At 45.0% G+C, this 58,430-nt stretch overlaps 1 protein-coding gene across 1 annotated transcript; it reads right to left on the reverse strand.

Moving 5' to 3' along the window:
• Window positions 1–1,054: 1,054 nt before the first annotated feature.
• DBNL (drebrin like) lies at window positions 1,055–28,915 on the reverse strand. The gene is made up of 12 exons (XM_077469690.1): window positions 28,862–28,915; window positions 28,530–28,642; window positions 28,370–28,444; window positions 16,910–17,053; window positions 16,306–16,383; window positions 10,642–10,793; window positions 10,484–10,517; window positions 7,657–7,750; window positions 7,278–7,550; window positions 7,107–7,189; window positions 4,449–4,530; window positions 1,055–1,340 (listed from the first exon to the last, which is right to left on the reverse strand). Exons 2-12 carry the CDS (start codon window positions 28,593–28,595, stop codon window positions 1,201–1,203), a joined length of 1,221 nt encoding a protein of 406 aa, XP_077325816.1. The 5' UTR covers window positions 28,596–28,642; window positions 28,862–28,915; the 3' UTR covers window positions 1,055–1,200.
• Window positions 28,916–58,430: the final 29,515 nt, after the last annotated feature.

Consider the following 58,430-nt stretch of genomic DNA (forward strand, 5'->3'; position numbering starts at 1 on the left):
GGGATTCAGGGTTTGGCCTATCCAGACGGGTAAATACCTGAAGCAGCCAAGGAGAAACGAAGAAGCAGGACAAACATGGTTCTGGAAAGCAAGTATAGTGACTCTTCCATTACAAGTATGCATTATCCTACAAAATGATTTTGGTCTGATAGGGGCACTTTAAAACCATCCACAAGATTAATGTAGTAGCGTAAAAAATAAAGTGTACCTGCTGTCTGGCCATTACAGTGGAAGTAGAATGGATAGCCAAGGAAAGTGCTAGTTTTAAAGAATGGATTGTGAAATGGAATGTTGTATCAATAATGGGAAGAAGTGTAAAACCAACAATCATCAGACTTTACATTTGTTCTACATATAGATGAAAAGTCAATGTATGTGTGTATGGAAAGGGAATGACTGGAATGGGGAGAATACACACAGAGGGTGTAAAGCAGCGGGTGCTAGTAACCAGGATTGCACTTGGGAAGGAAAAGGATTGTGGAAGAATTTCGTGCTCGTCTTAATGGGAAGTTCCATCTTTCTGACAAAACTGATGCTGGAAGATCTATAGCATTCATTACCCACAGAATTTTTGTTCCATTACACCTGAAATACCCACTGTATCTAATAGGGAACATTACAATCTTGCTGGATGTCATAGGGTCTTTCTATGGTTATAAGAATATTTGCATAGGGACAATACTTCATTGTGTTCATAATGCCCACATGGCAACAAGGGCAGCTGGATCACTTGTCATTGGGAATAACGAAGACTCTTAAGATCTAAAAGGTAATGAATGCCATTTACAAAGTTACATTGTTGTGTAGCCATACTTTAAAATAGATTTGCCAAAGAGGTGGAATTCCACATTAAATGTGGCTGAAGAAATAAGAACACAGCGTTAGGTATAGGCTGGCCTATCCATATAGACTAGGTCATGTAAAGTACCATAGCCACTGTGATCATAATGAGCAGCCTACTTTGGTCATAATGGTTGGTCCATATTAATTCAGAAACTGAAAAGTGACTAAGTACAAAGCTGTGTGGGATGAATAGTTGAATCAGCCATCTGTGTCACAGTTAAAACATAGAGCGTTTCATTAAGTACATTAGGTGTTTTTTGTGGTTACAGCCCATGGTAATACAATTGTATCAGTGCAGTAGGAGCCTCTCTCATTGTAAGGTCTCACTTTCAACCAGCAGGGTTCCCCAATTGTCTCTCACTCCAGCAGTTCCACATAATTGGCAGGAAACATGCCATAGTTCCCACTAGGACCATATCCACGCCACCATCCATCATCAATCCTCTCGATGTGTGTGATCAGGTCATCCGGATCGAAGGAGATCTCTGTGTCATCCGCTGGATGGAAGAAAGGGACAGATAAAGAGTACCATTAGCCAATATTTTTTTTGTTAAAGAGGTGATCTGTGAAAGTCGTAACTGCCCATAAGTTAAATACAAGCACGTACGTATAAAAAGTGTGCCAACAAGAAGTTCTCTCATTACCCATAGCAACCAATCAGAATACACATCGTTTTCAAACAACAGACTCTAGATTGATAGTTGGAAGCTCACTGGTTGCTACTAGCAAGAAGAAATGTTCTCATCAGCACACTTTTTATTCATAAGGCCCCAAACGTCTAGCATTTGTTGGGAACTTTATGGCAGCATTTCTTTGCTGTATTTCTAAACGCCGTCTCTGCTGTGGTTATGAATGTGACTCACCTCTGGAATCTGCCTTTATTAGCTTTATATGATAAAATAGGCTCGAAAAGACTAGCAAACAAACTATTTTTTTTATGCTTTTAACAAGCAGAAACTCCTTATACAAAATCTGATCATGTGCTAAACAGAATAGCTTATGCATTAAAGTACATAATGTTTTTCCATTTTACATAGTGTTCTAAGATATGCTTCTCACAACACCACACAGTAGTTTGAGGTCCGTTTGGATTAAGACCAAGTTCTGCTATTTAGTTTGGACAATGATAAACACAGACAGTTAGTCTGGTCCAAGTAAAATATTCCTGAGGCTTTCTACTACCAGCAGCTCAACTATGTCATTGCTTAAAGCTAAACTCCTGGAATTAGACCAAATCTACCTTTGCAGTGCTCCCATCAGCCTCCCCCCTGCATTTTAATGGTTATGGTCACCTTTTCAGAAAAAGGGTCAACAACGTACCCCCACTCCCCCCCCGGTCTCCGCTGTACCAACCCTCATGGGTGCCAAAACGTCAGTGCCCTTGTAGCAGTCCAAGGATTTGAAAACCCCATTATTCTCCCTTCTCTCTGCAGCACTTCCGGGATGGATCAGAGACAAGCTCTGTGCCAGTGCTGACCAATCACAATCACTTTGATCCATCCTGGAAGTGCTGCACAGATATCAGTGGGAATTTAAAATCCCTGGATTGCTACATGGGCCTGCTCAAAACACACACACACACACACACACACACACACACACACACACACACACGTAAGTAAAGCTGGGGAGGGTGTACAGTGGCAGTTCTTTTCACTTGTTCTGTAAAAGGTGAACACTTTAAATGTCCATCTAGTCTAAGGACCCCCAGCAGTCTTCCCCTCTACCCAATGCTCCAAGCTATGGCTAGTCCATTGGCGCCAGATACAGTGCAGGGCTGTAAACCCGCTGCAATGGTAGATTTAAGAATCTCTCCTAAAGGCCAAAGTGAAGCAAAGAGGAGCTTTAAGGGTGAGCCTGGACTTCCTCCAGAATTACAGAACATGTGCGTACATAATGAGATAGGGAGGATTCTGAGTGTCGGCAATACTGGGAATTATCCATTTGAAGGACGGCTGTGTAGAGTCTGTCCAGCACCAGAATTTAATTCATAAACAGGGAACAGGCAGGACCAACAGGTAATTGCTGTATTGTATTAGGTTCTGTGACTTAGAATATAGGAAAATGTGACACGGGATTTGCAGTTAGCAATACGATATTCCAAACTAATGTCTCCTGGCAAAGAAAGCGGCGTATTTGGCTCTCTCCAGATTGTGTAGTTCTGAATTGTAACATTCAATCCCGTATCCGGATTGTTCTAGATGCCTGCAACCTGGCGGAGTACACAGGTGTGCAGGGTCGTTACATACTCAGGTATGAGGATAGCTCAGAGCTTTCAGTTTGGAGACCCCTCCCAGTATGGGAGATGAAAGAGGAACAGATCTCATTCCAGAAGTCAGGTCGGTTCCTGGTCAGGGTGTCAGGCGAACCCCAATCCATAGGGCAGAGGTGGGTTGTGCAGTAGGACGCTACAACTAAAGCCCAGGGAACCAAGTATCCAGGAGGGCTGGGCAACAGAGTCAGAAACTGGTAAGAGGTGCAGCGTGGTAATGCAGTTGAATCTGAGCGAGTTTGAGCCAGGTGGCTCAGTATTTTTCAATGTTTGTATTCTGCTGAAACTGGAGAAGATACCTTGTGTGGGAAACTTTAAGTTGGACTGTTTTTCTTTCTACCATCATAATAAAAGTGAGCTACCAGGCCCCTAAATATAGTTCCTGTCTGCTGTGGATTCACTGTATAAAATGCATCTGCCACAAGAACCAACATTTCCCCAGAGATAGAATACACACACATATATATATATATATATATATACACACACACACACACACACACACATACATACATATATACATACACACACACACACAGGGTCTCTTTAAAGTATTAAAGCACAAGGGTCAGTAGAACTGGAAATTTTAGAAAAGAGTTCAGCAGTCTTCACATATGGTTATAATAGTGCAAACCTATTTGCAAAGGATAACATATTGTTCTGAGATCACTGTTCTGTCTGTAACCCTACATAAACCATGTTACCGCCAGCATGAGCCAAGTGCTGACATAAAATATTCTCTCTGGGTTGCTGCAACACAGCGCTCACAAAACTGTCAAATAACAAAACCTTTATTCTTCTTGCCAGTAGGCATGACAGCACGGTTGTTATCCGACAGTTTCACTTGCAGTTTTTTATTTTTTTTATTTAGCTTTTACACTTTTCTAGTTGATGACACTCGATCCAAATCTGTGATGACATGTAAAACAAACAAACAATCTCATCGGAATTGTTTACAATTACGGTCTTTCTGTTGTGGAAAGAAAAAAAAAAAAAGTAAAAGGGATTGTGCAGCCTCTTGTGCTTCTGGGTTCATGAGACGAACCACCTAAAGGCCTGATCTATCTGATCCGGTCCAATAGGTGAAGTTGCCATATGGAAAAGAGATGCTATTTCGTAGCGTTCGTACATTTTAAAAGCTTGACAGATGTTAGACACTTTTTTTAAATTTCTTTTGAATTGGCCTGGTCTATAGAAATGGAACAGAAAATGCAGTTTTTGAAGATATCACCATGAACTGGTCCCACTGAAATGCCAGGTGCACCGACTACTAGGCTACTATTAGGCTATGTGCAGCACTGCTTATGCAGTAACCACAAATCTTTACACCCACCAGCTTGGTAGTCGTAGAGCGCTCGTGCACACAGTCCCTGGTCTTCATCTACTCCTGTTTCATAAACCGGCTCCTGCTGATCCTGATGTGAAAAAAGGAAAAAAATGACTCTGCAACTGAATTTTATGCATAAATTACATTGACCACATTTTGTTAGTCTGTGTGTTGCTTAAACACTTAAAGAGGAACTGTAGTCTGCTCACATAATTTGCAATAAAGTCAAACATCGTTGCCATTCTGAAGCTGCCCTCCAACCACTTTGCATATTAGTTTATACGTAATGTGATTCTGTACTTGCCAAATATGCTGCAGAAATCTCCCTCCACCAAGTCTGGCTGCCACCATTTTAACTGTGGGCAGCTGAGCTGCTGCCTGTTCACTTCCTGGATGCACACAGAGGCACACCTCTAGCCCTGCAGCTCTCATTGGCCCTTATATCTCATCCCCCCTCCCTTCCTGGCAAACTCTCACCAGAGTGAGAGAGCAAGCTGTGCACAATGTCATAAGTCTAGGCTTTTTAATCAGACAAAAAACAGGAAGTGGGCTGTATAAGGTTATTTACTGACAGAAAAAAATATTTTACTATCTAAAGTTAAAACAAGGGCAGAAGATTTAATAGATGGAAAGATGAATTACTGAAGTTCCATTTTAAGTGCACCAAAAATCAGTTTTTGGTGCATTCTGATGCAACAGATTAGGCATTTTCATCAAGGTCTCAGGACCCCAGTGGAAAGATCCTGTAGCCATAACTTTGGTTCTTTATATCAAGCACACAGTCATAAGTAACCCACGGCTGGATTTTTTATGGGAATTTGGGGAAATTTTATTAGAATCAGGGCATGGCAGCATGACAGTGATCTCCCTGCCAGGGTTCTGAGAAGACTTCATAAGCCAAAAGATAGTCAGACTCTGCATAATCTATTGTGGATAAACATAAAGAGGACAAAATGTTTGATAGTAACAGTGCTAAACTGGAGGCACTCTGTGGTGTCTGAAAGCCCCTGTGCAAGTTTTCATATTGATTACTGTGGAGCCCCCTTAGACCCCAGACTCCAGCTGTACATGGGGCCTCCACATCTGCCCAAGGAGAGATTACACTCCACTTTTCATGGCATCAATCCTCATAGCCTCCATGACATCCTGACTTTGTGCCCTATGCATGCAGCCATCTATGTGTCTTGCCCAGCATCCAATATTATATGCATAGATCAAGTGCTGACCTCCTGGAAATGCTTTCTGCCTATTTGGCATTTAAGCCAGTGAGTTAAAAGTGCACAACAAATATCAAAGCTGAGTTCCATGGTTCCTATGATTTTATATAAATTTGTTTGGACCAAACTAACTATCTCCTTATAATGCTGCAGTGTCTCCAAATGCTGTATAAACTGCATGAAGCTTCAGTTACATACAGTACACAGTGCTGTATTCCGGGTGTGAGACAGACACTTCTCATCTCACACCTGGAACAAGGCAGTCAGTCTGAGCCACACTCGGCCATTCATAGACAGGTTTGTATTTTGCAAATACAAAGCTTTCTTTGATTGGCTGAGTGAGAGGGGCAGGCTGAAGAGGTCACACTCTCTGCGACTTGGCTAATCATAAGAAGCTTTGTATTCGTTCACAGAAGACAAAGCTGCCTATGAATGGCTGAGAGCAATTCAGCCAGGTAAGATACGGGAAGTCTCTGTCTCAAAGCCAGAACCCAGCTCACACTGAGGTGTTTTTCCGGCACTTTTGGGCTAACAATTTGCACCTGTAAAACGCCTCCCCTGCAGTCCCAGTGTGAAAGCCAGAATGCTTTCACATTGGGGTGCTGTGCTGGCAGGACGTTGACAAAAAAGTCCTGCAGGCAGCATCTTTGGGGTGGTGGAGGAGCGGTGTATACACCAGTGCTGCCCATTGAAATGCCAAAGTGCATGCAAAGCTCTTCATCAGCGGCGCTACACGTGCACATTTAACCCTTTATTCAGCCGCTAGCAGGGGCTAAAAGCTCCCCACTGAAAAGCGCTGTTAAAACTAGCGGCGTTATACCGTCAACACCCGCCCCAGTGTGAAAGCAGCCTTAGTGAAGGGAATAGTTCATTTGGACCAGCTTTGTCCAAACAAATTACAAACAAAGTCACGGGAAACATGGAAAATCAGCTTAAAGGTTAGGAAACTTGGAGTCAGATGTCCCCATCTGCATACTGTTCAGTTAGTGACTCAAAATATTGAAACAAGACGGGACGGTTAGCAGGACAGCCAGGTAATTAGAACAGAGGAGATCAGCAGCAAAAGCCCCCACGTGGCTTGCAATCAGTGACTTTATGTAGCTAGCTTATTTTCCCATTTTATAATGTTGTACATAGAATGCTGCCTTGCGCTATCTTTATATTTATCGGATTCACTTCCCTTTTCTTTCTGGGCTCATTTGTGCATTGTCACCATTGTTTGCTGTGTATTTATGTCTTTACTTCCTTTGTATTCACTTCCTTATTAAAACTTGCTATATTCATATCAGAGTCTCACAGTGCCTCTTGCCTCCTCAGTATGGATACAAACCTCATCTTGCTCAGCAAGAGTTCTGTACAACACACTGATACAAGGAACTGTTCCTAACACCAAAGCCAGAGATGAGTTGACTACTAATATACAGAACAAGCCCTACCTCCCACTTACCTGGGGTGGAGTTTCATAAACATTATCTTCCTGTGGCTCCTGGTATATATCCTCCTCCTGCTGTTGATGAGCAGAGACTTGTTCTGCAATGAATAAAACAAAACCAGAATAATCATTTCCAGAGCCTAAAAGCTCCCTTATGTCTAGTGCCATTAGTGCTGTTCTCTGTACCTGTTACTTTAACAGTGGGTGCTGGAGGAGGATGAGACACAGGGGAAGGAGGAGACTCTGGGGGTGTCTGGTGATAAACAGGTGATGCAGGGGGTTCCTTATGATACACAGGTGATGCAGGGGGTTCCTTATCACGATACACAGGTGATGCAGGGGGTTCCTTATCACGATACACAGGTGATGCAGGGGGTTCCTGAGCCCGTTTTACAGGGGATGATGGAGGAGACTCAGGCTGACTGGTCGACTTCTGGAGGAAGGGACTGCGCAGCTTTCCTGAAGACAGACGGCATTAAACAGAAAAGACATGCAGTGTGATGTTACAGAAAACACAAAGAATGAGCTTGGAAAGACACCACAACGTACAGCCATTGAGACTCACCAGGCTGTGCACTCACTGGGGCAGCGTTAGGGAATGCACGTTCCTTCTGCATAAACACCTCTCGGGCATTAACTGTTCGCTGGCCAGCAGAACCCTGGGCAAAAGATGAATTATGTTGAAAGCTTAAATTCGTAAAAAATAAGGCGGTCTCTCTTTAACTCTGTTTTCCCGTTTCTCTAGTGTCTTTATTCCAAGCACATTACCGCCATTGGGCTTCCAGCAGTTTCTGCAGTATTCGTTAATGTGTCTGCACTGATCTACATCCTTTCAAAATGTTAAGATGGTCATATACTTATTGAAATTACAAAGTTTCAGCAGGGACCAGTCACATTTCAATCAGTGTTTGGCTCTCCCTACTCAGACATAGATTGTTGGATCAACTTCTTTCGAAGGGACATGTTGGAAAATTTTCCTCGATCAGCAACTGCAGGGTTTCCCTACACTATGCTGTTCCTTTTTACTAGTAGATATCTAGAAGAATACCATTTACAGGGCAAGAGGCATGTCTAATAATGCTATGTAATGCTCTAATCAGCTTGTCAGGGTTTAGGCTGCTTTTGCACTGCTCCGTTGCAAAAATGCATTTGCATTTTGTGCTGTGGTGCATTGCATTTTTTAATGCATGTTTGCGCGGCATTTTTCCCCTGGACAACGCACTTCCCACAGGTGCGTTGTGTTTTTGCGGAGGATTCCATTCATTTCAATGGTGTGTGTATTTATTTTTTTAACTGCACCAAAAATGCAGCAAGCAGGACTTGTAAAACGCAACGGACCAGTGTGAAGGGTTCCATAGGATTTAAAGCATTGGTCTCCAAACTGCGGCTCAGGGCCAGAGGCCGGATGCGGCCATTTGATTGTTTTTCCAGCCCTTGAGGCACCATTTCTTCCACCAATACCGATAATGGGGCACAATTCCTCCCAATGACACCAACGGCGGGGCACAATTCCTCCCAATGACACCAACGGCGGGGCACAATTCCTCCCAATGACACCAACGGCGGGGCACAATTCCTCCCAATGACACCAACGGCGGGGCACAATTCCTCCCAATGACAGGGCACAATTCCTCCCAATGACACAAACAAAGGGGTTCAATTCCTCCCACTAATACAAACGATGGAGCACAATTTTTCCCACAGACATCGGGACCTTTTCTACTTCCAATAGCCACAGTTTGTCCCTCCCTCCTAAAGTCTGAAGGACTGCAAACTGGTCCTTTGTTTAGAAAGTTTGGAGACCCCTGATTTAAAGGGATGCATTTTCCTGCCACTTTTTTAAATGAAAAACTGATCAAAAACAAAGTTGTGACAGGGCCCTTAGATTCCCATTTTTATTTCTTTGGCCATATTCCATAGAGGTCTACTTGCCCACCCAAGGCCCCTTTCACACAGCTGGACCAGATTAGACCATCTATTTCCTTCTATGGAGCTGCGGATGTCAACAGACATGAGTTCATTGACACCTGTTGAATGTTTTTCTTATTCTTTTGTTAAGACAAAAAAAGGAAGAAAAACGGATCAATGTGAAATGGCCCCAATGTGTATAGCAAACAAACCAGAACTACCAAAGTTGTGTTTCTTGTTTGGATGCAAAGTAGTCTTGTTTATACCCCTTTTTGATCCCCGTTTTTTCCTAGTAACTGAGATTTAAAACAGAGCATCAAGATCTCACTGGTAAGGTTTAGCACTATACCAAGTGAAGTAGAGTACCAACTCACCTACAGATGGGGCACATCAGGTAAGTTTTAGGCTGGCTGAGGGGGGCTGCTGCACACAAATGCATTAAGATAAAAAAAACTTTCTGCCTTTACAATCACTTTAATTCCCCAAATGGATTGGACCAGCTGGGCAGGGAACTGTATGTCACAGCATACACTGATGTTCCTGCAAATGTCAGATATAATGCATGGAAAGCGTGGGTAGCAGCTAAGATGAACCAGATCTAACGGCTATAAACTGATAATGCAAGTCACCGGTGTAAGTGATAGTTTTTTTTAGGTCTGGCTTATGACAGTCTATGTACATGTAGACACATGCAAATCCTGTCCATTTAGGAATGTGTGTATGACAACATTGTCGACTAGCAATTGTCTATTAACTGTGATTACAATTGGTCTATTTTTTCTATATAATGATCAATAAAGTTTTTCAAGGAGAAACCGCTGGCTGCCCTATTTCCTGTTCACACCTTTTGAACTTATAGGTCCTTCCCATTTCCCCCGCCCCCCGTTTTCCCCTACCCTGAAATTGTGACTTTTACAAGTCTGTCTCACCTGTACCTTGATTCTACCACATATTTCTGTACGATATTGTATGTGTATAAAGTGCCAACACGATGCCAAAATGGTTCAAGAATGATTGGAGGAACACAAAGACAAGTTCAAGGTGTTGACTTGGCCTCCATATTCTTCAGATCTCAATCTGATTGAGCATCTGTGGGATGTGGTGGAAAAATAAGTCATATCTATGGAGGTCCACCTCGCAACTTGCAGGACTTAAGGGATCTGCTATTGGTGGCTTGGTGCCAGATACCACAGCACACCTTCGGAGGTCTAGTGATGTTCATGCCTTTATTGGCTGTTTTGGTATTAAAAAGTGCTGTTTTGTGGCAAAAGTAGGCTCTAATCAATATAAGGTGAATTGTCAAAGTTGTTGCTGATCGGTGTAAAAAAAAAATTAATATATTTTTTCTTTTTTGTTCCTCATTACGTCTTACCCCAACACCAACCCTCCTGCACAATATAAGTGATCGCAAAAATATAGCAACCTGAACGTCTTACATTTATATAGTGAAGTTGTGTGCTTAGACATTATTCCCTTCTACTCACCCGATCTGGTTTTTCTGACTCCTCTTGTGCCCTCCTGTAGGAAAAGAAAGCAGATAACACATTCATTGTCTAGAATGCCACTCTGAATCCAGATTAGATATGGGTACATTTATGTGCAACTTGTCACAGGAAGACATCTCATCTGTGGCTTCACTTACCTATGAGCGTCTATTTCCCCGGCCCTCGCTTTGAACCGCTTCTCCCTCTCCTCAGCCTCTTTCTGCTCTCTCTCCTTACGCTCCCTCTCTAGCCGATCCCTCTCGGAGGATGCCTTCTTTTGTTCATCTAGTCTGCGCTCCTCCTCATCTTTCTGTAGACAGAGAGTTTTATTGTAAGGGCAGATTAATTTTTTTTTTATTTATTTCTCAGCTTTCAATGGTAGCTCAACGAACATAAAAAAAAAAAAAAAAAAAGTTTTGGCTTGACCATTGTTATTTGTTTCTTAATTTTGGATTGGAGGAGATCTGCTGCACTTATGTCCAGATGGATAATGCAGCAGATCCTCAACCTATGAGCTGAATTTGTTACCGCTCTTGGATGTTGAGCACCTGATTTGTTAGAATGGTAGGTTTACCATTTCAGCAGCAGTATAAGGCCATGCTACAAAATGTTTTTGTTGCATTTTTTTTTTTTTGGGGGGGGGGGGGGGGAATAGGAAGAGAACCCCTGTCTGATTTTTACTATCTGGGGTCTATTGGGGAGATTTCTCCCAACTTCCTGTTATGCCAAAAATGTTTATGTTGTTTTTGCTGTAGGATACTCCCTTCTCTGTTGGGAGAACATTGTGCGCAGGCATGACAGGAACTAATGGGAAAGCGTTCTGTGGAGAACGGTAAGATAGGGGTCATAATCCTTCCTTCCCCACCCCCAAAAATTTTATTTTTGCCTTAAAATGCACCTTTTTAAAATTAACTTCTTATTTGCATTCTTTACAAATTAAAAATTACAACATCCCAGTCGTACCACTCACTCCTCTTACAACATGGGATAATCTGGTAACAGAATATCAAACAACAGAATTAAGGATAACAAGGCCATTAAAGCACAACTAAAAAAGGAAGAACTTTTTCCTTTAGTTTTGTATAGCGTGGAGATTAAAGCCCATCAGGGTTTTTTTTATTTTTATTTTATTTTTAGGTACACCTGTTCAATTGCTTGGCAACACAAATTGCTAATCAGCCAATCACATGGCAGCAACTTAATACATTTAGGCATCGAGACATGGTGAAGACAACTTGAATGACTAGAAAGATGATTTTGAACATGGCACGATTGTCAGTGCCAGGCGAGCTGGTATGAATATTTCAAAAACTGCTGATCTACTAGGATTTTCACGCACCACAATCTCTTGGGTTTACAGAGAATGGTCAGAAAGAGAAAATATCCAGTGAGTGGAAGTTGTGTGGACAAAAATACCTACTGGTTTGAGATTATAGAAAGGCAATAGTAACTCAAATAACCACTCAACACAACCAAGGTATGCAGAATACCATCTCTGAATTCACAACACATCAAACCTTGAAGCAGATGGGCTACAGCAGCATAAGACCACACTGGGTGCTACTCCTGTCATCTAAATAGAAAACAGGCACATGCTTACCAAAATTGGACAAAAGAAGATTGGAAAAGTCTGAGGAGTCTCGATTTCAGCTGGGAGGGTCAGAATTTGATGTAGACATGAAAGCATGGATCCAGCCTGCCTTGTGTCAATGGTTCAGGCTGGTGGTGTAAGGGTGTGGGAAATACATTTTCTTGGCACACTTTGGGCCTCTTAGTACCAATTGAGCATCGTTTCAACATCACGGCCTACCTGAGTATTGTTGCCGACCATGTCCATCCCTTTAGGACTACAGTGTACCCATCTTCTGATGGCTCCTTCCAGCAGGATAATGCGCCATGTCACAAAGCTCAAATCATCTCACCACCGATTTCTTGAACATGACATTGAGGTCACTGTACTCCACAGTCACCAGATCTTAATGCAATAAAAAACCTTTGAGATGTGGTGGAATGGGAGATTTGGATCATGGACGTACAGCAGACAAATCTGCAGCAACTACGTGATGCTATCGTGTTAATATAGAACAAAAATCTCTGAAGGTGTTTTCAGCACCTTGTTGAAATCTATGCCACAAAGAATTTAGGCAGTTCTGAAGGCAAAAGGGGGTCCAACCCAAGACTAGCATGTGTACCTACTCCCAGGCTGCTTAAGACATTTCAGGACTCTCTTAGGCTGGGTTCACACTGCTGCAGCTAGGAGAACCGGATGTGATTCGCACCGCACTGCAGTGCAAATCACATCCGATCTCTGTGCGATGCGAGTTCAGCCATACAGATAGTATGGCTGAATTCGCATCGCACCCGCCACAAACTCGCACAGGACCCTTTTTTTGGTCCGCAGCAGAATCGGATCGCATGGGTGTTCACACCATGCGATCCGATTCCTGTCCGAGTTTGCAGATCGCACTGCGATATGCGAACTGATCTGGGGGTGTCATTAACGTTTCACTGACACTCCCAGCAGTTCGCATAGGGCAGTGTGAACTGCCGGCGGGAGGCATGCGATGCGGGAACCCGCCGCGGATTCGCGGCATTCCCACATCGCTTCAGTGTGAACCCAGCCTTAAGCAGGGAAAACTTCCTGACTCTATGAATGAAGCGCTTCATTGTCGTCATACCCAAACCTGGCAAGGATAGGCTACAATGTGGGTCCTATCGTCCCATATCTCTCCTAAACAATTATGCAAAAATACTAGCAAAGATTCTCGCCCTCAGACTTCAGATGGTTATTCTATCTCTCATACCACCGGACCAATCCGGTTTTATGCCTGGCAGGAGCACCTTTGATAACATTCGTAGGCCATTTTTACATGTCCATAGTGCATCACGTGAAACGTGGTGGGTTGGTTCTCTCTTTAGACGAGTTAAAAGCCTTTAGTTGGTCCTTGTGGGAAACTATGGCACGGATGGGTTTTGGTTTGCACTTTGTCCAGTGGGTTCAGCTATTATATGCTGACCCGTGGGCCAGAGTCCGCACCAACAAAGATATTTCTGTGTCATTTTCCTTGCAGAGGGGTACCAGGCGGGGTGCCCTCTCTCTCCACTTCTGTTCACGCTGGCCATTGAGCCTTTGGCCCTGGTGATGTGGCAGATGTCAGAGATGGGGGCATCCGCTCTGGTCCAATTGAGCAAAAGATCTTTCTATGCAGACAATGCTCTTATATACCTGAACGGTAGAGAGAGCTCATTTACTAAGCTGTTGCATGTGGTGGAGGAGTTTGGAGCAGTTTCAGGGCTTCAGGTGGGTTGAGAAAAATTTCTGGCATTTCCCATAGGCCCTCCTATTCCCACTGAGGGAGGTCACGTCTGCAATTATCATTTAAATACCTAGACATCCAAGTACATGGCGAGCTCTCTAAATATGAAGAACTCAATATCACTCCTATAGTCAAACATATGATGGGCAGACTTCATACCTGGATGTCATTGCCCCTCAATTTAATTGGTTGCATGAATATCCTTAATATGATTTTTCTACCAAAATCTTTATATTGTTTTCACGCTGCCATGGTTTTTCTCCCAAAAAATGTTTTTTTTTTTTAATGGACTACACCCTTTCTTCCTTTTTCTGGAATGGCTTCCAGCCTCGTATAGCCAAGTCCTCATTACAGGCGGATAAGGCTGCGGGAGGCCTGGTATGTCCAAACCTCAGGAATTTTATTGCTTCCCAACTCACCTACATCCAGGCTTGGTTACACTCTGACCCCCAGACTCCCTCCACAGGCCCCTCCACCTCTTCTCAGGAATGAGCTACATAGGTCAAGGAGATCTGGTGGCTCCAGATTTTCTCCTGTTGATAATAGTGTTGTGGCTTGGTGGGAGGGGGGAATTCTGACACAAGCCTCTCTGGGTATGTTGCCACAGAGCCCCTTGTGGAAAAATCCTAATCTTCCTGAGCTCTTTGGTCACCCGGACGCGCCATGGCGGAGTCGAGTTGGAGTTATTAATTTCTCTCATATAGTGGAGGACAATACCTTGGTACCCTTTGACACATTTAGACATAAATATGGCCTTGAAAATAAGTTCTTTAAAAATCTTTTACTACGACATGCCATTCAGGCAGTTTGGGTCTTTGACCATTGAGCTCATGGAATTTTCTATAGGAGGATCTTCTATCATTTCCGGAGATCTCCAAGTTGGTGACGACCTTTTATGGTCTCCTCCAGTTGGTGGGGGCTGATCCTTCCCAGAACTCTAAATGGCTGCCATCAATGCTTGAGCTTTCTGAAGAGGACTGGGAAGAGGCAACCAAGATATGCTTTCAGGATATAATCAGCACTGCTGACATATTGATCCATTTTACATTCATACATCACTTACACTACACGCCAGGCTGGTTCGCATGGGACTGGGTCAGGATATTGCATGTTCTAGATGTGATTTAATTGCTGCCAAATTTTTTCAAATGTTTTGGAGCTGTCCTGGACTCTCGACCTATTGGAAGGATCCATTTGCCTTTTTTGACCACAAGCTTCATTTGCCAATACCTCATACCCTGGAGGTTGGACTCTTAGGAGTGCTTAATGATTAATGTTCCTCATACACATGCTAGGAATTTGTTATGTATACTCGTTATTTTATGCACGTAAAATCATTTTATTGCATTGGAAGGATGTGGGCCCTCTTTTGTAGTGTTCATGGGGTTCTCCCCAAATTTAAATTAATATATAAAAGTAGGGCATGCACCTAAGAAATTCACCAAAAAATGGCAACCATGGCTGGATGTCTGAGGATTTCTGGGGGGGGGGGGGGGGGGGGGGGTGGGCTTGAATGTTGTTGGGGTTTTCTTTGTTCTCTACATGGACTACCTGCTTTTTGTCCATTAATAAATACTTGTCTTGGTATATCCATAAGTGCCTTATGTGCCTATAAGGCGAGCCTGTTTCTTTAATATTTTTCTTGCTCTAAAACTAAAATAAACACATTTCAAATAAAAAAAAAAAGTGTGTCTAAAAGTGGCCGGTGAGTGCCACATCCACATTGTGGATCTCATTCTCAAACTGCATCAATGTAGTAATCAGCTGAATCTTTAGTACGGCAAACCACGGGAATAGTTTTATTATTCTGCCTGATCCTTAACGGACTACTGTTAGTTTTAGCGTACTTCAGTGAGCAGAAATTTCGAGTTAGGCTCCTTTCACACGGAACGTATTTCTGATCCGATCAGCAGTGGATCCATTAGCGGATCCCCAGATGAATCTTGGTTGAAATGACTGGATGTCAGTTTTTTGTACATCCCCACCCAATCAGCTTGTGCCTGGTGGACACTGGTCAGCCCACGCAACCTGGAAGGACTTGGAGGTAGAGGAGTATAAATGGACACAAGTCCGCTTACAACAGCCACACATGCATGTAGCTTACAATCAGGTCCACCTGAAAAACTGACACGTGGGCCTGATCAGAATGCTTGTGTGAAAGGGCACAATGATTGTACGGTTTGCCTTAAAATATTTGATTGAAAAGGCTGTATATTGCCTTTAGCCTAGCCATAACACAGCCTGATATCTACATGTGATGAGACCAATTTGAACATTGTGATTGATCCATAAAAAAAACACTTGAAGAATATAAAAAAGGGGTTTATCAGCAGGGTCAGACAACTAGGAATTGTTCCTTTTCAGTCATCTTCACCATGGATGGAGCACGCTCACTGCCCATATTTCACTATAACAATCTGACCATGGATGGTTGCCCAGCTCTGCGCTCAATACACTGGAATGTCACAATGACATATTCATTTGCCATTAGGAGACTAAGCTCACCTCTGCCCTTGCCCAAAAGTTCTCTTTTCCACCACGTTTAATTTCAGACATTGCATTTGTTTTCTGGTAAACCGAGCCCTGTGAAAAAGAAACAAAAACAGATTTAGCTCAACATGCACCACTTTGTTTTTCCTAGAATTATCTGGGTCAATAGTAGCTTGGAAAGTGTCCATAAAGAGGCAGTTCTGGTACTTGGTATGAAACAAGCCAAAAGATTCATAAGACCGAGACACTATTTGGAGAATTTGGCACTTCCAAAAGCCTCATATATCCAAACCGTGACACTACAGATGTTTTTGCCTTGACCAAGACACAGTATCTACAAGTAGTAGAATATGTTGCCAACATTTTTTAAACAAAAATACTTTGAGAAAAATAGAAGGGTGATGCATTCTAGCAGGGGCACAGTAATGAAAACCTGACAGACATCCTAAACATTTCAAGCAAAAAATAAATAAAAAAGGTTCTAGCTATAGGTACATGTCAGCCTAACATTTACAATTTACCAATACCTACCTGCGCTGACACCCCAGAATCAAGCTTTTGTGCTTCTTCACTCACAACCCTGTGTCTACCAAATGTCCTTTTCAATAGCAAAACTTACCACGGGGCCCTGAGGAGCATCACTGCCTCTGCTACTCTCTTTATGGAAGTTATAGTTGGCTCCAGATGCTTTGGCCACCTTCTCCATAATAGCTTCTGGTTCTACATCCTCATCAGCACGGGCATTGATTGTGACATGGGCTCCCTTAGGAAAAAAGAAAAATGTAGAGATTTAAAAAAACAAAAACAAAAAGACAGCGTCCCTGCAATGTACCATGTGTGAAGCGACTGATTATTGGAATACATGTATGTTGCTGTTGTGAACTTTCTATGTCATTCTCTGACATTAGACAATACTCTGTATGGACTCTGGAGCTTTGTGGTTATTTGTTTGGTTTGTTGATAACTCAAACTTTTTCCCTAATTAAAAAAAAAAAAAACACACACACACAGCAAGTGCAATTGTGAAAATTCTACGCGACCCTATCTAGCTGAACCTGGCTGGAAAACATGACTGAAAGACAGGCCTAAAGTGACGTAAAATAAAAGCAATATGTTTAAAAGAAGTATGGGTTTTCTTTTTTTTGGCTAATCATACTTACCTAGGTGGATGGAGCATCAGACCCGCCGTCTCTGCGCTGAGAACCGAGCCATTGAACATCACCGATGGCTCAGTTCTCACTCCTCCCCAACAGAGAGATGTTGACTGTCAGCATCGTTCCTGCTCTGCTCTTCTGCACTCATTGGAGCGATGAGTTGTGGAGGGGCGGGGAGATGCCCTCTCAGCAGCTTGCTGAGACTGGCATCAATCAAGGCAGCTGGCGGATCCAGACTTGGCAAGTCGGGATGACGCGCTGCCTCGACTGATGGCAGCGACATCAGCGAAGAGCGGACTTCAGACCACTCTCCACTGAAAACGGGTCACAGGAGTGCAAAACAAATTGCACTCCTGTGACCCAGAGGAGAAGTCCAGCCTAAAAAGCTCAGGCTGGACTTCACCTTTAAACAGAAGTCTGAAAAAGCATTTGATACAGTTCCCCATAAATGATTAAATTTACAAGCCAAGGTCTGCAGGCATGGACAATAAGGTTTGTTCTGGGGTAAAAAAATTGGTTACATGGGTGCATCCAAAGGGTGGTGATAAATAACATGTATTCAGATTGGCCTTGAGTGGCAAGTGGGGTACCCCAAGGTTCTGCCTTGGGACCAATTCTATTCAATTTATTCACAAATGATATAGGAGGATGGGATAAATGGCTCAATCTCAGGTTTTGCAGACAACACAAAAGTTAACCAGGGCAATAACCACATCTGGATATAGAAAATTTACACAAAGACCTGAACAAAATAACGGAGGGGGCAACTACATGGCAAATAAGGTTTAATGTGGAGAAATGTAAAGAAATGCACATTACTCACTGGGGGGGGGGGGGGGGGGGGGGGGGAACGCTGGGGGAATCAAGGATGGAGAAAGATCTGGGGGTCCTAGTCTTTATTCAACCTTACCTACTATGTAACTAGACTGTACCACCCATCTCTCTCCCTTTGTTTTATCGCCGATATCTATCTATCTATATAGTTAGTAAGGATAAGGAGCGTTACAACAAAGATTTTAAATCAATGAGGAAAAAACAAAAAAACAAACACAGTTGGGGTATACTTGAGATTTCAGAACAATCGATATAAAAAATATATGAGTTTAGTTTCATTTTAATAGGAGTTGTAGGGTCAAACTGGGGCTTGTAGCAGCTACATTAGAGTTTATAATGGACTTTAAAATGTGTCCAAGTTTGATTTTATAAATTGTCATGACTGCTCTTCATGCGCTCATACAATATTATTCTTATATGTACCCAATTTCTCAGAATTTTAGAAGTTTAAATTTAATACATGAATCTATATGTACAGTTTTTTTCCAATACTGACATTTTGAGGGAAAAGTATATGGCACCTCCACCAATTTTGGAAGATTTACGGGCAAGCTGGATGACATACTGGCTTCTTTCATCACATGGCGATTTTAACCGGGTGATATCCCTCCACTGCACAAAGTCATTAAAAAGTCAAATACTTTGTGATAAGACAAACAACTAAAATAGATCTGTCATGGAGATATTTGGGGGGTAATGCAAATACAGAGTTTACACTAGACTTTAAGCCCTCATTCACACTGAACACGGCATTGAAATCGTGCAACTTTGTCTGAACTCACACAATTTCAAAGCCACATTTCAGTCCAACATCAGAGAGGACTTGAAAGACATCTGTGCGGGTTCATGCGCAGAGGTCTATTGAAGTTGCCAGAAGTAGTACTGTGCAGGAACTACTTTTGAAGAAAAAAAAAATAAAAAAATAAAAAAAATAAAAATAAATAAATAAAAAAAAAAAAAAAATCGGTACAGGCCCACAAAGTTGCCGTCACACTGATTGGGATGGTGCCATTGCCATCAATCAGCTGTGATGTGAACTGGGGATTAATGGCAGTACTGGCTGGAATACCAAGGTTGCTCCTTAGACCATACATGCCCTGTCGTTTCCTCTAAGGCAGTCCGCAAACCACAATGGTCAGAAACTGTGCGTCCTCTTCAGCGGCCATAATGGTACAAACAGGGGATCCGATGTACAGATCACCCATAGTAGCCAGCAGAACTGGGACCATCGTGAAGGTTCAAAAGAATGTAACAATGTAAAGAAGGAAATTAAACAAATGAAAGTAGGTGAAAATTCACAAACAGCACTTAAGGCCCCTTTCACACATGCGGATGGTATGTCCGTATTTCATCCATCCGTTTGCGGATGAAATACGGGCATACATTCATCCCTATGGTATAGCGGGTGTCTGCGGATGAGCATCTGCAGACACCTGATATCGTCCGCCTCCGCTACTGTCCGATTCTGCAGACGGAGGAAAATCCTATTTTTCTATCCGTCTGCAGAGCGGATCGGATGAACACGGACAGACGGTCCGTGCTCATCCGATCCCCATAGAGGAGAGCGGAGAGCTGACAGGGCGGTCCCTGCACAGTGTGCGGAGCCCGCCCTGTCCGCCGCCGGCTCAGCGGGGACAACGGAGCGATCCCCGCTGAGCGAGCGGATCATCAAGGGGAGGATCATTACTGATCCGCCCCGTGTGAAAGAGGCCTAAGGATGCTCCTTTGAATATCCATTCCCAAAAGGCAATAGCTTCTTCATGCAGTGACCATAAGGTTTCTTTCACTCTATATCAGTGTTCTCCAAACTGTGGCTGCATGTGGCCCTTTGCTTGCCCTTAGCCAGGCCTCCCTCTCAATGACACCAACAATGGGGCACCATTCCTCCAACCGATACCAATAATGGGACACTATTCCTCCCACTGATAACAATGGGGCACTATTCCTCTCATTTTAACCAATAATAGGGTATTGCTTACTCTTATTGATAGCACGGAATTTGCTACTCCCACCAACCACAGTCCTGGTCCCCCTGAAGGACAGTAAACTGGCCAGTGGTTTGGAAAGTTTGGAGACCACCTTGGTCTATATACTTATAATTGTAAATGTTCTAAAGAGCTGTGTTGTGGATTACTTGTCTTCTGTTAGGAACATGGCAGGTCCGATTCTGCACTAGGTTTAGAAGGTGGTCAGTTCCTGAACTATCTGCTTTAAAAGACATAAAAGTATCCATGAAAATGAAAAATTCAGAAAGCATTTTACAGGTCAAATAAAGCATGTGAAGTTGTTTCTCAAATGACTCAACAAGGAGGAGCTGTGATTGAGGAGGAAGATTAAAGTCCCCACTTCCTAGAACTTCCACAGCTTGTGTGGAAGGAAATATGAATCTGAGGACAATCAAAGGGGAGGCAGAGAAGGGGCAGAGAAGGGCTGAGCCCAGAGAAATGAAAAGATGAAATGCGGAAAATAAAAATGGTCTACATTTTTACGAGACACCCTGAAGAATGACTACAGCACAGGCAGAGAATTAAACAAAAAAAAAAAAAAAGAAGATTCTCAATAGAAACTATAACTACTCCAATATAACAAACATTCAGTCAAGAAAAAGAACAATTTAGCTTCATAAATTCTCTATCATTACTGGAAGAACACTCCATAACCACTAGGTGCCTCAGAGTACCCAGCCGCTTTCACTACTCAGTCTGTGGCATAAGGTCATTTGGACAAGTCTAAATCCTCTGCCTTATAGGCAGTCTTCTAATACAGTAGCCTGCTCTTGTCAGTTTTGCAATGTAATTCATGGGATCACAAAAAGAACATGAGATGCTTTGCATGTGCTCGGCAAAATTGCAATGGCATCTGTACACAGCAGTAGCAGTGCCTGTAGAATTTAGTGAACAGCACCAATGCAGGGAAGTTGGAGATGGTCCCTTCAATGGCTGTCCACATATAGAGACCACGGCGTTAGGATCAGCACACTCAAATATTCAATGATGTACAAATTACCTAACCGATTAAAAGGTTAAAGTTGTTGAAAAAAACAGCACATCTTTTCCTGCAGAATTCATAATGTGAAGCAGGACAGCAATTACAATTTTAGGACCTTTACACGTGTGTCTGGACAGTTTCCAGCAGTATGCGTTTTGTTTTATTACATCTTTGATAAGGGGGAACATTAACATTGGTAACATTTTACGGACAGCTCACTGCGTCACAGCACTGAAGAGCCTGTACAGATATACAACAAATACTTTAGGGTCCATTCACAAGGGTGTTCAAAGTAGGCTTGTTGTAGCCATTTCACTGGCAGAATTCTTCCCCATCTGATTCCATTGCAAGCAATTCCTCCGGCATCCAAAACATTTGCAAACATTACTGAATCCTAATGAAGGGGATCCATGTTTTGCCCCTTAACACATTTTTACGATATCACTTGAATCATTAAAAAACGCTTTTGGACTCCTTTATGAATTTGGTCTGGCACTTTTGGTTTGGGCTCAGAGTGACATTCCTGGGTGCCCACAGGAGGGTAGGCCTGGTTACACGCAAGCCGTCTAACCAGAGCAAGTGGGCTTTTTGACTGATTGTTGCCTTCCCTTTACTACTCTATCAATAAGTATTGGATTTTCAGTGACTCTTGGATGTACCTTTTCAACAAATTAAAGTGGTTGTAAAGGCAACACGTCAGCTTTATATCCCTTGATGAGAAAGGTTTGTGTGTGTCCACACTGCTCAGTATTGTGTGGTTCTAAGGCTCATTGACAGTTGCCATTTTGTTATTACCCATCATCTAATAAATGTTTTTTCGGTAATGGTGCACCTTCCTTGTTTATTTTCGTGTATTCTACGCATGAAGGAGAAGAAAAAATAAATAAAATAAAACAACACACACACACACACACACACACACACACACACACACACACACACACACACACACACCTTCTGTGTGCGGCAGCCCCTCAAACACCCACCCCAATACTTACCTGAGCCCCTTTTGATCCAGCGGCGCACAGGAGAGCCTTGCCTCTTCAGCGACTCAAACTCCTGATTAACAGCAGCGGGAGCTAATGGCAAAAGCTAACCATAGCCAGTGAGCCAATCAGTATATGGAACGTGTGAGAATGGACACAGCAGCGGCTCAGCTTGGGTACCCCCATAGCAAGCTGCCTGCTGTGGGGACACCCAGCAGGAGGGAGGGGCCAGGAGCACCGCCTTAGGATCCCAGAAGAGGAGGATCCAGGCTGCTCTGTGCAAAACTATTGCACAGAGCAGGGTATGTATAACAGGTTTGTTTGTTTTTTTTAAACTGAAAACCAAGACTTTAATATAGCTTTAAACTAACAATCAAAGTAGATCAAAAAGTGCGTTTTTTAGCTTCTTTTAACTTTGTTTTATAAAAGTCAATATCACCAAAAGAAAGCCGCCTTATGTCCTAAAAATAAACTGTACATGTATTTTTTTTTTTTTTTTTACTTAAAGTAAAAATTATAGACCACACTTTTTTTTTTTTTCCCCATTTGGGATAGAGCAAGGGAGGGTTTAAACTCCGAACAGATTTTTTTTCGCCATCTTTGTCCAATTGCGGAAATTTTCCTTCACTTCCTGTCCCATAGCCAAACAGTTAAGGGAATTTCTTGGGGACCCCCAGGTCACCAGATCTAGTGTCCCCATTGGAAGATTTCCCCTCTTAATTTTCTGGAGACAACCCAAAATTTGTGATTTTCTTTTACTTTCAATAACAATGGTAAACAGGAAAATCGATATTGGTTCCCCCCGTTAAGGAGATTCACACTAGCAATAAAAACAGACAAGCATTCTAATCCTTCTCCACTCTAACCAAAACTTAAAAAAAAAATAAAAATAAGATTTGCCTTCAGTTATACTTTAAGGAATGACAAAAATATAGCCGAATAAATAGGCCCAGAGCAGAAATATAAAAATGTTTCCGGTCCTTAATGGTATACAGGTGTGAGAGCTAAACTGGTTAAAATAATGTACGTGGCTGACAATATGCAGAAATCAGACACACATACACAGACAAAATGATGGCTAATCAATTCCTCAAGGATGACAATCCAGAAGTGATTTTACTGGGTTGAATGGTCTGACATTTATTGGAATGATTTATTTCCGATGTCCTGCACTGCACCAGCTCTTATACAATCCTTATGTGTGTCTAAATTAGCTGTTCCTGTCTAGATCACACATTTACATGCAGAATACAGCCATCAGGTGGCTGTAAGCAACATAGCCAATCCTTTATATATCTCCCTCCATAATGAAGGATGCAAATCCCAGGATGCACTTAATGCTCTAGGAGGATGCCCTGCAATCTAGAATGATGGCTCACCATGCTTGATAGCATATGCTTGTACAAAAGTTTGCCAAATCCAGCCTGAACTGGTAGCAGGCAATGCTGCAAGGTCCCTTTGTGGAACCTTGAAGCCACAAACAAGGAATCTGACTTGCCAAATTAGGAATTGCCACTCATATGCAACTGAAGTAACTTCCTTAGTATAGACTGGCTTGGGGCAAAGTTCTCTCACTTAAACAATAAAAAAAAGTTAATAACTCTTGGGCAAAAAAGGATTATAGAATGCAGAATGACCTTATCCTTATTAAGGAACAACATTTTTTTTTTTTTATTTCCCTGTAAATCCTTTTCTTGGAGTATATCACAGGACACAATATCTGCATATCCATTACAATAGGGTTACGCTGCCACATTCAGGGGATTGGACACTGGCACAGACAGGAAGCCCTAATCCAGACATTACCCCCTCCTAACTAGGTATTACCTCAGTTTTGCAGCAAGCCATGAAACAACTAAGGAAGAGGGGCAGAATCCCTGTGTCCTGTGATGTACACCAAGAAAAGTATTTTACAGGTAAGCCAAAAACACCAATTTTCCTTTCAAAGGCCCGAACTTCCACCTGGTAAAACGAGAACCAAAGAGCAGGCAAGAGCATTACAAACTTGAGCTATCAAAGCCTGACATTGAATAGCTCCTGACTGAACGAGCAGTCACCAAGAACAGCAGAATTTTGCCTTTCAGACCATAATCATGAGAAATAAGCGGACGGATTTAATGAGAAGATGGTAGATTTGGAATCCGCGAGACCCTTTCTTGGACCTTTAGAAAACACAAAGAGGGAAACCGCTTAAATTGCAGCAGTCAACTTCAGGTAAATCTTGACTGCATGAACCACTAAGATATGAATAGCCATGTCCTCCATCGTCTGAAACTTAGAAAAGAAACATAATGTGCTTAAGATAAAACAAAAAAGAGATCACCTTATGTAAAAAAGGATAGCCGAAACCACCTTGTGTCACAATGGATTTCCAGGAATGGTTCATTATAGGCAAGAACAGCCAATTCTAAAACTCTACAAGCTGAGGTAATAGCAGCCAGAAAAATTATGTGATTTTAGAAGGACTAGGGTATTGTCCCAGATGGGTACAAATGGACCGGTCTGATATCCAGAAAGTACCAAGTTGAGGTCCCAAAGAGTCAACGGAGTCCCGACTGTTGTATAGTATGCCTGACCCCTTGTACAAAGACACGCCGAGGAATTCAAAGCCATGGAAGTGAACTGCCAAGGTCAAAATCTGACCCTTGAGTGTGCTGAAAACCAGACCCTGGTTTACTCCCAATTAAAAAGACGCCAGAATGCAGCCCACATCATACTTGAAGTGATTGTCAAGGCATTGTAAGCATTAAGAGAAAAAGCCTTCTGTGTGCAGAAGCCCCTCTAATACTTACCTGATCCCCATCTAGATCCAGTGATGTTGTAGGAATGTCTCGGCTGCCTGTGACCCCCCTCATTGACTGAGACAGCAGCATGGCACCATTGGCTCCCACTGCTGTCGATCAAAGTCAGTCAGCCAATGAGGAGAGAGGGAGGGGTTGGGCCAGGCCACAGCTCAGTGTCTGAATGGACACAGGGAGCTGTGGCTCAGCTCCAGTTACCCCATAGCAAGCTGCTTGTTATTGGGGCACTCAACAGAAGGAAGGGGCCAGAAGAGCCGAAGAGGCACCCGCAAAGAGGGGGATTGAGGCCACTCTGTACAAATCCACTGCACAGGGCAGGCAAGTATAATATGTTTGCTATTTTTACCAAAAAAATAAAATAAGTCTGATAAATCTTCTACAAAGCCATCTTCCTAGCCTCAAGAAGGGTAGGGGATAACGGAATGGGATACACCCCTGTTGCTCAAGACCCTGGCTGCAATAAACATGCCAACCATAAAGAAGGATGGAAGACTGCGCCTTGCAACAGGAAGTTGTGTTCAACTAGCAGGGTCCATGGTTTGCCCACCAATAATTTTAGAACAACAAAAACACACAGTCTCCTGGGTCGGACTAGGGTAATTGGAATTGCTGAAATACCTTCCACCCAAATACTGTGAAACAGACAAGATAGAAGCTGTAGAAAGGCATTCATTATGCAGAACAGGTCCCACAGTGTTACCAGAGCATTCATTGTGAATGCTTGAGGGTCCCTAGTCCTGGATAAGAATCCATCTAGTTTTGCGCTGAACCTAGATGCCAGAAGATTGACATTTGGGGTTTTCCCATATCCAACAGAGCTCCTGCAGAGTCAGCTTTTCACTATGAAAAGCCAAAATCCGCCTGACAGTTTTCCGTACTGGGAATGTGGACAGTGGACAAGGCAGAAACATGAACTTTAACCCAACACAGAATGAGATCCGTCTCCTCCTGCGCAGCCAGACTTCTGTTGTCTTCCTGGTGTTTACTCGTGCCATGGCCATGGCATTGCCTGAATGAACCCTTACAGGGAGGCATATTAGTCAGTTGCACCAACCAATGCAGTAGAATAAAGCTGAATCGCCCTCAATTCCAGTATGTTGATAGGCAACTTCCTCTCCTGTAGGGATGCACAGATACTGGTGTCGATACGGAGTATTTTCACAAATACTTGTAGTCATGAAAATGCTCCGATACCCGAAATAGACACCTTGTGGTGCGATTTGCATTTTTACAAAATGAATGTACGCAAATCACACTGCAAAGAATCAAATGTGCTTTTCCGTGTGTGTGTGTACGTGTACGTGTGTGTGTGTGTGTGTACGTGTACGTGTGTGTGTCCCCATCCCGCTGATGATTGAAAACCATGGCGGCTGGAAGTGCTCACAGGGCTGGAGGACATGTATAGGCGGTCTGCCCCCAAGCTGACATCACTTCTGCCCTATACCCACAGGGGTCCTGGAACTTCTCCTCCAGCAGCTGTGGTCAAATCGCAAAGTATCGGTACTCGGCATTGGCGAGTACTTGACCGAAATTACCGGTACTCATACTTGCCGATTAAAAAAAATAAAAATGGTATCGGTGCAACCCTACTCTCCAGGACTCCACCCCAGCATACTAGGCTGAAGTCAGTTGTCAGGACCTTCCAGGAGAGAGCAAGGAACATTTTCTCATCCTCAGCATACACAAGGAAAGGATACCTGCTATTGCTGTAATCCAGCAATAGAGGATGACAATTTATCCCTGCCCTCATTCCCTTGAACCTCAGCTCTTTTATTGTTGAGACCTGGCCTGTTCACAATATACCGTATTTATCGGCGTATAACACGCACTTCTTTCCCCTTAAAATCAGGGGAAAATCGCGGGTGCATGTTATACGCCGATCCTTGCCGATCTCCCACTGATTGTGGGGAAAGGAGCGAGCGGAGCAGAGATTCACAAAGCCGAAGTATACTCACAGTCCCGCCTCGGACTGTGAGCAGAGCCGAGTCTAGCCGAAGTACTCGGCTTTCTGCATGTCAGCGGCGCTCACTCCTCTCTCAATCAGTGAAGGTGGGTGGGACTGCGAGAGGAGCCGAGTAAAGCTGAGTATACTTCGGCTTTGTGTATCTCGGCTCCGCTCGCTCTGCTCCAGTCAGTCAGCAGGGGGATCGGCGCCAAATTTAAATCGGGGCAATCCTGAAAAAGAGACTGGACAAGGCTGCACTGATGGACAAGGTTGCACTGATGGACAAGGCTGCACTGATGGACAAGGCTGCACTGATGGACAAGGCTGCACTGATGGACAAGGCTGCACTGATGGACAAGGCTGCACTGATGGACAAGGCTGCACTGATGGACAAGGCTGCACTGATGGACAAGGCTGCACTGATGGACAAGGCTGCACTGATGGACAAGGCTGCACTGATGGACAAGGCTGCACTGATGGACAAGGCTGCACTGATGGACAAGGCTGCACTAAGAAAGGTTTTGGCTTTAGAGACACCTTAAATCTTACTGAAGCCAGTGATCACACAGAAGTAGTAAGCAGTAAAGCAAACCCATTTTTTTTATACTTTGTTATTTTGTATACGTTGATTAAAAACCATATGCATATTTTTAAAGCATTTATGGAAGCCGTCATTTCAGATCCATTCAGCAGCACCCTATAACCGTTTACTGTAGTAAGGTGTTACTTTTCAGTAACTAATTTACCTGTATATAGCAGAATAAAATGCCTGAAAGTTACAGAAGTATTTGCTTCATATTTTATACCGTATCTCCATTTGTAACTGAATAGCAAACATGAGGGCCCTGACTTGAGATTGTGTTCCAGCAGAGCAAAAAAAAAAAAAAAAAAACGAATAGGATGAAGAAGACAATGTGGATCAAATAAGGAGATCAGCAGCATGGATGCAGACAAATGTGGAATACTACATACATTTTCAGCTAAATACAGTTTTATTATTATCTAGATCGGGGGTCTTCCAAATTTTAAAACAAAGGGCCAGTTTATTGTCCTTCAGACTTTAGGAGGAGGGCTGGATTGTTAGCAGAAAATGTCCCAGGCACAGAATCAGCGACAATAAATATGGCCCCGGGGTTGGTGGTCAATAGGAGGAAGAGTTGTGCCCCTATTAGTAGGAGGAATAGTATCCCATGATTGATATTGCTGGAAGAAATAGTGCCCTACTGTTGGTGTCAGTGGGAGGAATAGTGCCCCAAGGGTCAGATAAAGGCTAGCAAGGGACCACATCTGGCCATCGGGCCACAGTTTGGAGACCCCTGATCTAGATGATAATTTTCATCAATGCAATATGGGCATTCGGTAATCTTGTACCTTTAAGAAGTTTGCAATGGTGCTGACGTGATTGGCACACACTCCTTTTCTGGCATCTTTCACACCCTCCCCTGTCTATAAGAGATAGAGCAAAACAGAAGATAAGGACTAGGAGAAAATCAATGAAAGAGCAAATTAGCAATGTTTTTCCTTGACTCACCCAATTAATGAGGACATATTTGGGAAGACCTGAGTTGGGGTCCTGCACTCTGCAGAAGGCATACATGACCTTTCCACTGCTCAGTTCATCCACCAGTTCTTCCAGACCACCATCTGTGGAATATTAGAGGGAACATGAAGGGGAAAACACAGATGATGAATAAGGGAGGACATAGAAGACAAAAAAGGTCAAACATTATGTATGTAGAAGAAGCAAAATGAAACTTAGCTGACTGCAGCTCATACATACAAACACGGACGTGGTTAGACCTCCAACTACAGCAGCATAGAGATTCAGTATGGAGATTAGTGTAAAATAAAAAAACCACACACCTCCAGTCCCCGCAAGTCTGATGTCATTGCTGTTTCCTTCATATGTGTACAAAGCCCTGAAATGAAATGTTAGATCAGAATCAGATACCGTGAAACAATAGGCTGCGTTACTACGATCAATAGAAGTCTATACAGGCACTTAATAAAATCCATACATGTTCCCTTTTTTTTTTTTTTGGGGAAAAAGGAACAGACCAGCCATTATAAGGACTGTACTTTTCTCTTAACTACTCTGTGTCAGGGGTCATGGGTCATGTTCACAGCTGTGCGTTTTCAACCAGCGGATTTTTTTTGGAAAGGGTCGGGTTTTTTGACTGATACGTCTAAAAAAGTGAATATCGACCACACCGATAAGTCGGTCAATCCCCATTACTTACTGATCTTTTGTACAAGTTTTGGGGACAATTAGGAAGGGGAGGTAGGGGTGGGGTATATCTGTACTGAAAATACATTTTTAAATAAAATCAGAGGGTCAGGTGAGGGGGCGGGGGGGGAATAGGAAAGGCGCGAGTGGCTTTTATGGTGTCCTTTTAAAAAAGCAGAACTACACTTCACCTGAGCACCAAAAAAGCTTTTCAATTCATTTTTAATATTTAAAGCAAACTCCCCCATCCATCCATGTCAGCTTTATTCTGCTGAAAAATTATTTTGAAAAACATCTCTAGTGTTTGACCGTTGCCATCTTGGAGTAAAGGTAGATGGATTCATGTAGAGCTGCACGATTAATCGTTAAAAAAACGCAATCTCGATTCAACCCCCCACGATCTCTTCCGCTGAGAGTAGGCGATTCTTTAATATAAACAAGTGGAGAGATTATCTGCTCACTCAGCTGTCAAAAGAAAGCATCCAGGCCAATCTGCCAAGTTTAGAACTTGAAACATTGTAACTAATGCTTACTTCTTAGATTAGAACTTCTTGTGTAAACAAAATCTGGGCAGTCTGCCAAGCTTTCAATGTAAATGCAGGAAGTTTAATCACTTAAAGTCAATCTTTTTCTGACACTTCTTTCTTAAGTTAAAATCTATTTTTTGCTGGAAAATTACTTGGAACACACACACGCAGAGACCCTAGGGCAGTGATGGCGAACCTTGGCACCCCAGATGTTTTGGAACTACATTTCCCATGATGCTCAAACTACACTGCAGAGTGCATGAGCCTCATGGGAAATGTAGTTCCAAAACATCTGGGGTGCCAAGGTTCGCCATCAATGCCCTATGGAATAAAAAAATAAAATATTTTATGTCACACTGTATTTGTTCAGCAGTCTTTCAAATGCATTTTTTGGGAAAAAATACACTACAATAAATAGAAAGAAACAGTAAAGTTAACACAATTTTTTTTGTTTTAATGTGAAAGATGATGTTACGCCGCGAGAATCGTGACAGAATCGTGATCTATCTTCCAAGCAAAAAAAATTGTGATTCTTATTTTAGCCAGAATCGTGCAGCTCTAGATTCATGTAGCATTTACTTCTTGGAATACATTTGCCCTTAGCTCAGGCATGTAGGCAGGAGGGTGTGCCTCCCCTCCTGAAGACTCCTGGGCCTAGGCCAGAAACCAGGAAGGAAAAAAAATTAAAAATAAATAAAAAATAAAAAAGCGCTTTAAAAACAAGTAAATATATTAGAGCTTTCTATATATTTACTAATGCTAGCAGCACAAGTATAACATTAGTTAATGTTGATTAAGAGCGTTAAGTTCCACTTTAAATGAGGGCAAGCAGACAGATTAATCATATGCATATTACCAACCCACCAGTTTCAGAACCAGATATAAACTATTACTAGTTCTGTCTAAACAGCTCTGCCATTAGAACCTGTAACTATATGTTCTATGGATCCCCTAACCGAACACAGCTCAGTTTCTACGAGAAATGTCAGGGTAAGTGGCGTGATCAATGCTGGCACTTGACGTTCTACAGAGCCACCGATTGCCCAGAAGTGTGGTAATACCATCTGATTGTGGGACACAAAGGAAGGATGTACAATCATAGAGCAAAGGATGAATTGCACAAGTTATGATGTGGTCACCATCTTTTTAGCACATGTAACCACAAATGCTGGGAACACTTTACTGTGCCACTGCCATCCTAAAGCGTCACCATAGCGCGGTCTTCCGCCACATCTCCCCCATTCTCCCCACCAGTGAGAGTCTGGAACAAAGTGGGTTAAACATACACTTCTTACTTCATTACACAGACTTCCTCAATCTGTGAGCACAGAACAAAACAAGGAATATGTGCAACTCAACAAGATCATCAGATAATGTCCAACCAAAAAATACAGTCAGACAGCAATGTTACAACAGAGCTTATATTTCCATCTCATCCTATGGAATAAACATCTGCCAACTTCTCCATAAAATCCTGCGGCACAGATCATCATTATAAAAACAAATAGGTTGAATTAATTATAATACTAGAATAAAAGTATAACGCACTTATAAAGTAAAGATGGTCATACACTATTAGACTGTCTGGTGCAACCAATTTTTGTGGATGGATGCAGGATGGAGGCATGCGATGCAGGAACCCGCCGCGGATTCGGCGGGTTCCCGCATCGCATGCCTCCCGCCGGCAGTTCACACTGCCCTATGCGGACTGCTGGGAGTGTCAGTGAAACCTTAATGACACCCCCAGATCAGTTCGCATATCGCAGTGCGATCTGCAAACTCGGACAGGAATCGGATCGCATGGTGTGAACACCCATGCGATCCGATTCTGCTGCGGACCAAAAAAAGGGTCCTGTGCGAGTTTGGGCCAGGTGCGATGCGAATTCAGCCATACTATCTGTATGGCTGAACTCACATCGCACAGAGATCGGATGTGATTTGCACTGCAGTGCGGTGCGAATCACATCTGGGTCTCCCAGCCGCAGCAGTGTGAACCCAGCCTAAAATGAGAATCACAATTTTTTTGCTTAGAAGATAGATCACAATTCTCTTACGGTTCTCGTAGCGTAACATCTTTCACAAAAAAAAAAAAAAAAAAAGTTGTGCCAACTTTACCGTTTCGTTCTATTTATTGAAGTGTATTTTTTCCCCAAAATTGCATTTGAAAGACTGCTGGGCAAATACAGTGTGACATAAAATATTGCAGCAATTGCCCCAGCAGTGTCCATTAGTGACATCACTCTGTGCCCAGTTATGCCAATCAGTGCTGGCTTTCAGTGCCTTCCCAATCAGTGAAGGAGAAAAAGTACTTATTACAACATGTAACGTTTCAGGAGATTTCACTTCAATGACAATTGGATTTAAAAAAAATTGGGTTGTTGTGGAAACAAGCCTTGGTGATAAAGCATCCCATAATAACTTACAGGAGTGAATTTCCCTTCCTAAGGGTAGATTTCCTCTCACTTCCTGTTGTCTCCTTCCGTTTATAAGTAGGAGTCGTTTGTAAGTCAGATGTTTGTAACTTGGGGACCGCCTGTATTTTGAATCTATTAATCTTTCCCTGAAACCACACCAAATACCTTTTCGTTGGTTATCGTGGTCAAACAATCCTTAACTGCTGCGAATGAAACAGTGGGTTTTTTCCAGGCCCTGGCTATGTTACACTTGGTGGCAAGAAATTGTTAAGGGCCAGGTTTTGTTGATAGAATAGAATAGGCCCTGGATAGTGCAGTGTAATAAAGCCAACTTTGCATCTTTACGGACGGGCAAATGGAACAAGGTGTGCAAAAGTCCGAAGGCCCTGGACCAAAATCCCGTCAGGCCCTGACAAGTCCATCAAGTGTCGAGGACATCTTCATGTTGGCTGCAGCCCCTAAAGCATCTCTTACTATAGAAAAGGTTTGCATTTGCTATAAGAGCTAAAGACCAATACCATCTTAAAAGAACCTTATAGGCCGCTTTCACAGTCATAGCAGTGAAAGAACATTTTGCCCATCATAGACCAGACTTTACTCCACTACGCAGGGTCAATGGAAATTGCCATATCACATTCCCAGAGAGAAGCATAGAAGATGAATGAGAAAGTGCTAGTAGCAATCAAGGAGGAATAGATTGCTAGAATTAGGCCCAAGCACCAGCAGAGTGCAAACAAATATGCTCAAAGGCCAGGAAGGTTTGGAATGGGAAGGTGGAGGTGCATCACAAGGAAATCAGCCAGTGGCGAAGCTGAAGGTATCGGAAGAATTTTGAAGATGGTGCTTCATAAGTCTCTTAAAAAGGAGTGTCAGGATGGGAAAGTGCAGGAAGTAAGAAAGCGGCAGACATGCATAAGACCATGGGAGGACCACCAAGAAAACAGTCCCGGTTGTTTAAGACAAAAGGGCAAAGAAAGGATTGCTCAGAAGTGGGAGGAGAGGTAGGAAAGGGGACATTAGGTTACCTGGGTAGTGTACAGTGTCCCAGAGTTGCAAACTGTGCAACATCAGGGGGTTGGGGAAGCTGGGTGAAACCTATGAGGGAGCCATAGCAAGGCTGAGGCTGGAGTTGGTGCACAGTTAGGAAGTTAAAGGAGCAGCCAAAGTGGAATGTCAGTCATTACATTGAGCATGGTGAGCTGGGAGATTTGAGCTGCCAAATATTTTTCAACATTGGGGACCACCGGGCCTGCCCGTAGTAAATGTGCGAGTCAGGTGGAACGCAACATTCTGGGGTGTTTGTAGGTCCAAACGAAAGATAGGATTCTGTTCTGTAGTAGTAGGCGAAAGTAGAAAAAAGGGAGGTGACGAGGATGGGCAAGGTACGGAAGTATTTTGGGCAAGGTCATCATTTTAACAAACATATGTTTGGCCTATCCAAGACATAGAAGGAAACTGCCATGATTGCACAATACATTTTTATACCAACGTTCATATGAAAAGTCGCACTCAACTTGACAAAATGTCATTCAAAATTACTTAAAAATTTCATTGGCTTTTAACATAAGATTTGAAGTGAATGTACTTGCCTGAACAAAAACCATATATGCAATTAGAAATTAGTTTGTTTTTAAACTCATTTCCATTCTACTCTTCAAATTTTCTCATCCTGTTAAAAAATCCTTCTTGCTGCACTTATGGTACAGTTTCCTGCAAACACTTTTCCAAAGCGAAGGAACTTTGCCCCTGGTGCACTCGGAATCTGGTGCAGCTGTGTATGGTAGCCAATCAGCTTCTAATCTCAGCTTGCTCAATTAAGATTTGGCAATAAAACCTGAAAGCGGATTGGCTTCTATGCAGAAGTGAGCCTGATTTTGCACTCTTCAGCTTTAGTAACAAAAACCAAAAGTACCAGTTTTTTTTATGATCTCTAAGGTACCTACAAATGTGAGTTGACAGTTCTCTCAGTCTTTATGGGGTCTGTGGGTATCTGCAGCTAGACCTGGACAGCTGCTGCCAAATTTGGGAGCGTTAACAAAATTCATAGAGCAATATCACCCAATTGGTACTAAGAAAAATGGATGCAAAGAAGACCTCCTTCCATGTTAAACTAAATTGTCGCTTGTGTTACATCTTTGAAACCATTGTGTGACAAATGTATTTTTAAAGATGAATTCCAGGTATGGCAATTTTCAGTTACATTGGTCTTGGAGCAATGCAAAAAAATAAAATTATATATATATATATCTCCTTTGGGATGCCACTGGAAGGTGTAAATGACTGCAGAAAGCACCACTACTACAGTAATGACGAGCTTCTGGGTCCTGTGCCAAGCAGCTACACTGCTGCTTACTGAACATAGGCGTTTGCCCGCTCTGCATGGGCGCCATTCAGAAAACTTTCTATTTTCTCAATAAATGCAAAGTGTTCTCAGACTGCATGAGGTGGAGATTGTGACCACACCGCCCTGACTCTACATTATCAAATCACAGAAAGCCTGTCAGTGCTCAGACCATACGTTGTACACTGCATCAAATTAGTCTGCATAACTGTCATTGCAGAAGAAAGCCTCTTCTGAAGAAGAAAGCCCGCAAACAGTTTGCTGAAGACAAGCAAACTAAGAACATGGATTATTGGAACCATACATAAAAGCAAAAAGAAGCGGCGCTGACAGTAATAAATGAGTGAATGTGATCTCATAGACACACGAATTAAACAAACATGAAAATAATCTTCACGACCAAGAGGGAAATCAAAGGAACAAGCAAGATTGGTTCCAATCAGATGGCATAACCCACTTAGTAGAAAAATGGAAGGCTACTGATGTAATGTGAATAATGCATCAAAATTTGTGGAGTACACAAATACTGAACCAAAAATGAATAAAAATACATATAAAAAAATAAAAAAAATAAAACAAGAATAAATTGTGAAAGTTGCCAAATAGAAAGTTACACCGCTCTTAAACTGCCCAAAAGATGCTGCTTGCAGGACTTTTTTTTTTTTTCCCGAACATCCTGCAAGTGCACTGCCCCAGTGTGAAAGCACTTGAGCTTTCACACTGGGATGGCAGGGGAGGCAGTTTTTAGGTGCCATTTCTAGTGCTAAAACACCTGAAAACTCCCCTAGTGTGAAAAGGGTCTTAAAAGCGGTTCTGCACCTAAAATAAAAATATTAAAAGCCAGCAGCTACTAATATTGCAGCTGCTGACTTTTAATAAAATCACACTTACCTGTCCCAGGGTCCAGCAATGTTGGCGGCATATGACGAGCGATCGCTTGTCTCGCTGCTGCCCCCGCCGCCATCCTGTCAGGGAATCGGGAAGTGAAGCATTACAGCTTCACTGCCCGGTTCCCTACTCGCGCAGCGCGACTCTTATGGTCCCCCGCTGTGTCTCTGGGAACTGTGTTTCCCAGAACACAATGGGGGGGGGGGCATCTGCGGCGGTCTGCCCGGAAGTGGGTGAAAATACCTGGATTATCCAGGTAACTGCACCCCCCTCCCCCCTGAAAGGTGCCGATTGTGGCACCGGAGGGGGGGGGGAGGGATCAGATTAGCGGAACTTCCCCTTTAGGGTGAAGAACCGCTTTAACATTCCTCTAGATTGAAATGTGTCAAATATCCTATTTCTCTCCCAACCTCTCCAAATAGTTTGCCTATAAAAATGCCACCACTTCATAGGAGAATTGCTTGTGACAAAATTCATACAGCCCCTTAAAAAAGTATTCATCCCTTGAAATTTTCCACATTTTGTCATGTTACAACCATTGGGTAAATTATTGGGATTTTATGTGATAAACCAACAAAAGTGGCACATATTGTAATTGTGAAGTGGAAGGAAAATGATTAAATGGTTTTCAAATTTTGGATTCAGCCCCCTTTACTCTGATACCCCTAACTAAAATCTAGAGGAACCAATTGCCTTCACCAAATTAGTAAATAGAGTCCACCTGTGTGTAATTTAATCTCAGTATAAATACAGCTGTTCTGTGAAGCCCTTGGATGTTTGTTAGAGAACCTTAGTGAACAAACAGCATCATGAATGCCAAGGAACATACCAGACAGGTCATGGATAAAGTTGGAGAAGTTTAAAGCAAGGTTAGGCTATAAAAAACAAAAAAACAAACACACAACACACACACATTCCAAGCTTTGAACATCTCATGGAGCACTGTTCATCACCCGAAAATGGAAAGAGTATGGCACAACTGCTCCAACTCCTGTACTACTTCTGGGCGACCTCGGGGCGACTTGCATTGACTTCTATACAGAAGTCATTTGCAAATCGCCGCTGAGGTCGCGGCGAGGCAAGTCGGTGTCGCCTCGCATCGCCCGCAGTGTGAACCGGCCCTAACTCTGGAGGAGCTGCAGAGATCCACAGCTCAGGTGGGAGAATCTGTCCACAGGACAACTATTAGTCGTGCTCTCCACAAATCTGGCCTTTATGGAAGAGTGGCAAGAAGAAAGCCATTGTTGAAAGAAAGCCATAAGAAGTCCCGTTTGCAAGAAGCCATGTGGGGGACACAGCAAACATGTGGAAGAAGGTGCTCTGGTCAGATGAGATCAAAATTGAACTTTATGGCCTAAAAGCAAAACACTACGTGCAGCGGAAAACTAACACTGCACATCACCCTCAGCACACCATCCCCACCATGAAACATGGTGGTGGCAGCATCATGTTGTAGAAATGCCTTTCTTCAGCAGGGACAGGGGAGTTGGTGGGAAGATGGATGGAGCCAAATACAGGACAATCTTAGAAGAAAACATGTTAAAGCGGGGTTCCACCCTAAAGTGGAACTTCCGCTGATTGGAACCCTCCCCCCCTCCGGTGTCACAATTGGCACCTTACAGGGGGGAGGGGGGTGGAGATACCTGTCAAAGACAGGTATTTACACCCACTTCCGGGCATAGACTCCCATGGGAGTCTATGTCATTTCCTGTCCTGCCGAGCTGTCTGCTGGGACACACACGGGTCCCAGTGACAGCGCGGACAAGTCCTATTGCGCTGCGCGACTCGCGCATACGCAGTAGGGAACCGGGAAGTGAAGCCGATTCGCTTCACTTCCTGATTCCCTCACCTAGAATGGTGACGGCAGCAGCCGAGCGATCGATCGGCCTCGGCATCGCTGGAACCCGGGACAGGTGAGTGTCCATTTATTAAAAGTCAGCAGCTGTAATATTTATAGCTGCTGGCTTTTACTATTTTTTTTTTATTTTTTTTTTTTTTTAGGTGGAATCCCTCTTTAACTACTAAACCCTTTTCTGACATTTGTTGGTTTCAAATTAAAATATAAAATATTTTATAAATATAAAGTGGAACTTCCGCTGATTGGAACCCTCCCCCCCTCCGGTGTCACAATTGGCACCTTACAGGGGGGAGGGGGGTGGAGATACCTGTCAAAGACAGGTATTTACACCCACTTCCGGGCATAGACTCCCATGGAAGTCTATGTCATTTCCTGTCCTGCCGCCCTGTCTGCTGGGACACGCACGGGTCCCAGAGACAGCGCGGACAATTCACTTCACTTCACTTCCTGATTCCCTCACCTAGAATGGTGGCTGCAGCCGAGAGATCGATCGGTCTCGGCATCGCTGGAACCCGGGACAGGTGAGTGTCCATTTATTAAAAGTCAGCAGCTGTAGTATTTATAGCTGCTGGCTTTATATATATATATATATATATATATATATATATATATATATATATATATATATATATATATATATATATATATATATATATATATATTTTTTTTTTTTTTTTTAGGTGGAATCCCTCTTTAAGAGTCTGCAGAAGACTTGAGGCTGGGGTGAGGTTCACCTTCTAGCAGGGCAATGACCCTAAACATACAACCAGATCTACAATGGAATAATTTAGATCAAAGCATATTCATGTGTTAGAATGGCTCAGTCAAAGTCCAGACCTAAATCCAATTTAGAATATGTGGCAAGACTTGAAAATTGCTGCCCACAGACAGACACTCTCCATGCAATCTTACAGAGCTTGAGCTATTTTGCAAAGAAGAATGGGCAAAAATGTCACTCTCTAGATGTGCAAAGCTGGTAGAGACATCCCCAAAAATACTTGTAGCTGCAATTGCAGTAAAAGGTGGTTCTACAAAGAATTGTCTCAGGAGGGCTGAATAGAAAATGCACACTTTTGCACATGATTTGCAACATTTTTTGAAAACCAATTACTTTCCTTCCACTTCACAATTATGTGCCACTTTGTGTTGGTCTAGAATATAAAATACATATTTACGTTTTTGGTTGTAACATGAAAAAATATGAAAAATATGAAGGGTATGAATACTTTCAAGACACTGTATACTATACACCTTAAATAAAGAACAAAAATCTGTTGCAATTCTGTTATTTATTGCACTGCTACAAGATAGGTTTCTGTAGAGCACGGGTCTCCAAACTATGGCCACGAATTTGGCCCTTTGCTTGCCTTTAATCAGGTCCTTGGGGCACTATTTCTCCCAGTGATACGAGGCACTATTCGTTCCTCTAACACCAAAGATGGGGCACTATTCATGCCACTGACAAGATGGGGAACCAATTCTTCCAGTGACACCAACAATGCCATTTTTTTTTACTCCCACTGACCACAAAGCCTATGGCTTTGCTTACTTCTACTCATGCCAGGGCATATTCTATTCCCACTGGCCAGTCCAGACCCCCTAAAGTTTGAAGGGCAGTAAACTGGCCTTTTGTTTCAAAAGTTTAGAGACCCCTGCCATAGGGCATTGGAGAGAAAAAAAAAAAAAAAACACTTTGATTTCTAGGGACTGAGTGAAGATAAGGCGGATTCTCTGCGACAACCGTGCAAAACTGGCCCCACCTGTATTACAAACAATCAGAATGCAAACAGTTCACAGATTAAAACGGAGGACCGAGCTTCATAGTATTTGGTGAAAAATTGTTCTAAGACCAACTTTACTTCTACATACAAAGATTGAGAGGAAAAAAATAAAAATAAAAAAACCTTGAGTACACACACACACACACACACACAGGAATACAGGGTAGGCTGGTGATGTCACAATGATATACTTTCATTGTATAATTATATGGGTGGGACCCAGCTTGGGGTTTGCTTCTGTGCCAGATCATAATCTTTACCAGGATCAGTCCTGCAGCAGGCTGCATGAGAAGCTCACTATATATGTACATAACCTTATCTGCTCCAGCCTGCAAGTCCATGTCTACTATACTGGGAACGGCCTTTCTTCTACGCCAATTAGAAGAGAAGACATATTAAGACCTTTGATTATCCCCATTTGTTGTCATCTAACCATTCCAGTTATTCCATATAAAAAAAACATTAAATAATTATTGTCAACTTATAAAACCGCATTACTGAGAATGAATTAACATTCCAAGCAATTATGTTAATCTCATCTTACTAGATGGGGCACATTTTTTTTTTTAAAGAGCAAATATTTTTTACATAATACAATTTAAAGTAAGCATCTAACATCCAATGCCAGAAATAAAGCTGCAGATTAACCCTCCCGCTTGTGAAATTTTACACTAATGCCCTACGACCACAAAATCTGTCTGATTTTTCCAGACAGATTTTGTCCTAAACTGGTGTTGCATACACACGGTCGGATAAAGTTGTTGGAGAATCCGATCGTTCAGAACCTAATAATGTTCGTTCGTTATGACGGGACTACGCTGAGGCTAGTAGCCAATAGCTTTGGTCTCGTAATTTGATCTGAGCATGCGTGGCACTTTGTCCGATCTAAATTCTGTACAAACAATCAGAAAAAGTCCGATCGGATTTTTTTGTTGGAAAATTTGAGATCCTGCTCCCAAAAAGTCCAATAGAGCCCTCACACGATCGGATTTTCCGACAATATAATCTAATCGGACCTTTTCCGTCTGAATTTCCGACCGTGTGTACAGGGCATTAGCATTAAAGAGACCATTTTAACATTGCAATGTGTCAGAGGACTTCCATGGAAAAACTGTGCACTGGACTCATTAAAGTCTGTCTGCCACGAAATTCCTGATATGCTGACCATGGGGTAGGCCACCTTGCTGGCTGGTTTCCCCGACAACCAGCCTGACTCCAAAATAAACATTTGACGTCACTTAGTGGTGTAGCCCCCAGAGGTATAGGGGGCGCTACAGAAAGTGGGCCTTGTATGCAAGGACCGCTTAAGCTGCAGCCCTCTAACCTCTGAAAAATGGATGGAGAGGGAGATGGGAGATCTATATCCCTTAGCTGGATCTCAAGTCCTATGAGAAGTCATGTTAACATTTCAAGGGAACACGTTCTTGCAGGATTTGGGATCCTTAGCTTTTCCATGATCCCATGTCATCACCCTTGCCTAAAAGCATGCCAAAAAATCAGAGTAGGGTTTTTCTTTAATTAGTGTACTATTATTATACAGGTTTTATATAGCACTTAACAAAATAAAGGCAGAAATTAGTTACATTGCAATTTGGTACAAGAGGAATCAGAGGGCCCTGCTCCTTAGAGCTTACAATCTAAAAATTGTTTTATAGCTTTCACTGCAAGTTAGTTTATGGGCCGGGGAGCTGCAACATATGCAGACCTTGCATCCTCCAACACATTTTGGACGCCAATCCTCTTTAGAGCAAATCTGTGATAAACTATAGATCATGGCAAATCCACTTTGCAGTACAAGTGCATTTGAAATTGCACTTGGAAGTGCATTTGCTGTAAATCTGAGGGGAAGATTTGAAATGAGTGGAAGCTCTTCTGATTTTATCATCCAATCATGTGCAAGCTAAAATGCTATTTTCCTTGCATGTCCCCCCTCGGATCTACAGCGACTGCACTTCCAGTGCAATTTCAAGCGCACTTTATACTTGTAGTGCAAAGTGGATTTGCCTTTCGTAAATAATCCCCAGTGTGTTGCTGCCTTGTGAAAATGCTAGCTCTGTGGTTTGAACAGACAGCCTGGAAAAGGAGGAGGATACAGGTGCATCCCTACAGGAAACCCTATGCATTTTAAACAACCTCTCCATTTATACTGGACTGAAAGTAATCTGGAGGAAGTCTAAAATCCTGCCATTAGATCCATCAGATCCTTTGGACTAGCTACCTCCTTCCACTCCATTGGGTCTCGAAATATATGCGCTCTTCTTATGCATCCTAAAAACAATTTAAATGCCTGGAAAACGTATCACTAAAGGCAAAAATAAAGCTACTCCCTGCTCTTTACTTAGGAACTTCCACCAGGTTTATGTCAGGGCTTCTGTGGAATGGGGGTACACATAGAACGTGTCTAGCCATGGCTGGAGAGAGGGACACTGCAGCTGAGGGATTATATAAGGCCTTGCATCACTGACTGCTTCGTGTCCCCAAGTCTTCCCACCCATAAACAATATCTAATAAATCCACTATCATTGCATCACGGCATCGACCCTTTACACCTACCTCTACTCATTGTATATACTATTATGGAGGCACCCAATGCTTCCACACTTTCTAGACATACCTGGCCCAGTACTGTGGACATCCAGAGATAGATTACTGATATGGTTTTCAGAGCTTAAAAGTAGAATTACAGGCACAATTTTTTTTTTTTTCACTTTGCATAGAGCAAGAAACAGTTCTAACCCCTGACAGTTTCCTTTTGCCATCTGTATCCCATTGGGGAGAATTACCTTCACTTCCTATGTACTAATCCTGATGCACACATTCCTGTTAAAACGGCTGTGCATCTAAGTGGGTGCTGTAGTGACCACCGGCTGCAATTGTTTAAAGTCAAAACAAAAAATGTCCCCAGCACACCAGAGATCTCCAAAATTTCTTAACGATCACATCGTTAGAGCACAAAGAAATGTTTCGGAGCCACGCAGGACCCCTTCATCAGGCATGTGACAAAAAGCGTGATATAAAAACGACGATATTTAAGGTACCACCCACCAATCAGTGAGCAAGAAATGGTCTTAGCCCTGCCCCCTGACGACGAATGGTGTCACATTCCTGCCATCTAAATGAACCTTAAAATAAGAACATGACAAGAAAAACCCTTTCTGTCAAAGAACATCAAAATACAATCAGGAAATACATGCAACATCTAACCTTGGCCATGGCTCTGAAATGTTGCTTTCTGCTGTAATGATGCGATTCCCTAAGAAAACTTTGAACACATTTTGGAGATCCCTTGTGTACTGGTGACATTGTTGTTTTTACCTTCACTTCCTGTCTCATAGCCAAAAACAGGAAGTGAGAGGAAATCCCTGTGAATTAGGGCTCCCTCATGTCGCCAGAACCAGTGTTCCCATTGGAGATTTCCCCTACTTTACTGTTATGGGGACAATCAAATTTTGGGATTTTCTTTTACTTTCACATTTGATGAGAATGGCAAACAAGACAAAGAGGGTGAATCTCTCTAAAAGGGGCACAGACAAACTAACAGCAGTTCTAATCCATCGCCCCTCTGTGGAAAAATAAAAATCTTATTTATACCTTAAAAATTACAAACATTTCCAAACCACTACCTCTTTAGATAGTTACAATGTAGACATCCCTACCAATCTCAATTTGGGACTGGCCAGTTATGGCCTCCTACAAAACACTGATCTCAACAAACCTCTATCAAGTGTCTACAAGAATGTTATATCTAGATATGGTTAATTATTACAGCCGTGCAGACTGGCATGGGTTAGGAACCAGATTTCTGCTAGGGATCAACTAATCCACTATAAATTCTATTCACCTGACACCAGCCAAACTTGCAGAACCTACCCTTCTTCATCCACAGAGTGTGCCCCCATGATCAGGCAGATTTCATACACATGGTCCTCATTCTAAATATATGAAATCTTTTTGTGCGATCTGGTTACTTATGCACCTCGACTTTCTCCAATCCAATTTCCCTAAATCTCAAAACCTGCCTCCTGGGGTGGGCGAAGGAAGACACAGAACCTACTATAGCCGATAGAACCTTCTTTAATTTGTTATTTATTACACTAGAAAAGTCTAAATTGGAGTTGAAAGAAGCCTTCTTCACCTACACTGCTAGGCCTTCATAAACGCTTCTCTGCCCCTTTACAAAGCTACAAATATGTCAATTATTAAAACATACGCCTGAAAAATGGCAAAAAACAATGGTACCCAAAACTATTATTCGTCGATGGTTTAACTGCCTTTATAGATAGCTTAGCGTTAGACAGAATATGTCTCTCAGGGTGTGTGGCGATACCCAAAATGTGTTGCACAATTGTTTTTCACATACACGTGTGCTCCCTACGCATTTGAGCTGAGCATTTCTGGGTTCACACTCTGCAGTGTGAACATTCATTCCCTGATGTCCTCCCACTTTCTATCCTTAAACCATCTGTCCCCACCGCACATGAATGTACCCATTCCTTTCCTAGAAGAACAATGCTGCTGTCAAGAGCCTGCCCACACACTGGTTGGTGAGGATGTAGTTCTAAGAGCATAGCATTATATATATTTTTATTTCGTTTCAAATGAAAACTCCCCAGCCCTCTCACCTATTCTAAGCTTAAAGTGATATTAAAAGGTTAAATTAAACTGTGCCCACAGTTAAGATGCCTGCGCCAAGGACCAAAAAACAGATGAAGAATCGGTCCGGGCGAGGGCAGCGCTGGATCCATGGACAGGTAAGTGTCTGTTTATTAATAGTCAGCAGCTAAAGTTTTTGTAGCGGCTGACTTTTAATTTTGGCACATCTGACTGAAGATCTGCTTTACAAGTGTATGAATAAAATGCATACCTACTCAATCTGATCTGTTATTAGTTCCGTGGGAAAAACTGGTGCAAAAGAATGCTTTCGTATGCCACTCAGATATACTGTATGTAGTAAGAATTCTGCACTTAGCCTGACTTTCAAAATGTATTAATGCAAAAGCAAAAAACAGTCTAACATGTTTCAGCCCCATACAGCCCTAACAACTTGTCTACCAAGCTTTGGTTATATACATTTTGATATTTTAAGGCAGGGGTCCTCAAACTGCGGCCCACCAAGGACATTTATCCAGCCCACCCCACCCAGGGCCGGATTCCCGACAGGCGAGGACTGCTGTGTCACGAAGCTCACTGTTAAAAGTTTGGGTGCGCTGTGATAACAGTCCCGCCTTCCTCCTAAACCAGCTCATGTGATAGAGGCAGTGTTCTGTCTATCACACAAGCTGGTCTAGGAGGAGGGCGGGACTTTGATCCCAGCGTGTTCGAAGTTTTGACAGTGAGCCTTGACACAGCAGCAAGATATGCCCGGAGGTGTGCACACACACACTGACTGGTGAGACATTGTTTGGCACAGTAAGGCTGTGAGGGGGGCTTGCAATGATGGCGAGGGGGGGCATGCAATGATGGCGAGGCAGGCACTGATTGGGCTGCGACATTGACCATCTCATTAGCTAAAAGCAGGCCCATAGTTCCCATTGAAATAATGACAAGTTTGTTGATTTAAATTTACCGTATTTATCGGCGTATAACACGCACCCCAAGTTTAGGAGGGAATTTAAAAGGAAAAAAAAAAACTTTTAGGAGGGAAGTTTAACCACTTGCTTACTGGGCACTTAAACACCCTTCCTGACCAGACCAATTTTCAGCTTTCGGCGCTCTCACACTTTGAATGACAATTACTCAGTCATGCAACACTGTACCCAAATGAATTTTGTGTCCTTTTTTTCCCACAAATAGAGCTTTCTTTTGGTGGTATTTGATCACCTCTGGGGTTTTTATTTTTTGCGCTATAAATGAAAAAAGACCGAAAATTTTGAAAAAAAACGCATATTTCTTTGTTTCTGTGACAGAATTATGCAAATTATTAATTTTTCTTCATAAATTTTGGCCACAATTTATACTGCTACATATCTTTGGTAAAAATAACCGAAATTAGTGGATATTATTTGGTCTTTGTGAAAGTTAGAGAGTCTACAAGCTGTGGTGCGAATCGCACAAAATTGATCACATCTGATGTACTGGTGGACTATCTCGCTTCTTGTGACCCGAACAAGTCAGGAAAGTACAAATACCCCCCAAATGACCCCTTTTTGGAAAGTAGACATTCCAAGGTATTTAGTAAGAGGCATGGTGAGCTTTTTGATGTTGTCATTTTTTTCCCACAATTCTTTGCAAAATGAAGATTTTTCATTTTCTTTATTTTTCTCCACAAAATTGTCATTGTAATAGGTTATTTCTCTCACGTGGCATGTGTATACCACAAATGACACCCCCCAAAAAATTCTGCTACTCCTCCTGAGTATTACAATACCACATGTGTGGGACTTTTTCACAGCCTGGCCACATAGAGAGGCCCAACATGCAGGGAGCGCCATCACGTGTTCTAGAAGCATAAATTACACATCTAACTTGTTGACTACTTATTACACTTTTGAAATACCAGGACAACGACATGTGACACTGATGACAGATGGCACTGATACGTGGCAATGATGACACTTATACGTGGCACTGATGACAGATGACACTAATATGTGGCACTGATGACACGTGGCACTAATACGTGGCACTGATGACACGTGGCACTAATACGTGCCACCGGTGACAGATGGCACTAATACGTGGCACCAATGACGCGTGACACTGATGACAGATGGCACTGATAAGTGGCATTGATGACACGTGACACTGACAACAGATGGCACGTGACACTGACAGGTGGCACTGATGACAAATGGCACTGATACGTGGCACTGATGACAGATGGCACTATGTGGCACTAATAACACGTGGCACTGATGACAGATGCCACTTATACGTGGCACTGATGACAGATGGCACTGGGGACAAATGGCACTGACAACAGGTGGCACTGGGGACAGATAGCACTGCGGGCAGGTGGCACTGGGGTGGGGTGGATTGCACTGGGGTGGATGGCACTGGGGCAGGATGGCACTGGGGGGGGGGGGGTGGCACTGGGGGAGGATGGCACTTTTTTTTAAACTTTTTTTTAACTTTTTTTTTTTTTTTTTTCTTTTTTACACTGACGTTCATCTCTCCCTCCTCACACGCTGTCTGTGTGAGGAGGGAGAGCGGCGCTGAGAGATGATCTCATATGTTTACATATGAGATCATCTCCCATTGGACACGCCGATCACGCTGTAAACGGCCGCTGTGATTGGCCGTTTACAGCGATCTGTGTTTGCCTGTCCCCGGGGGACACGGCAAACACAGAACTTCCGCGATGCGCGCCCGCGGCGGCGCGCATTGCGGAAGTAAACACCAGGCCGTCCAGGGACGGCCAGGCGAGGGAAGCCGCCCGCCCTAAGGCCGTCATTCGGCTATAGGGCGGGCGGGAAGCGGTTAAGAAAAAATAAAAAAAATAAAAAAAACTTACATTTAAATGCCCATCAATGCAGCCTTATCAGTGTCATTTGCAGCCATCCATTTAGCCTTGTCAGCGTTGTCTGTGTGTTTTCCATTTAAAAATGGCGCCGCCGAGATACAGAGCGGATGTCCTGTATCTCAGCAGCGCTCGGTAGTTCTCAGCAGCGCTCGGTAGTTCTCAGCAGCTTCTGGGTATTTTCGGCCACACTCGGCTTTCCGAAAGCCGCCGAGAACGGCAGAAAATAGCCGAGAGCGGCCGAGTGTGGCCGAAAATGGCAAAACGTCTTAGAAACAGCGGGGGATCGGCATATAACACGCACCCCCGATTTTCGATTTTAGGGGGAAAAAAAGTGTGTGTTATACGCCGATAAATACGGTACTTGTTCTTCATTTTAAATATTGTATTTGTTCCCATTTTGTTTTTTCACTTCAAAATAAAGGATATGTGCAGTGTGCACAGGAATTTGTACATAGTTTTTTTTTTTTTAACTATATTCCGGCCCTCTAACGGTCTGGGGGACAGTGAACTGGCCCCCTGTTTAAAAAGGTTGAGGACCCGTGTTTTAAGGGTTACTAAACCCTTGTTATATTTACCTCCACTGTGCAGTACGTTCTGCACAGAGCGGCCCCAATCCTCCTCTTCAGGGGTCCCTCAGTGGCGCTAGTGACTCCTCCCCGCATCGAGTGCCCACATGGTAGAAGCATGGCCAGTCCATCACCTTTACCCTCAGCTTCTTTAGTAAGGCAGTGGTCGTCTTGGTGGTGTAATTTGGCTTGTTATGTTGGAATACTGCCCTGTGACCTACTCTCCGAAGGAAAGGGAACATGCTCCGCTTCAGTAGGTCACAGTACATGTTGGCATTCATGGTTCCCTCAATGAACTGTAGCTCCCCAGTAGTGGCAGCACTCATGCAGCCCCAGACCATGACTGTAGGCAAGACACACTTGTCTTTGTACTCCTCACCTGGTTGCCGCCACATACGTTTGACACCATCTGAACCAAATAAGTTTATCTTGGTTTCAGACCACAGGACATGGTTCCAGTATCCAGGTCATTAGTCTGCTTGTCTTCAGCAAGCAGGTTTTTGGGATGACAGCCATGCAGACCAATTTGATGCAGTGTGCGGCGTATGGTCTGAGCACTGACAGGCTGACTCACCAGCTCTTCAACCTCTGCAGCAATGCCGGCAGCACTCATATGTTTATTTCCCAAAGACAACCTCTGGATATGACGCTGAGCACTTGCACTTAACTTCTTTGGTTGACCATGGCGGGGCCTGTTCTGAGTGCAACCTGTCCTGTTAAGCCTCTGTATGGTCTTGGCCACCATGCTGCAGCTCAGTTTCAGGGTCTTAATGTTCTTATAGCCTAGGCCAGTGATGGCGAACCTTGGCACCCCAGATGTTTTGGAACTACATTTCCCATGATGCTCATGCACTCTGCAGTGTAGTTGAGCATCATGGGAAATGTAGTTCCAAAACATCTGGGGTGCCAAGGTTCGCCATCACTGGCCTAGGCCATCTTTATGTAAAGCAACAATTCTTTTTTCCAGATCCTCAGTTTTTTGCCATGAGGTGCCATGTTGAAATTCCAGTCACCAGTAAGAGAGCGAGAGTGATAACACCAAATTCAACACACCCACTCCCCATTCACACCTGATACCTTGTAACACTAATGAGTCACATGACACACGAGCCATATAAGCAAAAGAAATGTTTGGGGGACCTTTTAGAAGAAAGCAATGAAAATGAATATATGAAAAGAACTTGCACTCTGGAATCCGTCCAAATTCTTTGATAATAAAAGTACAAAGAACATGTAAAAAGTTTGAAGTAACTGCTGACATGTTTTGGCGAAGAGCCTTGTTCACAGCATCGGTTCAAAGCAACGAAGATGCTGGAGGAGTGTGGATAAAGCTAGGTACACATCAGTTGTTTTCCCCCTTCAACCCCAGCAGACTAAATAAAATAAAAAACCCAGGAGGAGCTTGAGAGAAGCTCGCTGTACTAACTATCCAATGTTAGTACAGCGACCTCCCCTTTGAGCTAGTGTGTTCTGAAAGGGGGACAGCCCCCGTCACAACACACTGGTCCTGACCAGATGCCGGTCCGCAGATATTTAGCGGTCATGCCCTTTCGGCAGAAGCCGGACATTTGGCTGGTGTCTGTCGGACCGGCTACCGTAAACACACTTGGCCCCTGTGTACAGGGATTAAACCTTTAGATATCCTAGAGACCAACAGGAAAAATATAAAAAGGGAACAATATAAACCCAATCTCAGCTTTTTCTTTGAAAGAAAATCTAAAAATATATTTGTTAAAAAATGTCTGTTCAGAATTTGAAACAATATTGAGAGGAGAAATGGACAATATGCCCGAGGAGGAAAGCAAAACGTCACAAGCACGGCTACATGACAATTCTGTGACAAGAGAGGCAACATTGTCCTCTTACATTGGGAATACTACAAGATTATGTCATAGACTTCTGCAGATAGGAGAACAGTAAACTGTGACAAACCGGGAAGATGAAGGCACAATGATCTGCAATTATCAGGGCAGATGTAAAATGAAAGAATTATTACAAAACGAGGTGAACTCCTTGATGATGGAACCCGGACCAGTTACACCAGTCTATGTCCTCCCTAATTCCAGGACACCCCATCATTTCCAGGAGAGGCCCTTTATTGGAAAGGTCTGGTCAATATGTCGACAAGCACAAGAATTTGTCTTCACACGTCATTATTTCATAAAAGATACAGAGCACCTTTTACAGATTTTGGATGGGGTTTGGGTGCTATGGAGTTTTAATATCCCTTGATCACTTTATTCCAGGGAACCTCATTCATGATTCAGGCTGGAGAATTTATTGGTGAAGAAATATAGATCAGGCACAACATCACGAGCTTCTATTACATATGTTGGCGTTCATACTGGATCACATCTTTTTTGTATAAAGGCAATTCATTACCTCCAGGTAATAGGCATGGCTAGTGCACTGCCCGATGCCAACATACCTGGAGGGAAGGGAATGCCAGATTTTTGAGCATGATGAGTCTATTGGGTTTGTGGGCCATGTCTTAGCATGTCATTGATATACCGATTTATAGATTATGTTTTAGGACCCTGTTCTAATTGCAGAGTTGCAGTCTTTGCGCTGCGCTTTGCAAACTGACTGCGGGCTCTTAACATACACTCCAATCAGTTCGCATGGACAGGTTGCAATTATGATGCGGTGTGAATTAGCAGCCAATTCACATCTAGTATGAATCACCCTGAGAGAGACTTGAGAAAATATGGAACTTAGTTCTGATTCAGACTGGTGCAATTTCTGATGCATATTGACTTACACAGAATGACAAGTGAAATCACATTATTTTCAATTGTTCCGTTTGCATCAATGCGATTCTGTGCAGGTTTGAACCAATATCAGTGGAATTTGGCTCCATGGGTTAGGCTAACCACAGCCAAAGTGATCCAGAGCCCTGCTCTGGATACACAGTGCACGGCTCGGGAGCAAGCGCTTAGCAGGGGGGGAGGAGCACCAGCGGGGGACCCGAGAAGAGGAGGATCGGGGCTGCTCCGAGCAAAACCACTGCACAGGGCAGGTAAGTAGAACATGATTTTTTTTTTTTTTGTTTTTTTTTTTAATAAAACTTTATCTTTTCAATTTTTTTTCCCTTCAAAATCTACATTGGATGAAAAGCTGCACACATGACACGTAATATAAAAAATTGAAACAGCCACCATTTTATTCTACAGGGCGTCTGCCATGAGAAAAAATATAACATTTGGGGTTCTGTTTAAATTACTCAGTGTCTTAGCATCCAATGATGCTGTGCTACTACCAGTATTCATTTTAGTCTTAGGACTAAAATGGCATTTTAGTTTTAGTCCCATTTTAGTCTTCTGCAATAGTTTTAGTCGTATTTAGTCGACTAAATCTCCAGTACATTTCAGTCGACTAAAATGTCCTACGTTTTAGTGAACTAAAATCTCCAGTACATTTCAGTAATTGCAATTTAGTTGCAGACATAGTCTTTTGACTAAAACAGCTTTTAGTTTTAGTCATCTAAATTGTTTTAGTCATATTTCATCGACTAAAATAGTATTCATTTTGTCGACTAAAATGTTTTAGTCATTTTAGTTGACTAAATTAACACTGGCTACTACTGGGACTGAACATGCACTGCGATAGCAGGGGTGTCCATAATATGGTCACCCTGACCTCAGTGCTACCTCAGAAAAAAATAACACACACACACACACACACACACACACACACACACACTATGAATTCCGCAGATTATATGATATTGAGAGATGCCCATAATTAGCCCATACTCTGTGACAACTGTGCAATGAAGTTTGGTAATATCCTCTTCTGTCCTTAGCGGAAAGGAAGTCATCACAGACTACAAGAATCCCAGCTGACCGGATTAAAGGGCCGGCGTACAAGTGGAAAAGGACTTTTATGAGGGTCTGTCCATTACTACGTCAGCATGTTCGCATATCCACCCTCCAGATACAATAGTTGGCTCTGAAGCTCCATCAGATAGGTAATAATGTTACAGGTACAGCAAGTTTAATATTGTATACCCCAGTCCAAGTAAATGGGGTCGATGGAAGAAAAGCCAGTATATGCTGCTATACAAGAGGTATCTAAAACAGTCTACATGTCACTAAACCAAAAAATATAATATACTGCTTAGCAATCATTAGATGTGACGGCTGCATTTGTTTTCTTGTTTCAGGTGAAGAACATCTGCAGCAAGTACAGTAATGTTCCATTCACACCAGGTGCGGTAGGAATGCATTGAGCAGCTCTTCCAGCGCAGTCCCACGCCCCTCCACCACAAAACGCCTCATCTCCAGTAAGGCATTGCGGTGTGCCCTTAAAAAAAAAAAAAAAAAAAAAAAAAGTATTGCATGCAGTACTTTTCTCCAGCAAAATCACAAGAAACCTCCCCCTCGCTGATAAAACAAAGCCCCTGTTCACATTGGAGCAATTTGACATGTCAAACTGCCGCCTATTGTCAGCAACGTCCAAATCAGTGCGACGCCGTCTTTGCAGAGCTGCACAGATTCCCAAAAGTAGTTTCTGCGCTACTTTTGGTGATGTCGGGGGGCGATTTCAATAGACATCTATGCAGGAACCCCACAGATGTCTCAAATCGCCCCCGAACTCTCACTGAAATGCTGGTTTGAAACTGTGCGATTTCAGCTGAACTTGCACGATTTCAAAACCGCATTCAGTGGAAACCTGGGCTGCGGCCCCTTTCACACAAGCATTCCAAACCTGACCATTTCTCAGGTGGACCTGATCAGATCTCCCCGTCTCCTCTGTGGAGTGGTGGATGGACTTGTATCCCTTCACACTACCTCCATTATGATCCCATAAAAACAGAAGGGTGTTTTTGTTCTGATTTATGCAGTAACCGTTTTGCATTTTGTACTTTAAGGGAAAAAAATAAATAATAAACACGGAAGGGACACGAATCAGAGGGCAGTCAGGAATAAACGGACAGCTGCTTCGTTTACATCTGACTACCCATAGAGCAGAACAGGCAGTGTCCGCGTCAGCTCTGCATAAGCAGAAAGGACACAGACTTGTCATCTGCACGCTCCGCTGAGCATCAGTTGACAGATCACCTGCTGAGAAAAACAGATCCAGCCCATGGAAAAATAAAAGTAAATCTGATACACCAGTATCAATGCATTAACATTGCCCTGGTCCGGCCAGCTTGCAACGCACACCAGCCACTGCGTTGCAATGCAGAGGTTGGTGTGATCGAGCCGTAAATATCTATTGAACCTGCCAGAAATACCGGGGTTGGTTTACTAAAACTGGAGGGGGCAAAATCTGGTGTAGTGGTGCACGGTACCCAATCAGCTTCTAACTTCAGCTATGTTCAATTATGCTGACAATAGGGTGCAACTTGTCAATCACATGACAGGTCACACCAGTATATACTGTATGGGGGCTGATTGGTTTCTATGCAGAGCTGCACCAGATTTTGCACTCATGCCCCGTGTGTATTCGTCACTACCTGTGTGTGACCTCTGGGATGTTGGGTTTAGCATGGCATGGATCGAACGCTTATGATTTTTATAACAGCTTACCTATAAAATCCTTTTCTTATGGTACATCACGGGACACAGAGCCATAGTAATTACTATGTGGGTTATAGGCCACCTTCAGGTGATGGAGACTGGCACGTCCTAAACAGAAGTCCACTCCCTATATAAGACCTCCCAACACTGGGAGTACCTCCTTTTTGTAGCAATACTCGTGTATACCAGAAAGAGGGGAGAGACCTCTGTGTCCCGTGATGTACTTCAAAGAAAAGGATTTTACAGGTAAGCTCTTATAAAAATCCTACTTTCTTAATCGTACATCTCGGGACACAAAGCCATAGTGATTTCTATGTGGGATGTCCCAGAGCAATGCCAACTGAAGGGAGGAAGACAACAAAAGTAGGGCACCATGAGGGCATATGCTGCAGCCTGCAGTACACTGCGCCCGAAGGCGACATCCTCACGACCTTTTACATCTACTTAATAGAATCTGTTAAATGGACAGAAGACAAAGTTGCAGCCTTGCAGGCCTGGTGAGGCACTGCCCAGGAAGAACAGCCAGCCCTGGTGGAGTGCGCTTTAATTTGAAAAGTAGTCATTTTTCCTCTTTATGCCACTTCAGCCCCGGAGGATTTTACCCCCTTCCTTACCAGAGCACTTTTCGCGATTTGGCACTGCGACGCTTTAACTCACAAATGCGCAGTCGTGCGACGTTGCACAAAAACAGTACTCAAAGCCAGCTTCATTTCTAATCCCATCTGTAGAAAGTCAAGGATTCTACCCATGACATATTTCCTGGGGTGCCAACCCCTGGATTCACAGCAGTAAACATGGGCGATACAGGGAGGGAAAACGTGTAGACATCAAGGAACACGACGTGTGTTACCATCAGGAGCACCAGGTGATAATACAGCCAAAAAGAGCCAAAGGAAGGAAAACTAATGCAGCCACCACACTGAAGGACTGCTAAGCTGAAATAGAGGAAATGTTGGGGGTTTAGATACACTTTACAGGAAATTTTAGTTGCAGAAAAACGTCCATTTACCATTGGAATACGCACATCCCAGACACACCCTCTCTGGAGGTAAGTACACCTGATCTTAGACACACGCGGCAGAGAAGATAAATAGACCCGATCCCAGAATCACCCCCCTGTAACAGGTAAGTAGACCTGATCTCAGACACTGATAATTGTGTCAGTCTGTCTCCTCTCCCCCGTGTCCTCCTTTCTCATGTCTGTAAATGTACGCTCCCCCCCCCCCCGTACAGTCTGTACGCTCTCCTCTCTCTCCCCCCCCCCCGTACAGTCTGTACGCTCTCCTCTCTCTCCCCCCCCCCCCCCGTACAGCTGTACGCTCTCCTCTCTCTCTCCCCCCCCGTACAGTCTGTACGCTCTCCTCTCTCTCCCCCCCCCGTACAGTCTGTACGCTCTCCTCTCTCTCCCCCCCCCCCGTACAGTCTGTACGCTCTCCTCTCTCTCTCCCCCCCCCGTACAGTCTGTACGCTCTCCCTCTCTCTCTCCCCCCCCGTACAGTCTGTACGCTCTCCTCTCTCTCCCCCCCCCGTACAGTCTGTACGCTCTCCTCTCTCTCCCCCCCCCCGTACAGTCTGTACGCTCTCCTCTCTCTCTCCCCCCCTTACAGTCTGTACGCTCTCCTCTCTCTCTCCCCCCGTACAGGCTGTACGCTCTCCTCTCTCTTCCCCCCCCGTACAGGCTGTACGCTCTCCTCTCTCTCCCCCCGTACAGTCTGTACGCTCTCCTCTCCCACCCCCCCAGACAGGCTGTACGCTCTCCTCTCCCCCCCCAGTACAGGCTGTACGCTCTCCTCTCCCACCCCCCCCCAGACAGGCTGTACGCTCTCCTCTCCCACCCCCCCCCCCAGACAGGCTGTACGCTCTCCTCTCCCACCCCCCCAGACAGGCTGTACGCTCTCCTCTCCCACCCCCCCCAGACAGGCTGTACGCTCTCCTCTCTCTTCCCCCCCGTACAGGCTGTACGCTCTCCTCTCTCTCCCCCCCCGTACAGGCTGTACGCTCTCCTCTCTCTCCCCCCCGTACAGTCTGTACGCTCTCCTCTCCCACCCCCCCAGACAGGCTGTACGCTCTCCTCTCCCCCCCAGACAGGCTGTACGCTCTCCTCTCCCACCCCCCCCCCAGACAGGCTGTACGCTCTCCTCTCCCACCCCCCCAGACAGGCTGTACGCTCTCCTCTCCCACCCCCCCAGACAGGCTGTACGCTCTCCTCTCCCACCCCCCCCAGACAGGCTGTACGCTCTCCTCTCTCTCTCCCCCCCCGTACAGTCTGTACGCTCTCTCTCTCTCCCCCCCGTACAGTCTGTACGCTCTCCTCTCTCTCTCCCCCCCGTACAGTCTGTACGCTCTCCTCTCTCCCCCCCCCCCGTACAGTCTGTACGCTCTCCTCTCTCTCTCTCCCCCCCCCGTACAGGCTGTACGCTCTCCTCTCTCTCTCCCCCGTACAGTCTGTACGCTCTCCTCTCTCTCCCCCCCCCCGTACAGGCTGTACGCTCTCCTCTCTCTCCCCCCCCCGTACAGGCTGTACGCTCTCCTCTCTCTCCCCCCCCCGTACAGTCTGTACGCTCTCCTCTCTCTCCCCACCCCCCCGTACAGTCTGTCCGCTCTCTCCCCCCCCCCCCCCCGTACAGTCTGTACGCTCTCCTCTCTTCCCCCCCCCCGTACAGTCTGTAGCTCTCCTCTCTCTCCCCCCCCGTACAGGCTGTACGCTCTCCTCTCTCTCCCCCCCCCCGTACAGGCTGTACGCTCTCTCTCTCTCCCCCCCCCCCGTACAGGCTGTACGCTCTCTCTCTTCCCCCCCCCCGTACAGGCTGTACGCTCTCCTTCTCTCCCCCCCCCCGTACAGGCTGTACGCTCTCCTCTCTCTCCCCCCCCCCCGTACAGGCTGTACGCTCTCCTCTCCCACCCCCAGACAGGCTGTACGCTCTCCCTCTCTCTCCCCCCCCCGTACAGGCTGTACGCTCTCCTCTCCACCCCCCCAGACAGGCTGTACGCTCTCCTCCCTCTCCCCCCCGTACAGGCTGTACGCTCTCCTCTCTCACCCCCCAGACAGGCTGTACGCTCTCCTCTCCCACCCCCCCCCAGACAGGCTGTACGCTCTCCTCTCCCACCCCCCCCAGACAGGCTGTACGCTCTCCTCTCCCACCCCCCCCCAGACAGGCTGTACGCTCTCCTCTCCCACCCCCCCCAGACAGGCTGTACGCTCTCCTCTCCCACCCCCCCCCAGACAGGCTGTACGCTCTCCTCTCCCACCCCCCCCAGACAGGCTGTACGCTCCTCCTCTCCCACCCCCCCCCAGACAGGCTGTACGCTCTCCTCTCCCACCCCCCCCAGACAGGCTGTACGCTCTCCTCTCCCACCCCCCCCAGACCAGGCTGTACGCTCTCCTCTCCACCCCCCCAGACAGGCTGTACGCTCTCCTCTCCCACCCCCCCCAGACAGGCTGTACGCTCTCCTCTCCCACCCCCCCCCCAGACAGGCTGTACGCTCTCCTCTCCCACCCCCCAGACAGGCTGTACGCTCTCTCCACCCCCCCCCCAGACAGGCTGTACGCTCTCCTCTCCCACCCCCCCCCCCAGACAGGCTGTACGCTCTCCTCTCCCACCCCCCAGACAGGCTGTACGCTCTCCTCTCCCCACCCCCCCCAGACAGGCTGTACGCTCTCCTCTCCACCCCCCCCCCAGACAGGCTGTACGCTCTCCTCCTCCCACCCCCCCCAGACAGGCTGTACGCTCTCCTCTCCCACCCCCCCAGACAGGCTGTACGCTCTCCTCTCCCACCCCCCCCAGACAGGCTGTACGCTCTCCTCTCCCACCCCCCCCAGACAGGCTGTACGCTCTCCTCTCCCACCCCCCCCAGACAGGCTGTACGCTCTCCTCTACCACCCCGCCCAGACAGGCTGTACGCTCTCCTCTCCCACCCCCCCCCCAGACAGGCTGTACGCTCTCCTCTCCCACCCCCCCAGACAGGGCTGTACGCTCTCCTCTCCCCCCCCCCCCCCCAGACAGGCTGTACGCTCTCCTCTCCCACCCCCCCCCCCCCAGACAGGCTGTACGCTCTCCTCTCCCACCCCCCCAGACAGGCTGTACGCTCTCCTCTCCCACCCCCCCCCCCCCCAGACAGGCTGTACGCTCTCCTCTCTCCCCCCCCCGTACAGTCTGTACGCTCTCCTCTCTCCCCCCCCCCGTACAGTCTGTACGCTCTCCTCTCTCTCCCCCCCCGTACAGGCTGTACGCTCTCCTCTCTCTCCCCCCGTACAGTCTGTACGCTCTCCTCTCTCCCCCCCCCCCCCGTACAGGCTGTACGCTCTCCTCTCTCTCTCCCCCCCGTACAGGCTGTTCGCTCTCCTCTCTCTCCCCCCCCCGTACAGGCTGTACGCTCTCTCTCTCTCCCCCCCCCGTACAGTCTGTACGCTCTCCTCTCTCTCCCCCCCCCGTACAGTCTGTACGCTCTCTCCCCCCCCCCCCGTACAGTCTTGTACGCTCTCCCTCTCTCTCCCCCCCCCCCGTACAGTCTGTACGCTCTCCCTCTCTCTCCCCCCCCGTACAGGCTGTACGCTCTCCTCTCTCTCCCCCCCCCCGTACAGGCTGTACGCTCTCCTCTCTCTCCCCCCCCCCCGTACCAGGCTGTACGCTCTCCTCTCTCTCCCCCCCCCGTACAGGCTGTACGCTCTCCTCTCTCTCCCCCCCCCCGTACAGGCTGTACGCTCTCCTCTCTCTCCCCCCCCCCCCGTACAGGCTGTACGCTCTCCTCTCCCACCCCCCCAGACAGGCTGTACGCTCTCCCTCTCTCTCCCCCCCCCGTACAGGCTGTACGCTCTCCTCTCCACCCCCCCAGACAGGCTGTACGCTCTCCTCCCTCTCCCCCCCCGTACAGGCTGTACGCTCTCCTCTCTCACCCCCCCAGACAGGCCTGTACGCTCTCCTCTCCCACCCCCCCCCAGACAGGCTGTACGCTCTCCTCTCCCACCACCCCCCCCCAGACCAGGCTGTACGCTCTCCTCTCCCACCCCCCCCCCAGACAGGCTGTACGCTCTCCTCTCCCACCCCCCCCAGACAGGCTGTACGCTCTCCCTCTCCCACCCCCCCCCAGACAGGCTGTACGCTCTCCTCTCCCACCCCCCCCCCCAGACAGGCTGTACGCTCTCCTCTCCCACCCCCCCCAGACAGGCTGTACGCTCTCCTCTCCCACCCCCCCCCCCCCAGACAGGCTGTACTCCTCTCCTCCCACCCCCCAGACAGGCTGTACGCTCCCCCCTCCCCTCTCCCACCCCCCCCCAGACAGGCTGTACGCTCTCCTCTCCCCACCCCCCCCCAGACAGGCTGTACGCTCTCCTCTCCCACCCCCCCAGACAGGCTGTACGCTCTCCTCTCCCACCCCCCCCCAGACAGGCTGTACGCTCTCCCCTCTCCCCACCCCCCCCCAGACAGGCTGTACGCTCTCCTCTCCCCACCCCCCCCCCAGACAGGCTGTACGCTCTCCTCTCCCACACTCCCCCCCCCCCAGACAGGCTGTACGCTCTCCTCTCCCACCCCCCCCAGACAGGCTGTACGCTCTCCTCTCCCACCCCCCCCAGACAGGCTGTAGCTCTCCCTCCACCCCCCCCCAGACAGGCTTTAGCTACTCTCCCACCCCCCCCAGACCGGCTGTACGCTCTCCTCTCCCACCCCCCCCAGAAGGCTGTACGCTATCCTCTCCCACCCCCCCAGACAGGCTGTACGCCCTCTCCTCTCCCACCCCCCCAGACAATTACTCTGACAGCCCCAGACAGGGTGTACGCCTCTCCTTCCCACCCACCCTCAGACCAGGCTGTACGCCCTCCCTCCTCTGCCCACCCCCCCCAGACA

The sequence above is a fragment of the Lithobates pipiens genome, unplaced genomic scaffold (assembly GCF_037356315.1).
Source record: "Lithobates pipiens isolate NorthernLeopardFrog02 unplaced genomic scaffold, aLitPip1_a1.2 Scaffold_8, whole genome shotgun sequence".
NCBI classification, from domain to species: Eukaryota; Metazoa; Chordata; class Amphibia; order Anura; family Ranidae; genus Lithobates; species Lithobates pipiens.

What these genes read in the sequence shown, in the direction of transcription:
- DBNL (XM_077469690.1), bottom strand. Translation starts at nt 28,595, where the DNA reads ATGTATGCCTTCTGCAGAGTGCAGGACCCCAACTCAGGTCTTCCCAAA. An exon ending in AATATGTCCTCATTAATTGG is followed by an intron (nt 28,445 to 28,529) that starts GTGAGTCAAGGA and finishes TATCTCTTATAG; the next exon opens with ACAGGGGAGGGTGTGAAAGA. An exon ending in GGGGAAATAGACGCTCATAG is followed by an intron (nt 10,518 to 10,641) that starts GTAAGTGAAGCC and finishes CTTTTCCTACAG; the next exon opens with GAGGGCACAAGAGGAGTCAG.